Source organism: Phaethon aethereus (assembly GCF_964289735.1).
Source record: "Phaethon aethereus genome assembly, chromosome: 14".
Classification (NCBI taxonomy): domain Eukaryota; kingdom Metazoa; phylum Chordata; class Aves; order Phaethontiformes; family Phaethontidae; genus Phaethon; species Phaethon aethereus.
The window spans coordinates 13,451,477-13,521,985 of NC_138590.1; the positions used below are offsets into that span (position 1 = coordinate 13,451,477).

Consider the following 70,509-nt stretch of genomic DNA (forward strand, 5'->3'; position numbering starts at 1 on the left):
TTTAGTAAGGTGTTTGCGGAGGGATCTTCCCTTTATGCTGTTTGCACAAAACTAATGTGATGTATCACACAGGTGAAACAATTCAACTCTTAGAGGAGATCTGCTTGTTGTGGACCCGTTAATGAGGTAGAGTTTGCTTCTCATTTCCAGCTCTCCAACACGCTGCCTGTCATGACCGGCCCGATGATCATGGGGTCTCACGTTGTCTCAATTGCAGCGTGGTTCTCCCTTGCTCTCATAACAACAAGCATTTCGCACTGTGGCTACCACCTGCCCTTCCTACCGTCGCCGGAGTTCCACGACTTCCACCACCTCAAGTACGTCTGGGCGCCGCTCAGCTTCCCCTTCCCCTCCCGCCTGCGCCCTGGCGCTGCTGACGGGCAAAGCTCCTTTCTGAGGGTCAAGCGGGTTTGCATCACTGACGTGCAAGCAGAGAAGCCTTATCCAGCGTGCCCGGCAGCGGGCTGAACGCAGTCAGTTCTTAAGGCAGAGACCGGGATTTCAGAGGACTCTGACATCCGCTCTCCTCCATCAGCTGGCTTGGAAACTTGCTCCAAAGCACAAACACCGCAGCCAAGGCTGGGCTTTTCGAGTTTCCTGAGATTAAATGGGAGGAAAGCACGTAGTGTCTGAAGTAGCAGGTATCACCTGGACCTTCCCCAGCACAAGTGCAGGGTCAGAGACAGTTCTCTGCAAGGTGCTTCCTAGAAGTTTAGAAGACACAGCATGTGATCTAGAATAAAGACAGAGCAGAGGCAAGTCACACAGCTGAAATAAATTTGCAGGGAGCATCTCCGTCCGTCCCTTTCCCATACGCTGGGATTAGTAACACTGATCAGATCACACCTTGCCCAAACAATCACAAATAACCCTTCCTGGCAGAGATTCCCAGCCTCCTCCTACACTGGGAAGAGCAGAGTTTCGGCAGGTTGTTCAGGGATGCATACCACAGTAGTGGAAGAGTCGTTCCCATCTCCCAGATGGGCACCAAGTTCATAGACACACTCCCTCCAGCAGCTTGCCCCTCCTGCAGAAACAGCCAGCGTGGCAGTTCCATCGCCACCCAAATGCTGGGCAACACCCAACCCACGGTGCCAGCGCTGGTTATCAGTCATTTCCTCCGCAGCCCGGCTCCTGCCAGGACACGATCGCTGCAGAGCTGAGAGGCTCCCGGGGCGGGATGGCTGTGCTGGAAGCGCGGCAGCTCCGCGTCCCGGCAGCGCACAGACACGACAACGTGGCTGCCCCGCTGCTCCCGCAGCTCCGAGCTTCCCGGGAGAGAGACAGCTGCTGTTCAGTGCCACCGCCTCTGGGTAATGACGGCACCGGAGAGGGAAGATGTGGAAGCTTCACCCAGGCTTCAGTAGAGCTGCGAGGGAGACTGGTGCAGTGGCAGAAATGGCACGGACGGCTCATCAGGGCTCTGAAAGGAGATGGAAACAGGAAGGGCGAGGTAACCTCAGTAGCTTCCAGTGATATTTATCCTCTGCTTGGTTTCCAGGTTCAACCAGTGCTATGGAGTCCTGGGAGTGCTGGATTACCTGCATGGAACAGACACTGTGTTCAGACAAACCAAAGCCTACAAGAGACACAGGGTCCTCCTCAGCCTCACGCCGCTCTCGGAAAGCATCCCCGAGGCACCCAAGAGAGCAGAGTGAACCCAGCAGTGTTCTGCGGTTCGTGCAGAGCCCAGAGACCAGCAGAGCAAGAGACAATGATTTCAATGATTTATGCCAAATAGTATTTTAATTAGGAAACAAGTTATTGTTCACACGTAATGCAACCTAAAGCTGAACTTAAACATGGTACTTGAAATGACCGCACTTTTGCTGCCTGTTGTTTTCTACCCAAAGGACAAAAAGCCTGCTCTATAAAGCTACTTTTAAACAACATTTAGAGGTTTATTTTCCTTAATTACTTGACTGTTGCTTGGTTCTAGCTGCCTGTGTGCAAGCCAGATGTGTTCTAGGCCACATGGTTTTGGGGAGTTCTCATTATTAAGGTTTTAACACTTCAGTGTTCACAGGCCATACTTCAGCCTCTTTCAGCAGCATTCTATAGAAATACCAGCAAGATCACTGTAACTACATGTAATAGGATTAAAACCACTATTTTTCTGAGACTCAGAACACCTGGGATACAGGATGCAACCCCACAGAAAGTCAGTGGGGCCACAGCTTTACACACGCTCTCCCCTGCACATGCCCCAGAGGCCTGACTTCCCCCGAGCAGTTCTTCGCGCGAGAAGTCAGTCCAGGCCGGAGTTAAGGGTTGCCACGTCTTCATCTCTGCTCCACAGACATCTGCAAACATAAAGCGAGTTTCCTGGACGTGGGACAGGGAAGCAGCGCTGGGTGCTACACAGCAGAAGCCCCGGTACATCACCTCCTCCTGCGGAGCTGCACCTTGCTCCCCACACGCCAAAAGGAGGCACAAACCAAAACAAGCTCTGTACAATGACAAACTATGGAAGGAGACTTTCCAGGGAAAGGAGAGTCACTGCTGCCCTGAGCTGTGTGGAGCTCGGTGAAACCCTGTAAGAAAGGGCACAACAAAAAGCACCCATGTCTTTATGTGTAAGCGCCTACACAACCCATCTTGAGACATGCTGTGAATTTTCTCCAGGATCTTTTTAGGTCTCAATCCTGTTTGTGAGCCTGGGACAAAAAATGACTTCTGCGTCTCACCACTGCTAGCCCCACGTCCTTAGCAAGCCCTCCGCAGAGAGGGCACGCAGGGCTGACCTGCGCTTTTACCTGCTGCGAGCCGTCCCGTCCCTACAACCATAGCGGGATGAACTCAGCCCGTTCATCCACCCGCAGCCCCCTGGGGAGAGCAAGGCAGCAGAAGAGAAAACCCAGGCTCCATTGTCTTTTGAAGTTTTTATTTTTATACATTTTTTTTGTATTAAAAAGGAAAAAGCATAATTACCACAAATTACAAAGGACTAAAGCATTACTAGAATAATGAATCACATCAGCCTAGAAAGCAGATACTCTGAATAATATTAATGTTATAATACAAGCTCTCATTCAAGTATTTTACATTTTTCTCTTTTCCTTTTATATGTGATGATGATCCTAGCACATGGGTCAAAGATTATGTACTATCGACAGAAGATGGATCATGTACAGCGGGCCATATTAACAAGATTTTCCTCCCAAGTGATACATGGTCTGTGATGAGTCATTTTAAGTTTGTCTCTACGATAAATGCAGCTGAAGAAGGTTGCACACACTTTCTAGTTTTGGGAAACAGAAGGCTGAGGTTGGGACACACAGGGTTTGAGAAGGGCCAGCACATCAAACCATCACCCCTTTCGCTCCAGGCGAGCGAGCGGAGGACCACCCGCGCCGGGATGCAGCTCAGTGGGGGTTTCTGAGCCACACATCCAAAGGTTTCCCACCTCAGTGGGACCGGGACAGGCTGGGAGAGGAGGAGGGGGAGCAGGGCCACACCAGGGAGGCTCGAGGGACCAAGCAGGGCCAAGCACCCCCTCCTGTGAGGGGCACCAGCGAGGCCTGGGGAGTGAGCCGCGGGGGGACAGCGCCGGGGCCCGGGGCTGGCCCCAGCACGCTCCGCACGCCGCAGGGGCTGGCTGGTCCCCAGGGCACTCCCCGTCCTCTGGAGCGTCCCACCAAGGGGATGTGCTTGTCACAGATACATCGGTCCTATGTTCAAGTGTCTGCAGAAAGTGAAACTGTAAACTACTCATTGAAATGCCGCCCTCCAGCCACCCGCTCTGCGCCACCGAGATGAACATTTTCTTAAAAAAAAAAAGAAAAAAAGTTATTCATCTATTACCTGTATTGGAAAGTTTAAAAAAAACAAAAGTCAGTGAGGCATTTAACATCAAGTGTAGCAACCCTCTTAAAAAGAGCCTAGCATCCATTTCAAAACAGTGACAAAGTGACATAACCAGTCTCAGAGGAGACAGGAGAAAATAAGCATTGCAAACACAGCTTGCTACATTTACAGTTTTCCTTTTTTTTTTTTTTCCTTTTGATAAAATAATTGGAAAGGCATTAACAGCTAGAAGGCCCCCTCTGCACGGCCATGCGGAACGTGTACAGACACGTGGCAGGATACCGAGGTTAACGCATCACTTTGTTACAGTACAGTCGACCAGTCCCAAGCAAGACGAGCAGCTGCCGAAACTCGAGGGACCCCAAGGGCCACAGAGACAAGCCGCCACCGGGGGTACAAGGAGGGCAGCAGGGAGAGGGACAGACAGGCGAATGGAGCAGTGGGATTATTATTTTTTTTTTCTTCTCCCCACCACCCCCCGCGAATAAGCATGGCAAAGCAACAAAGCCTCCTCCAAGACACGCCTTCCACCTCCACTCCTGACCCCACGCCAAAGCTCTGCGTCCATTGTAACCGCCTGCATCCCAAAGACAGGCTGACCTCGGCAAGGAGCCACAGGCTGTAGTGGCCTGGGACCTCCTGAGAAGAGGGGCGAGATGGGAAGCGCTCCCCCTGCCCTACCCACCCGCCAGCCTTTCTGAAAGCAGCTGGGGCTCCCTCGGCCACGCCGGTGGCTGGGCACCAGCACCGTGCAGCCCTCGCGAGCTGCAGGACGGATCAGCATTCGCAGGAGTACGTGTGCCCGACTGTTCAGACCACTACAATTAAAATAAAGCATAAAACACGATCATGGTGAAGCATCCAAGCTAAAAGCAAGGCCAAACTCCCTCCTCAGCAAGAGGGCAAGAGCCTCCTCACAAGCAAAACCCCTCTGGACAGCTGCCCCTTTGCCCGGCAGCGGAGCAAGCCGTGTGCGACGCCTTCAGTCCGTGGCAAGCGGCAAAGTGCCGCTGCAGCCCCGTCCCCTGTGCAAGCCGTGAGGCAGGGGAAAGCCTTGCTGTGGTCAGCCCCTCAGCCCGGCACGGACCGCACTCCGCAGCCCCGGCCTCGCCACGGCCGCCGCGCGGCACAGGGGCGCGGGGTGCTGCCCTGCGAGCGGAGCACCACGGAGCAACCGGCCCTCCGCCGCCACCCGCACCGCAACCGCTGGGATCACGCCCGGGCAGAGCGCGGAAGCATCCTGCCCGTGGGCCTTCACCCGGAGAAGACGTGCAGGAGCAATAGCTGGCTTAGGCTGTCACGGCTCTCCTTCGCTCCCTGGCTACTCTGCTGCCCGACAGAGACAATACAACAAGGCACACAGTCCGCAAATCCGGAGGGCGGCGGGATCGCTGGGATCGCTCTTCTGACCCTTCACCTTCCCCGGGGAAACAGGGGGGTTTCAGGCAGGACCCTCAGCCACACTGATGTGACAAACCACTGACTCAGCAGAGGGGGGAAAAAAACTCTTCCATGCCAAGACTAGAGTCTCAGCCTTAAAAATTAAAAAGTAATTTAAGATCAATTCAGATTTCAGGAAATTCTCCAGGAAGTTTCTTACCTCTTCTACCACCCAAGCAATTCTACAGTCCGCTCCACAAGTGACAACTACACAGCAGAAGTTGTTCCACAGAGGAGCTCGTTTCCTCCTCATTTCCTATTTAATTTTTTGCTAAAGCGCAGACAATTGGCTTCAAAAGAGAACACACACCGATGAGAGGAGAATGGGCACACGCAGCAAGGACCACCCGCAGCACATCCAGACCCGGTTCCACTTGCCAACAACCAGCAACGCGTCTCCATGTGCTGGATCAACGCCCATCTCCACCCTCCAAGGTTCCTCCTTCCCAAATCAGGGCCAAGCCCGACTGCATCCTTAACCTCAGAGATCTGACGCCGGCTCACGAGAGAGGGGAAATCCAGAGATAGCAGTCATGACCGCAGCACTGTACAAGCGTTACTTGCCCGTCCTGCCCAGTTACCACCCCGCAGCCCCGGAGCACTGCTGCTGTAAGGGAGCAAGCCACAGACGCAGCCAGGCTGAGCGGTACCAAGCTGCGGGGTGATGTGGCAGGAGCGGACAGACCAGAGCAGGATCACACCACCAGGAAACGGCAAAGTAGCAGCTACTCATCCTCAAACCCAGCTGTACTGCCAATTCTAGCAGCAGTTCACAAAGCTGCTCCACACGGACCAGCCCGCCTCCCCCCTCCCCCCACAACCTACTAAAGCAGCATCTTCGACGCAGTGTCAGTTTGGGAAGGCAGTAACTTCAGCCAGGGCTCCGCAAGCACCCGCAGCCCCTGCTGATCGACAGCTTGCCCAAGCTCACCCTCTTGATCTCTGCTCTCGGCTCCTGGCCGTTCTCCTCCAGCAGCCCCGCAGCCCTACAGGGACAGCCCTGAGAGATGACAACTCCTCCCTGCTATGAGACACAGCGCTGGATCAACTGGATACTTTGGGAAAACGCTGTTCGTTACCAGCTTGTGATTTTGCAGAGGGTAACGCTACTGTGGTGCCCACTCCATGGTGCGCACAGGAGCATGCTTCGCGGCTCACGAGGACGGGGTGCTGGAGCCACAACCAAGCCAGCTGCAAAGCAGGTATCCCAACCCTGGAGACAGGGCACAGCAGCAGCAAGGCAAGCGGCTCTGGCTCAAAAGGAGCTTCCACCCTTATGTCAGGAGCATGACTTTCCAGTGCTACTTCTGGGGCCCAGGAGCCGATCTCACCCCTCTGACACATGCTCCCTGCGAGGGAATGCAGCTCACAAGCCTGGGGAGGGTTTGCCTCCTGAAGCCCACCAGATGCTGGGTGGAGGAGCCAAGTAAATGCCACAGCAGCTCCACAGCTAAGCAAGGAGCAGCGTGGTGTTATCTCAGCCCTTGGAGGTGCACAGGGACACTGTCCCGAGCAGGAGACTGCACACAGCCGCCTGCCAAGACACATCACACAAGGAAACCCAGGTGAGAGCCTTCCTTTGACAGGCAAGTCTCCTGCTCGCACCCAGCACAAGTCCCACCAGCAGCCCCAGGCCAGTGATGGCTGCCAGAGACCGAGTTCCCCAGGGCTTGCGTCACTCCCTCAATCAAGCTACAGCATTAAATGGCACCTGGAACGCATCAGGCTTCCCCCTTGCTCACAGCAAGGGCCAGTCTCTCCAGCTATTGTGACAAATCTCCCTGCTCACCTCCCAACCAGGCTGGAGGCACAGAGCAGACCAACCTCCTGCTCCAGCCTGCCCGGGGAGGGCACGGGGGTCCAAGCGAGGGCATAAGCACGTACAGTCACCATTGTGGGGAGGATGCTACAATGGTATAATACACAACGTAGTGGCTTCAACTACTTCGTGAGCACAAGTCTTGGATTTGACTGCCCTCGACACCTTCCCCCACAAGAATCAGGGCTGGCAGGGTATCTCTGCGACAGATGAGGGGGCATCTGAGCAAGCTGCAGGGTCAGAGGAAAGGCCGCAGGGAAGATCAGCTTGGCAGCAATGCTGTGAGGAGTCTCTGGGCCAGGAGGACCAAGAGCCCAGCGTGCCCCAGGGTGCAGGAAGCCAGCAAGCCTCCCCGGTCCAGCTCCACCATAAGGCAACTTTTTTTGTGTGTTTTTTTTTGTTGTGGTTTTTTTTGTTTGTTTTTTTTTTTCTTCAATAATATTTCCAAGGAAGAAAGCAAAGGGAGATGTGTCTTTTCAAAGAGTTTTTTTTGTTGTTGTTTTAGAGGGGTTTATGGGTTTCATTGTTGTTTCATTTTTCCAAGGGAAAAGGAAGAAAAAACCTCCTTCAGCAAAGTCCTGTCTTTGCATGTGATGGGCGTTCCTGGGGCAGTGGGCACACCGTCCATGCAGGCTCGAGTCCAGGTGCCTGCCAGCCTCCCACCAGCCATCCTCACAGGAAGGAGTCAGAACAAGCCTAGCCTTGGCAAAGGTCCTTTGGTTGACTTCCAAATTGTCCGTGACGGAAGGGAGAGGTGGGTGGAGAGGAGCCAGACCCTCAGGAAGGCTGGAGGTGAAGACGCTGGGAAGGAAGGACCAGGAGGACAAACAGGGTGATGCTCCTGTTGCGGCGGTGGACAGCGGAGAGGCACCGCCGTATGTGGAATGGGAGACGTCAGCCAGGTCACGGAGATCAGAGGCTCCGCAGCATTGTGACACGCTGCGGCTTCGGCCCCCCATCAGGGAACCTCGCTCCTCCGAGCTTCCTGAGCAGGCTGCCCTGCGATCCGAGGGGGGGGACACAGAGGGGAGTCATGGGGGCTGCACAGAGCAGACTTGTTTTGGTAAATCCAGACAAACTTCTAGCAATAATTTAAAACTTGATATATATATAATAATAATAAAAAAATCTCCCCTTTCCAACCCAGCCAAAACATTTGTTTTTTAAGAGACACTAAGACATGAGTGTGTGCACAGGAGGGGAGGGAAGGGAAAGAAAAGGGCAGGTCTGCTGGGAGCAGGTCTGGCTCCGGTCAGGGTTGTAATAGCAAAATGGTGTTTTAGATGCAGATCGTCTTTGCTTTCCAGCCACAAGAGAAAAAAATTAAAAAAAAAAAAAAATCATGTGCGTTGAAGTTTCTCCCCAGCAGCCTGGGCGCCCACCTTCCAGCTCCCTTCCTGTCCCACCCCTTCACGTCTCCCCTTCTCCAAGCCAGTCCCCCACCAACCCACCCCGTCCCCTGGTGGGATGCAGACGCTGCAGCCTCTCTACTTCCCCACTGTCTGCGATTCTACAGCTGAAGGGGCCGGGGATTGCTGGCTCAGGTTTTTGGCATCCTCTTGTGCAGGCTGGCTGGGCGAGGCGTGGGCTTGGCTGGAGGGGCACTGGCTGACCGTTTTGCTGGAAGACTGGGATGGGTAGCGCTTCCTGCCATCTCCCCCTGACGTCGTAGGGTATCTCTTGTGTCCACTTTCCTCCCCCATGGGTGGCTGGAAGAGAAGCATCCCAGTATCAGCACAGCCTCCTTCAAATGCAATGCCCTCCCTCGTCAACCAGAGAACAGCCTTCCTGCTAACCTCCAGTTGCAACTTCTCTCTGACCCACAAGGAACACACATACTCGCCCCAAGCACACAGCTGCCCTCCTCTCCACATCTACTGCTGCCAGAAAGACAGACTGACTTCCAATGAAGCATAAGGGTGATAACTCACTCTTAGGCACTTCCTTCCCACACAGCGGCACAGCCCAGAAGTCCAGGAACCAACGCTCCACAAAGTGCTGGCTCCACTCAAGCCATCAAGGCTCACCTTCCTCTGCTCATCAAGGAAGATGGGTTCATACAATTCCCCAGAGAGCTGCTCTGGAGTGGATTTGCAATATTCAAACCCTGCAGCTTGTTCCTGGCCCAGCTGCAATGATAGGGCATGACACTAGGTGTCACTGACTTCCCCTGCCTGGCACCGCACCCCCAAAATCCTCCCTCCCTGGAGGGGGCCGACAGGTGTTTGCAGGGGCCATCAGTGTGGTGCAGGCATTGTGTCTACTCACATCCACTCGGAAGTCCTCGAGGCGCTTGAACTTGCTGAGGTATTCTTGCAGTTTGCTGTTAATGTCCAGATTTTTGGCTTTGGAATATTTTAAGAAGGCCCAGAACTTTTCCAGCCCATAGAGCTGTCCTGGAAAGGAAGAAAACCAAACCAGACATTAGCAGGACAAAAATCAAACCAGACATCAGAACCCTTTCCTCCAGGCTTCCCCACTGCTTGCCCCATGGACCCTCCTGTCCCACTGGGGTGGGCACAACTGAGGCAAGATGGAGAACCTGGAGGGAAGCAACCTGCATCAGGACTGGGCAGCCCTCTTGACGGGGGAAGTTCCCAGGCTCAGATGACCTGGTGGTGACAAGGCTCAACCATTGCAGGGCCTTGAGAATTCCTAGAGGAATTTGTGCTTCTAGAGAAATGCTTTGGGAGTTGCAGCCTCACATTGCCCACCTCCATCCCCGCAGCAGCCTTCACGCTGGTGAGCGCCCACTCAGCCCTCTCCTATGAAGCGAGGAACACGACATCCATCTGGACTCCTGTTGCACATGTTAACGTACAGCATCACATGGCTTCCTCAAAGTCATGAGAAGAGGCCCAGGAGCAGCCATGTAGCATCACTGCCAACCCCAGGAGAGGCCAAAGGAGCCACCTACCAGCTTCATAATCCTTGATCGTCTCTTCTTGAAAGTCCTTAAATATGTCTGGCCGGAATTTCTTCTCCAGCCCATAGCTGTAGTATCTGAAAAGGCACTCCAGACCGTACCTGGGAACAGAGCAGCACATGGTGCTCAGACACTGCTGGAGGCAACACCCAGGCAGAGAGGCTCTTGAGGCAAAGAGCCCTGCTGCATAGCAGCAGCAGGAGGTGACTGAGGGTGGCCCAGTCCTACCTTTCAGCAAGGCAGAGATGCTGCCTTTGTTTTGCAGAGAGCACTGCAAAAGGTTGAACCCTTCTTCCCCCCCTCCCCTCCAAGGAAAGGCCACTCTATCCCTCCCCTCCTACCTGTATCCCTCCTTCCCATCCTCCACAGCCAGTTGCTTGAACTCCTCGTACATTTTCTTGTTGAAGTGGTCTCGGAGGAAGAAGGACCAGAACCGGAAGAGTGTGTTCATCTCCTGGGACTGACCAATGCCCAGCCGTTTCCGCTCTGTTTTGGGAAGAGAGGATGATTACAAGGCAGATCCTCTCCCAGGGAGCCAGCTCTGCACAGGGGCTTGTGTACACAAGGGCCCTGTGGCACTGCAACTACACCCAGCCCCACAGCTGGACACCCGGAGCCACAGCTAGTGCTCACCACAGACTGGGGAAACAAAAGCTACCAGTAAGGTTGCCGTGTAGGACCCTGCTTCTCTCCATGTGCACGCTCTGCTGATGTACCCTGCCCCCAGACGCAGCGGAGCACAGACACCCTGCCCCATGCCCCTCAATGTGGGCAATCCCTACCGTTAAGGCAGCGCCGACGGTACTTGTGGTAGACATGTTGCGTGAAGCCATTCTCCTTGAGCAGCTCATGTGAAGGATGCTGAAACTTGGGCAGGGACTGTGGGGTGCAGCCGTAGCTTCCGACAGCTGGGGTCCCCTCCGAGGGGCTGGAGCTGAGCATGAGAGACTCCCGTCAACCCTTGTTCCTTGGCATGACCCAGCTGACAGTGGCATGCAGTCATGCTCCACACTGCGGCACTTGTCTGTTGGTCCCACTGGCTCCCTGTGACTGCCTACTCTGGGTCTGGGACCTGAGCCATGGGTTCTACGAAGGGAACCAATGTTCCCAACCGAGTCTCATCTTGTTATTCCAAGGCTTCAGACTTTCCTCAGCTCGTTCCAGGAGGGACAAGTTGGGTCCCAGCCCTTTCTGCAATCACCTAACAGGAGACCTCCCCTGCAAGACCAGATGCTGCCTTTCCCCTTCCTTCCCACACTTAACCCCTTTCCCATTTCTGGCTCCTCCGTGACCCCACATGCCTGTCTTCAGTACCTGATGGAGGCAGTTCTGGGCCTGTGCTCCCGTGAGTCCATCACCCAGCCCACGTGGCACTCCATCGGCGGGTTTGAACTGTGCCTCGTCTTCCTCTTCCGCGGAGTCTGCATGACATGGTGCATCAGGGACTTGTCCCCTTCCTCTCCATGCCCCAGCGGGGAAACCCCAGCTCCCTTCCCACACCCCAGCCCTGGTCCCACCTTGGCATCTATCGTCCTGCCCTCTTTCACCACTGGGTAGAACCGAGGCGTCTGTGTTGGGTCCTTCAGCTGAGGTGTGCGAGGGGTCCGGGGGGTCCTGGCATTGCGGTAGTTGGGCGATTCTGGTACAGTCGTAGGCAAAGACCGTGCGATGGTTGAAGGCTCAGGGACTCCAAACAACTTGTTAGCCAAAGCATCTGTAGGTACTGCAGAGAGAAACCCCCACCCCAGGTCAGGCTGAGCTTTGAGCACAGGAGCATCACTACAGCCAAGGGACACCCATCTGGCAGATAGGAAGCGGTGGCGGCAAGAACACAAGGACACATCCAAGGCTCTCCAAGACAAGCAGCTTCAAGTCCAGCTTGTCACCAGCGGGGCCAGATAGCCCAAAGTCTAGCAGTAGGTCCAAGAACTGAGCTTCCAGGGATCCCACAAGGTATTTGCTTCCCAGTGGCTAACAGCAGTGACAAATCCCCCATCCCCAGGAGAAAAACAGGGCACCAGGCACCACACACAGGCAAGCAAGGCCCAGCAGGCAGCTGCCTTCCAGATACTCAGAGAGGGTCCAAGAGGAAAGTCACATCCAAGGAATTACATCAAAGTCTGCCAAAGTTTCCTCACTCAACTGGGACACCCCTGCTTTTGGGCCTCCTCTTCTGGAGCCCCAAAACATTCCGGGGCTCCACACAGCTAGAAGAGTATTGCGCTGTGAGGGATAACCCCACATGCCTGTGGCCCCAATTCGTTCTCCTCAGCTGCTACCCACCCTCTGAGAACCTCTCACCAGAAGGAATAGGGACAAATTCAGTCCCACCTGTTCATGCCCCCATCTCTTACCTTGCTGGAACCTGGGGGGACCAGGAGGGACTTCCTGGTTTGGATCCACAGGGGGCTCTGGGGTCAGGGTGTCAAACTGCTCTCTGCTGATCATATTCACCTTCTTGAAGTTCTCCACCTCTTGCTGCATTGAAAGAGGAAGATGCTGAAGCAACCTACTGCCCTCTTCTCCCCTCATCCCATCAGCTCATCATGGCCACCACTCTGCTTCTGCAACAGCCACAACGCTGGGCACCAAGTACAGCCACAGGGCCTCTGTGCCCAAAGGGCAACATGCTGCACAGAGGTAGGAAGGGGAGATGCAGCAGACAGAAAACTGAGCACTGCATGGACCACATCTGAGCCACTTGCTGCTCCCAAGCTTTCAGGGATCCTACAAGGCAGCTCCACTAACCATCGCTTGCTTCTTTCAGTCTTTTACCCTCCCAGGTCAGCACTGGTGCAACAAGGTTCAAGGCAAGCTCAGTAAGCCATGTGTGGCCAGGACCCCATTGCCCCTGGCACCTTCTTGCGTCCCTAGAGCCTCCTCCTTGCATTCTCGCAGCCACACCAGCAGTGGGGCACAACACTCCCATGTATTTGAAGGGCCCATACCCCCAGCACACACTGTCCCCTCTGTCACCTGCTCTCCTCACACCCTCAGCTTCTGCCACCCCAGAGAGCAGCAGTGCTTCAGCAAGGTGGCAGGTACCAGACGTGGGAACACTGAGCCCAGCTGGTAGCTCCGACGGGCCATCTCAGCTCACCCCCAAAATAGCTTCCATCACTAAATGAATCTAGGCAAGTCCCTGACCGTTAAGAGTCACCATGTTGGGACTCAAAGCAGCAGATGGACTTTCTATAAAAAGCCCAAGTCTGTGCAAACTGGCACCAAAACAGAAGAGCACAGGCCAAGCCCAGCCCAGCCAAGCCATCAGTGAACTTGTCCCCAGTGTGATCTCCAAGGGACCATGCCATGGAGCGCTGGGCACTACAGACAGTGCAGACACCCAGTTCCCCCCATAGATCTGACACTGCCTGCCAAGGCCCCGGCAGAGAGCAGAGCAATGGGCCCCATGTTCTAGGTCACCTCATTATTGGCGTTTTGTTTACCTGGCTGCAGCCTTACACCACATTACAGAGCTGTGTTGATCCCCGATACAGCAGAGGATGACACTAGGAGCCAGGAACCCCAAGCTCTGCAAGAGCACTAATCCCAGCTTAGCTCTACCTCACAAGTGGGCCGTAACCCACTGTACTGCCCTTTCTGCCACACACCAATGAGGTGGCCAGCCTGCTGCACACGAGGCTCCCTGCACCCCACATGCGCTCCCCTTCTTGGATCAGCTGCTCTCACCTTGATCTGTGAATACTCTGGTTCAAACTGCTCTGTCCACAGGTCCTGCTCGTAGTAGTACAGCCCATCATTGATCACTTTGGCTAGCTCTGAGCTCATTTTAGCCCTGGATGTGTGGTTGCCAGTCCGGTCCCCACCAGGATGCCGGCGCAGGTAAGGAGGCGTCTGTGTCACGATGAGGATCTTGTTCACGTCCCGATCGTCAATCTCATAATCCGAGTCTTCGTCTGACCAGTCAGTGAAGGTGTTCTTGCGGCCATCCATCTGCTCCATTTCCTCGTCAAAGAGGAAGTCTAGCTCTTCGGGTTCATCTTGGTCCTTTTGCTTTTGCTGCTGCGGTGTCTTTGACTCCTCTGGTTTCTACAGGTAGGAGGGCAAGGGTGACACAGGGTAAAGACCACATAGCGACACAAGCCTACTGCTTGGAGACCCAACTATTGCCCCTCGTTTCCTTACTGCAGCCAGAAGCTGCCCAGCTGGGGAGCACACCTTACTTACACCACTGAGGAGCAGCTCCCGGGGGGTCAGATGGGGCCAGGAGAGACTAGGACATCACTCCCATGACCAGCAGACCTTATTTGATCTGAAACCTGCCTGCTTATGATTCAAGTCACCCAGTCAACTGGGAGAGCCCCACCCCAGCAGGTCCTACAGCACTACCTACCTTGGGCCTGGCTGGAGAGGGCCGAGGTCTCTTCTTCACTTCAATCCACGTCTCTGAATCCAGGTCTGGCAAACTTGCAGACAGGCCCTTGGGCATCGTCTTCAGGTTACTGACCTCCTCTGTTTTGGTGGGGACCGGGCTAGCAGGACGCGGGGAGCCAGGAGCAGACTCTAGAGCCACCAAGAGCCACAAGGTGCTTTAGAGGGAGGGAGGGAGACTGGGGTGGGGGGGGGGGTGTGCGTACTTAAAGTACTTGACTGAAGAGGAAGTTATTTTGGCAGCATGGAACAGTTTATAGGACCAGCTAGCATCCAGTGGCTGAGGCTTACCAACACATTGTCCACAAGTGCTGGGGAAGGAAGTGTCCTTTTAAGGCTGTGATGCCAGTGGCAGCCACAGAGCTCTGCAGGTGACTATCCCAGACACACAGAGCCCTAAAGCAGGTTGTGACTCTGTTGCTCTCAGGAAAACCTTCCCAAGACAGCCTGGAGCCAGTGGGAGCAGATCTTCTCCTGCCAAAACTAAGGCTTACAAGAGCACCAAGAGGATCCTCCACTTAGGCTCTCAGGCCCAGTCCTGGGCTCCTGCCAGCCCCCACAGGATAGAGTGACAAGAGCAGGGGGCAGCCCATAAAGGACAGCAGACCCTTCCCCAGCACTCTGCTGACAGCTCCATACCTGCTGTCCCATTTGTGCCCAGTATCTCCTCACTCATTAAGGAAAAGTTGAGTTCAGTGTCCTCTGCTCTGCCCAGCAGTAGCAGAGTATTTCCAGGCACAGCCAAGAGACCTCCAGCAGGACCCTCCCTAAATCCCTTCAGCCTCCATAAAGGAAAAGCCACAGGCTCAGTCCGTTTCGTATTTCCCCACATATGGGGGCAGCAGTGATCTGGGGGTCTGGCGACAGAGCCAATACCAGCTCCCACGACCTAGCAGAAAGCAAATGGCAGAACCCTGCCCTGAAAAACACTCCGGACTCTCAGGGTCTCAGTCCTGCTGCAATACCAACACTGCATCCCACACTTTCCTCCATATTCCCCCACTGCTCACCTGTCTCTTTCTGGAAGCTTTGCCGGGGCACAAACTCGGGGCAGTTGATGAACTGCGAGAAGTCTGTTTGTGTGTAGTCTGCCATAGGTGGGCCAGGCAGAGCCCATTTTTCTGGCTGCTCTTTTCTCCTAATCTTCTCGTCCACAATTTCCACCACCTTGCTGTCTTTCAGAGCCTGGAACCAAGTGATACCCAGTTAACTTAGGGCCTTGCCTTGGCACGTTGAGTGGCTCGGCCCCAGCCCTTCCTCCCTAGGAGGACCAAAGGGAAGAGTGAGGACATCCAAGGACCAGGGAATGCTCCACTTGCATCTCAGTCATAGCCCATCTAGAAAACAGGCCTCAGACAGGGGTGGCGAGAAGCAGAACAAGAAGGGAAGTTCATCTTTCCTTACTCTCACCTTGATGATGAGGCTGATGTCGGTGGTCAGCGCCTGCACCCGATGGAAGCTGGCAATCAGGGTGATGGGAAGGAAGCCATCAGAGTCCATCTTGCGACGCAGGAAGAAGTCTCGCTCCAGGTTGTCCACACTGAAGTAATATTCTCTGTACGGACAACATGTCAGTGAGAGGCAGCTCCAAGCCACCTTCCTCAGGGCATGCCCAGAGGAAATAAACTCCCCCACACACTTCTGCTACTTCAAAGCTGAAGACTGACAGCCTAGGGAGCCCAGACTTGGGGCAAGCTGGTGCTGTAAACTCCATAGCACAGAGGCAATACACCTCAGCTCGAACCCTACCCATGGGGTTAGGTATGGAGTCTCCAGGGAGGGCATCTGTGAACATCCCACCAACAATCAATGCTCAGACAAGGAGAAGAGGTGGTGCTTACATCTGCCGCTTGATGTAGTCTTTGAGCAGTTCCTGGTCCACACTGTAGAGCTCAGCGCTGCTGATGTTGTCAAAATAGTAAGTGATGTTGCTAGCGTACTTCTGGGTGCGGGAGCCATCCGAGCCCTCAAATTTCCGGTAACCATACTGGTAGTCAAAGTGCCCTGTGGGGTGCCAGTAAGGGTCAGCACAGAGCCCCTGGGATCAGACAGACAGGCTGCGCTGCCAGATGGAGTCAAGACTCCTGCACAAAGAGCTCCCTCTGCACTGTTCCCGGGGCCCCCAGGGCAGCCCACAATGGGGCACCACTGACCCCCACCCCTCATCCTCCTGCTCTCAGCCTTTGCCACAGAAGGGATCCCAATGAAGCCTCAACAAACCAAGCCAAAGAGAGGCCAGGAACCCTCTTCACCAGGAGCAACTGGGCAGCCCAGGTGACATATGAAGGCCCTACACTGAAGCTGTGTCACAGACAGTGCTCAGCCAAATATCAGTGCAGATCTTCTTCCCCATCTAAGCCAAGACTCCTGCTTGGCTCTCACAACAACAAAGCCTACATAGAGTATCAAAGCATGCTTCAACTCCTGCATGCAGGGGTACTGCAAGGGGCACAAAACAGGTGGAAGAGCTTGGCCTGAGTAGCGGAAAGACATTTGCCTGTATTAAAATACTAAGAATAATAATTTGCTTTTATTAAAAGCAGCTCAACTTATCAGCTTAGATGACCTGCCACAATATTTCCCCGTATGCCTACGGCACTCTGCCCTCCCCGGCCTGCTTTGGAACCCCAGGTCTCACACACACACACTTCAACAGAACACACACGCCCTGTTCTCTCCCTACTGTCACAGTGATCACCTCCTCTGCCACGGCCCCGGCCCCTGCCACGGCCCCGGCCTCGGCCCCTGAAGGCTCCTCGCACAGCTCCTCCCTCGCTCTTCACACTGGAGGTTTCGTCGTGGTCCTGCCAGCTGCGCTCGTGCTTGTTGTCTGGGTGCCAGCCTGCAGCAGATGAGGAGAAAAAGAGTCAGGAGGAGTGTTACAGGATGAAAGGACCTCCCTGGAGCAAGCCCACTGCACCCGGAGCCCTTTGAACGCAGGAAGCATGCCCACCGGCTCGATGCTGTGGCTGGGCATCAGGGCTTGCTCTGCCCAGCAGCCAGGGCAGGGAGAGCAGGTCCCCAGCCCAAGCCCCCACCTTTGAGCTCACTGCGGTTGTTGGAGGGGTGCCTGTGCTGCTCATTTTGCCGGTTGTTCCGAGAAGCCGTTTTGTCCCTAGGCACCTCTGACTTCATGTCTATCTGCAAAGGGACCCACTTGTGTTTGTTGCCTGCAAAAGGATAGGTTTTGAGTGTGACACAGGTTCACAGAGCATCTGCTTCCTCCCCTGCCAGCCCCTTCTTGCCACATAGCCCCCACACATGGAGGGGAGAAAGCAGGGGTACCTTCTGGACCAACACTGTCCTCAAACATCCCTCCAGGCCTCACTGGATGCAGAAAGGCTCTGACCAGGACTCTCAGGCATGGAGGGATGTGACACAAAACTCCCCTGTTGCTTCACAGCATTTGTCCTTCCTCTGCCCTTTTCTGCCCACCAAGGCTCAAGCCAGACTGAGCCCATGCAACCCACAGTCAGCAGCTTTTCCGTGTCACCACAGAACACAGGTGAGAGGGCAGACTACTGCCGCGGTCCCCAGACACACAGACCCATGTGACTACTTGGGGCCTGCTCCACCTGGTCCCAACAACATGACACTTTTCCCCCTTGAATCCAAACACCTTTTCACCACAGTTGTCCTCATGCTGGGACCATGTCCTGTGGTAAGGCCCCCAGGGAAAGTGGTGGATGCTTCCACCTGGCTGTGGGTCACAGAGGGGGAGACAAGCTGAGCCCAGGCAACTGTCCTCACCAGTTCCTGCCTTACCTTTCTTCTTCTGGGCTGACTTCTGGTTGTCATCGTCACCATTCTTCTCCTCCCCAGACTCATCCGATTTGGTTTTCAGGCTCTCTTTGCCATCACTCCCATCCCCTTTCTCCTGCTCTTTCATGTCTTTCTTGACAGGCAGTTTCCGGAGGGATGGTGCTTTATGCGGCTGCTGGAGACACACCAGTGCAAGAAAGATGTGAGCAGTATGAGAAAAAGAGCTGGAGGCAGACCCCAGCTGTCCCAGCAGGAGCAGGAACAGGAGGACCCTGCCCTAGTCTGGAAGCATCCCTGCTCTGTGCCTCCCAGAGCCATTCTGTTCCTGGGGAAAGGCTTATGTCTGAGCAAGACAAGGGGCTCTACAGATGCTGGGAAGTGCCTAAGCTGAGACACAAGCCCCAGGCACAGAAGCTACCGAGATGGACTGCCAGGGAGGCCTGGTGCTCCTGGATGGGGGTGTCTACAAGGGACAGGACTGTGCCAATGGCAAAAGGGTGAATGACCCTCATGCCCTGACAGCCAGCCAGGAGCCGGCAAAGCAGCATCCAAAAATAGAAAGGTTTCAATGACATCCACGTCCATAGCAGGAGAGGAAGGCCATGCCCCTCATGCACACAGCCCTTCCTCACTTGTTTTCAGTTTCTCCCATGGAAGTCTTGGCTTTCGCCCAGGCCACTTCTTGCACGAAGCAGCGCTGAGGAGAGTGGATCTGGGGGCTCCCCTACCTGCTTCACCCAGCCCAGGGGTTTAGACTGGGCTCCAAGCTACCAGAATAGCACTGAGGGAGGGAGCCCAATGTACAGTGCAACCCTAAAAGGAAATCTCCTGCACGCTATTCCTGGCTGCCTCCACGCTGACACTCAGTGCCCCAAATGGCCTAGCTCAGCCAGTACTTCCAGAGGGATGGGGAGGTCTGCAAGGGCCTTATCCTGCTCACTGCAGCGAATTTGTGTTCTCACCTGGACACTCTTGTGCGCTATTTCTCCAGGTGTTGGCCAATTTGTGGCATCACCGAAGTCACCAACCTTGTATCCAAAGAGAAAGGTCTCATTAGTGTACAAGCTGCAGGTGCCATTCCCTGCCTCAGCAGCCAGAAGCCCTTCCAGTTACACTGTCACAACCACCCCTGACCAGTGCTCTGCAGATGGCTGTCCCCAGGAGGTTTGGGGGTTGACACCCAAACCGCATATACATAGCCCCTCTCCCCACCCAAACTGGGCCCCCAAATTAAACCCAAGTAACTGCAGATAAGTTTATGTCTATCAGGGACTGTAAGGAGGCTGCCACTAGCCCTGTAAGCTATCAGCCTCTCAGCTCCCACCAAACATTTTGCCCCAGCAGCAGCATTTGGCACCAAGTTGCCTGGGATAACTCGCTCATCATAGGCACCATCCCTTGGACACAGCTTTCAGCAACCTAAATCCACCTGAAGCAACTACATCCCATTAAAGAAGATGCCTCCACCTAGTGGCAGGTTACAGCCAGGCACAGCTTCACTTAAGTGCTCAACTGCAACCAAGTGCTGGCAACAACAAAGCAAGTGATCCCATAGTAGAACTGGTGGGAAAATTCAAGCAGGTATCTGATGGTGATGGGAGCTTCCTTGTTCCAGACACCCCATGGTCACCAGTCACTTCTCTGCTGAGTATGTGACCTTGCCACTACCATCATTTCTACCTCTCCCAGGTTTCAGAGAGGACCTGCAGGACAGAGCAAAGGACCCCAACAGCTGCCCAGGTACGTGATGAATTGTGCCTGGGCACTGAGTTTAAGATTACCTGGGCAGAGAAACTCCTCCTTGCCCTTGTGAGGTTATTATTTCTAAATTAATTTGGAGTCACCGAGTCCCCCAGGAGATCACATCTCTACATTCAGGTGCCATACTCCTCTCCCCAGGAGGCAGGTTTCCTGGGAAAAGCACTTCCAGTACAGGGCTATGCCTGTTTCACAAACAGGAGCACCTTCCATCCCCAAGGGCCCTCCTCTCCCTGAGATGGAACAGATAAGGGAAGTCTATCAAGTGTCAGATGCATCTTCACTGGCTGCTGGGAGCCAACACGAACAGCCCATGTCCCTAGCTGTGCCCCAGCTGCATGCAACATCCTTAGAAAAAACTGCCCCTCCATCACATGTTGATTCCCTGGAACAGATTGCCCCAGTTCCTCCAAAGGAGTCTCTTTGTTTGAAATCAATTACCCTGGCTCTCCGTGTGCCAGTAAAGAACAGATTGCACAGGGAAGAATGGACCTGCTCACACAGTGGTGCTGTATCACATCACCACCCTGTCTGCACTGCAAAGCATTGGCTAAGCCCACAAGGGACTTGGGATGTCCCTGGCATCAGGGTAGAGGCTTTACACATCCAGCACCACACTCCAAGTGCCTCCCTGCAAGAGGGAGGAAGAGAAGGTCTCCCCTCACCTAGCTGGGCAGAAAACCAGTCCAGGCAGCATGCAAGACCACTAAAACACTGAAGAGGATATGAAGAATCAAGATGTTCTTCTCCACACTCTTGGAAGCATCCAGACCAGCATGTCAACCCCCTCCACAACCAGGCTTGTGAAGGAAGCAGTCTGCTCACCAGACCCTCAAGATGTTCACGCAGTGCTGACAACTGCACCAGAAGCTGGAGGCCGGCAAGAGGGAGAGCAGGCACAGCCTTACCTTGCTTCCCTTCCGCTGTCTTGGGTTGGCAGCCCTCACCACTTTCGCAGGAGTTGTATGTTCTGCAAGAGGAGGAGAACAAAGCTGTTAAAACACAGCTGAGAGTTGCAGAAGTGTTAGCTCTGGAGGGAGGCAGGTGGGAAGCAAGCCAGCTCCCTCTTCAGCACAGGAGGACTAAGCGGAAAAGGTGAACAGAAAACAGAGTCAGCTTCTGATCTGGGTGTCAGAAGGATCCCATCAAGATCAGATGACTCCTGATCAATCCAGGTAGCCAAGAAATGGACCTTTAACCCTGTCCCGCTGCAGGAAGGCACTCCCTGACTTAGCTCAGCCCTCCCTACTTGGCCTTGCCAGCCAGGGAGGAGGGGTGGTGAGAACTTCAGCTCGCTCTGTAAAGAGCCATGCAGAATTTGATCTGCTGTTATGCACAGCAACACAAACATGCCCTTGAACAGGCAAGGCCCATCACTGCGCCCATGTGGCCAGCCCCCCCCAGGGAACAGAGGAAGGCTGCAATGGAGGGACACACAACTCTGCAGCACACAGGCGCTGCTCATCTCGTGCTTTGATCTCCAGTGCATCCCAGCATGGGGCAGCAAGTTCATGAGAGGGAACGTACAGAGCGAAGGAGCCAGATCTGGGAAGTGCCTAAATCCTGCTACAGCCAAAAGTATTCAGGCACTTGAGTGCCTCTGGGGTGTTTTAGGGTATCAGAGAGCAACTGCTGGGGTTCACACCACCATGGGCCTCACACAAGACCTGCAGCAAGTCAAGACCTCAGGCCCGCCATGGCCTGTCTTGGCTCCTGCTCACACACCACCTCCTTACAAGCAGAAAACCGATTTGACTTGTTTTCTCCATCCCAGGTTTGGCTGCAAGGTCTCCAGATGAGGAGTAGGCTCACGCAGGGCACACACAAGAGTCCAACAGAGCAGCACACTGCTGCCTAACACAAACCAGCCCCATGAGGACCAGGTGTGAGGGTCTCCTCCATGACAGCAGTGCTCTGCAGGGAGAGGAGAGCCCGCTGGCCCCCGCCTCGAGGGGCAGCCTGTGCGAGGTGCCACACACCTGGCAGGAGCAAGCATTTCTGCTGACTCTGCTGGCTTTGTTTAAAAGAAAAGTACCTCTGACTGGGGTAGGGGGCAAGGGTGGGAGGGAGGTGGAGAGAAGAGCCCTGAGGAACAGCAGAGGCTATCTGGGGACGCCCCAGGAAACACCCAGAATAGCCTACCCGCTCTGCTCAAAGCTGGCTTTGATCTCCTGCGTAAGGCAGGACAACTTTGCCTAGATGATCAAAACCGGTCCCCTTCTCAGCCTTGAAACCTGTGATTCATCCTCCCGGCCCAGCCTTGCTCGGAGCTGGCGGCTTTGAAGTGTCAATAAGGCAGAGTCAGACATTGCAGGATGGAGCCACATGTGCTCCACTTCCCTGGTTCCCTTCCCTAAGGCTCCTGAGTGGGGATTCCAACCCCAGGAAAGCCAAAGCTCTCAGCTAGGTCTCCAAATCCCCCCTCTTCTCCCCAGCACCTCCCCAGCCCACCTGCACTGCCTCCCACCACAAGCAGCAGCAGTCCCAGGTGTCCCTCATTTATTCCATGTGCACTTCATTGAGAATCCCAGCTCCATGGCACAAAGCTTGCCACAAGGCTTTTAAACTTTCCTGCTTGTGTAGGAAGAGCGAGTGCTTTCAGAATAGCCCCTCAAACCCTCCACTCAACACCCACAGATGTCACCAACTAAATATAGCTTCAAAAGGCACCAAGTGCTACAGCACAAACCCACAGCCAGCCCAGTTTTCCACAGGTATGGAGCACTCCTGCCTGCTCCAAGAGCGCTGACATGCCTGGCACTGTGGAAAAAAACTTGCTCTGCAGCCTGATTAAGCATCTATCTCCCTGGCTGGGGGAAAGCAGGGCTCCCTCTCCCACCATGAGCATCCCAACTGGGCACCTGCTCCCCCCGCATTGCGGCCTCGGGGTTCACAGCAATGGCGTCCAGCCCTTTCCTTCAGCTGCTTCAGTACAGGAACCTCTTGGCCATAGATGTTCTTGCGCTTTTTTGGGGACTGGTCAGAGAGAGGCCCCCTCACAACCTCTAGTGAAAGAGGATGCAGGGGCACAGGCTGCAGGGGTGGGTGCCACAGACTCTATCATCTTTGCGGGGGAGGGAGGAGATTGTTTGAAACAAGTTCTGCTGCTTTCCTTATCTGCAAGATAGGAACAGGGATCCCTTATCTAGCTGAGGTGCTGAGAGGACTAATTAGCATTCGCAGAGCGCTGTGGAAGACAAAACACAAAGCAAAGCAAAGCCCTGCAGCCTGGCAGGGAGCCTGCCCCAGGGAGCACAGCCAGGCCAGCGCCAGTGGGGGCTGCAGGTGGCTCTCGCCAGCATGGATTGAGTCAAGATCTGCAAGTCATGGTGGAGACTGCTCAGACCAGGGCAGGAGACTGAGATGGTGTGACTGTGCTAGCAGATAGACAGACAGACACACCATGCACAGAGCCAAGGGTCAGGGCGAGCAGGAACCGTGCATGCCTGGCACTCTCCAGGGCATGCCAGCCTAACCAAGAGCCCCAGCTCCAACCCATGAGCGATTCTGTAGTCAAGCTCCTGGACATCCAACTCAAAACTGCTCTTCATGTTTCCCTGCAGAGACTCTAGCAAACAAGTGTTTAAAAAAACCAAACTCAAACCCAAGCCACTCAACACACATTTAGGCTAATCCAGGTGCTCAGGGTTCAGAAGAAAACCTCCCTACAAAGACAGCAACACATCTTGTGGTGCACAGCTGAAAAGATTTCCTGCCAAACCCCGCTGCAGGAAAACCCCACTGCCCTTTGTCACTGCATCAGCCTGGGAAATAGGGAGCAAGTGGGTGTTGTTCACCCCTACAGAGGAGCTCAGGACAAGCAGTACTAGCGAGGGATACCAGATACTGCCCTGGTTGAGAGCTGAGCCCTTAAAAGCTGCTGACAGATGTCTCGGACCTCCCAGCATTTCACAAACCTCCTTTTCATTTATTTCGTGGCAGTAAGTAATTTTCAGCCACACCAGCACTGCCTGACTGCCCCTGCCAAAAAACAGGGCCCCTCCGTGCAAGGGGACAGACAAAACAGCTGCAGCAGGAGCCGGGACTTTAGTGGTGAGACTGGGAAGGGGACAGCGGGCAGGGAAGGAAGGAGCAGCTTTGCCTGAGGCCACAGAGCAGATGCTGGCACAGCCAGGAACAGAAAAGCAGGTCTCAAGTTTTGATCTGCTGCCTGCGGCCAGAACCAGATCCTTTCCCTGTGGGGTTGCCCAGCCAAGAGGAGGTTATTTCTTAACAACTGAGGGGCCAAGGCACAGGTGGGAGTACTGCAGCCCCGATGCCAGCATTGCAAACTCCTCCCCATGGCCAAGGCACAGCCAAAGCACTCGCCGGCTGTTGAGGCTTGCGCCCCGATGCACCCGGCGAACACCAAGAGCAAGGCTGTGCAGACACCTTCTGCTTCCCTTCCAGCCAGCGGCTGGCTGCGGCACAGCAGCCCTCGGGGTGGGAAGCTCACAGGGGCATCCAGGTGAGCAAATGCCTCGTACCAGGAAGGAGAAGAGCCACTGCACAAGGACCAGACAGCCAGAGTGACAGCAGCTCCACAGCTAAGCATGCCTGCCATGAGGGGGCCATGTGCCATAGGACCACTGTGTTCAGCCTAGGAGACATATTTACTATCTTACCTGAGAAAACCAAACCCAACGCCCACCAGTCTGGTTTCCTGCCTTTTCTTACATCCAATGCAACTTGTACTGGATGTTTAGAGAAGGCAGATGAAGAGGTGGAGTAAGTCTGCAGAGCTGGGCAGAGACCTGGTGTTATACTACAGAAATACCTGCACCTCTAGCAAGAAAGCTGCTGGTGTACCACTCGTGCTACATGGACAAGGGCTCAGAGCACCCCAGCACAAGCTGGGGCAGCCCAGGCTCCCAGCAGGAATGCAGAGTTCTCAGCTCCAGCACACGGTCCCTCCCTGACACAGCACACCCCTCCTTCCCCAGCAGCCAAGTCAACAGAAAGGAACCGGCCTGCCCCTGAGCCTCTCCAGCCCACAGCCTGGCACCTAGGAGAAACTGCTGATGAAGGTGGTTTTGAAGCCAAGAGCCTGGACTTTGTGCTGCAGAGGTAGGGGCGCATGCTCCATGCTGGTCCTGCTGGGGCTGGAAGAGCCAAACTGGTATCCCCAGTTCCCCAGAGCCCTGGCAGGAGCCAGAGGGTGCCATGTGGGACAGCCAGCCGCAGGCCCAGCAGTCCAACGGGATCCACTTCACTACTCGACAGTCTCCAAACAACACTCACTCCCTCCTGCACTCCATGGGACAGTCCTTGCACACATGAGAACCACAACTCACAACCAATGCAACAGGACATCTGCTCTGGCAATGCTTCTTCAAGGGCTCTAGGTGAGAATGCCCAAGTTGCACTTGCTCTAGGGTGAGCTGAGCCCCATGCAGCCTGGAGGTCTGGACAGGTTGCAAGTGAGAGGGGGAACAGTGCTCCAGTCAAAATGACATGGCAAGGAAAAGGTATTGCATTAACATCCTGAGAAACCAACGGACACCCAGATGTGACAACTTCTAAGAAGAGTGAAGACAGAGATCATTAGACAGCTTACACTGAAGAGGACTGCTACTCACTCACACTACTTGTTTACACACTCATTGTCCAGGCAGAGAAAAATCAGCCTGAGGATTAGTTGTTTCCCCTAGAGACAGCTAGCTCCTTCAGTCTTTCCAGGATGGCAGGAGAGTGCCTCCTCTCAGGAGGTGGGACAGAGGTGGTGGGACAGCACCAACCTGCAAAGCAATTCCAGTAAGAAGGAGGGACCTAGCAGGCAGCGAGCCACAGCCGAGCCTGCCAGGACCCTACTGTGGCTGCACGAATCCCCTTGCTGGCCCCAAAGACCACCTAGGGAGCCAACGGAGAACAAGCCAAGGTGTATCCCCACCTTGCCAACATGGGAAACTCAGAGCACCAACCCCGTCCCTATCCTTCCTCCAGGCCTCAAGCAAGCTCTCCCCTCAGGGTGGCCTGATCTGCACAGCAGCCACTACAAGACATCGATTCAGAGGCTCTTCCATACCACTCATCACTGCCCATACACTCAAACTCCATGATCTGGAGCATGAGCCTGGCTGAGCTATCACAGGACACAGCTGGTGAGCTTCATGCCCACCACACCTTCTCCAGAGACATTTGTGGGATCAGACCTGCAGGCCAGATGTGACCTGCAAGCCAACAACAGCCCTCCTCATCCCACCAGCATCCCACCTGCTGCAGACAGGGCTGAAGGTTTTTCTTGTTGAGAATCTGTCCCATGGAGGGACCCCTGAAGTTATGGGCAGAGAAGCCTTGAGGGACAGCTACACTGCAAATGCTTTCTGCCCACCTCACATGGCTGATGCACACATTTCTTCATCAGTGAGACAGCAGCGGTGGGCAACACGCCCTTATTGTAAAGGGCTGGGAAGCATGGGCAGATGGGAGGTGACCTCAGGCTGCCCAGGGAGCTATTTGATAGCACCCCTATGTGCAGAGCAATGTGCAGATACCCCCAGAGACCAAGCAGCAGCTTGCACCTCTGCCTGCCTCCCAGGGAGCTGCTCCCAGCACTGACCTCAGCCGTGTGTCAGAGCTAATGCCAGACTGAGGTAGGAAACACTTGTCTCTGCAGCTCCACACATGAGCTGAAAAACCTGAGATTTATAGCACTGACTGCTTGGCATGCTCACGTTTTGCTGAAAACATCGTAAGGTACACAAAACCAGCAAGGGTCAGGGCAAACTGGGCACGCAGACTGCACCTCTTCTAGGTTTGCAGCATTTTACAGCTCTACCTCCTGCCAAATCACAGTTGTAGCTGGAGGCACATGCATGGAGAGGGAAATCAAGGGAGCACCGGGTGGAGTTCTCCAACAGTTTTAAAATGAGATGTTAGCACAATGACATCTTCCGCCATAAAGGAGTCGGCATCTCCACAACAGGGGTTCCCACCCGCTCCTGGGGACTGCAGAGAACCACAGTTGGCCCCACTGCTTGCAGCATACGGTCTCACAGCTCCCAGCTGGCAGCACAGCATCTGGCCTTGTTTACAAAGATAAGAGGGATACTTGCAACACCTCTACAGTATCAGAAGTTTCCTGCGCATGCAAGAAAAAACTTCAGTAGAATGGGCAAAGTCAAGAGGAAGCAAAAGACTGAATCCTTAAGCTGCATGGCTGAGCAGGATTCAGGCTGGTAAAGCATGTGGGAAGCCTGTTCAGCAGGAGCAAGAGGCAAGCTGCAGGCACTGTGGCTCAAAGCCTTCTCAAGCAATTTTCTGCAGCTCCCGGCAGACAGCTCCACCTTACAAGCCCTACTGTAACAGCAAAGGAAGCAGAGAGCTGCCTACACTTTCCCTGCAATGTACGCTCTGCAACTGCTGCAAAGATCACTTGCTAAAAATAACTTCAAAAAGGGCATCTGACAGTTCCGCAGGGAGCATGAGAACACTCCCACCTGGGTGTCCTAGGCAGGCACCGGGAGCTCGGGAGTTTGCCCTGGAAAAGTGCAGGGAGAGAGGCCAGGGGTACAGGCAGGTTCCATACAGTGTGCCGGGGCAGTGCCGTCCCAGGCTGGGAGTGTGGGCACCTGAGTCATGTCCCCACATCTTCAAGCCCTCACATCCCTCAGCTGATGCTCCCAAGACAGCTCCTGAGCAGGGAGGGGATAAAGCAGCCCAAGACACTTGCAGAGCCTGTCTCTCTGCAGACAGCACCCTACAGGTGGCACAGACCTGCAGAGACCTTCAGAGCAAGCAGGGGCACCAGATCTAACACCACCCTGGCCACAGGGAGCTGATGAATAGTATTGCTTTTTAAATGCACGTAACTGTTACACGCTTTGCAAGCACAAGTTACCTGCAGGGTCTGACTTTTATCTCCAGGGCAGATGAGAGACAGGAAGGGTCTGGACTTATCAAAGATGCCTAACAATCCTCCCTGCAGCTTCCCAGTCCAAGACTGAAATGCTTCAACCTGTGGCCAAGCTACACTCCAGAACGAGTGGGCTAACAAATACCGACAGGCGTTTCTAACGTCCAGCATCAGCGAGGACACCGTGGATTCTTCCTGGCACAGATGGCTACTATTAAGGGTAGCAAATGAACTCTCTCAAGGGCAAGTGACATCCTTCCACCACCTTTTCAAGCAACACTCTTCCCCGAAGAGGTTTTCTAGGAAATTTTTGACACATGATCCACGCTCACACCACTACACTGATCCCCGACACGCCAGGCTCATGCACAATGAGACAGCACAGGAATCCCCCCCAGTTTTCTAAGGAAAACAGAGCTCTAAACTAAGGGGTCTTTGCTGGGAAACCAGTGGTTCCCAGACCCCAGGAGGCATCACACTGGGGACACAGCCAAGGTCAACCAGCTGACCAGACTCTAGAAACTGTCAAAATGAGGGAGCTGGGTTGGCTCAGGTGCCCACAGTTGGTGATTCACCCTGCTCTCCCTAAGCAGGAAGAAAGTCACCCATCACCCCAGCAGGAGAGGCTACTGCAGCACCAGTGCCTGACCCAGGTGTCCGGTGCAGACAAGTCTCCAGCCAGCAGAGCATTTAGCCAGCAATTCCTCTGCCATCATGAGATGAGAAGAGCCTCCAAGGACACCAGCAAACACTCTGTCAGGTTAAATGGTTCAGGGAGAAGGTCTGGAAAAGCCGGTGGTGCTCCCAGGCAAACACTGCGTCAGTCCGTCATAAGCAGGCTGGGGCCCCTGAGAAAAGGCAAGAATTGATCCAGCTGCTGCTCAGGGCAGCGAGGAGCAGCAAGGACACCTCAGTGCTGGGAGAGGAGAGTGCCCAGGGCAAGGCTGCAGGGGCCGGGGGCATGCAGGCAGGCCAAATTGTGGAGGAGCCACGGGGTCAGGCTCTCCTCCAAGCCAGCCTGGAAACCAGCTGATAGTTCATGACCTAAAAAAATAAAAATCAGTGGTGGGGGAGAAGGAGAGGTGACATGAGCAGGAAGGACAGCAAGGACAGACACACAAGGCATGGCAAGACTCACAACTCCTTATAAAACACAGCAAAAAAAACACCCAACCCACTCACCTTTGGGGGCAACTGATTTGCAAATTAAAGGGGGGTGTCCACCCTCCAGGAGGGACCAGGAGCAGTTTCCTCCACTCCTGCTTACCTCTGCTGCACGGCTCTGCCTGTTCTGCCAGGCTCTAATGAAAAGCTAGTTAACAGTTAATTATTACCCATTCAGACACACGATCCCCTACTCTGACCGACTACCGGCCGGGAGGGATAAGACAGTCACGTGATGCAAAAATCCCAGCCTTATGAAAGCTCTGGCAACTATATTTAGTTGGAAAAACGATGACCTAGCGAGCCTGCCCGTCCCTGGCCCCCCCTTGGAGGAGCTGACCTGCCACCTCCAGAGATCCTACCTCCATGGCACCCGGGAATTCCCTCATCCAGCCAGCAGTTGTAACACGGAGATAGGGACGCCCGGCACTGGAGTGAGCCCAGTTTGCATGCGCATGCACTGGATGTCCCAGGGGGGCCAGACCGGAGTGCAGCCCAGGCTAAGGGGACTTTCCCTCTCCATCCTCAGTGCTGCACAGTGGGTCACCTTGTCAGCAGCAAAAGCTGATAAGCCCCAAGAGCAACAAACGGGGCCCAGCCCAAGGTCCTGGACCTTATCTGGAAAGCAGGAGGCACACTGGGATCCTGATCAGCGTGACCAGCACAGGGGTGGCATTCAGCAACGATGCTCTGGCTGCTGGCCTCTGCATGCCCAGGGCTGGTGATGCTCAGAGCTGGCAACGGGCTTACCTGGATCAGCCCACCCCTCCCTCTGCAGGGCGGCTAGGCGAACAAGACAAGACAGACATGGCCATGCCAAGAACGGAGAGGGAGCAAAGGCAGCCATGCCATGGCCACACACATGGGCCACTGCTGTGGGGAGAAGGTCCCAGGAAAAAAAAAAAAGGTATGCAGCAACAAAAGCCAAGAGCATCACTCACTCCCCCTCCCACTGCAGTGGAAGAGCTTCAAATGGAGAAAAAAAAAAAGCCTGAGGACCAGACATCATTAATCTCGTCATCAGCAGAGGGGTGCTCTCCACCCGCATCCCACTGTGGCCGATGAGACAGCACAACCAGCGGTGCCCATAGCATGAGCAAGAAGAGGTCACCACGTCGCTGCCGAAGCCAGGGCGTCACACTGACATGATCCCTTTAATGGCCGTCAGCCTCTTCTGCAGCTGCATCTGGGGACTTGGAAGCTGAAAAAAACCCTTCCTGGGAAGCATCTGGTACATCTCACTATAAATATTTAACAACGAAGAGACAGGAACAGAGCGCCAAGCGCCTGCTGCGAGACCCTCCAGCTCCGAGTGTTCGCACTGTCTAGGAGGGGTCTGCGCAGCTCCCACTGCCCTTGCCAGTGGAGGGGGCAAGGGGTCATAAAAGGCAAAGGTGCAAACTGCAAAAAACACGCCTCTGGAAAACCTGGCGTCTTAAAGAATAAAGCCAGAGACTGGGTTTCTAGAAAGGACACCATGAAGTAATTTAAATAACATCATTCTTCCCCACTGTGATTCCTGTACCCAACTTTGGCTACTTCTGCAGAGGGATGTCTGCAGGACCAGTGCATTCCCTGTGCAGTAGCCGCTCGCAAAACTAGCACTAGACCTCGTGCTCAAAACCTACACTGGGCCAGCTGCAGACCTGTGTATAACAAAAGGACACTGAGCAGCAGGAAGACCAAGGAAGACAAAGCCACCACCATGCAGAAATCCAGCCCCATCTCTTGGGGTGGGAGGAAAGCAATAGTGATTCGGTGGTAGAACCAGGTGCAACAAACATTCCCAGGAACATAGGGAGGCCAGATCTAGGTCACCCACTAAGCAAGGTATATCCAGAAATGAGCTGAAGAATCCTACAGTCCCAGAACCACCTGCATTAAACTAAGCCGTGGGGGGAAGCCCCTATTCCTGTGCAAATCCAGAACATTAAAACCGCAACACCAACAAGGCAGACAAATATTCTTGCAACCTGTGAGAGCAGGCAGAAAGGCTCCCTTTTTGCTACTGAAAGATTATTGTACCTCAGCCAACCTGATTTACATCCTCACTTATGCCCCTCACCTTAAGCCAATGGTAGTGAATTTGAGGATTTTTCTAAGTAACTTTGATATAACAAGTACTGCCAACTTCCTTCCTGAGTGCACAATCACATGGATCCTGCTGCATAAACCACGCTCTCTAATCCAGGTAATTCCAGTGCTACAGGTGGCTGCCTTCCCCGTCTCAATACATACCACAAAAGTGTAAAAACACCCTAATCTGAGTAAGCCTTCCTAAAGGAATCAGCAACAGCCAGGTACAAAAGAGTGCAACACAGCACTTTCCTAATTTAAAGGCCAGTCTCCCAACCTTTTCTTTATAAAGGATTAAAACCTGCTTCCTTGCAGTGAGACCATCTCCCACATCTCTTTATGAAGAACTTCATAGCATTCAATTCAAAGTGGCATTTATAACTCAAGAAAGATATCTCAGCCACTGCTGACAATTCTCCAAAATGATCAGCTCAGAGTGCAGCAAAAGATTTGAAAAAAAAAAAATCATCAGGAACAGCAAGACCAAGACAGAAGATCACTTGCTGCTATGTTGAACACCAATGCATCCACAACTGCACCCTGCAGTCAGCTCTGGTCTCTGCATTTCAGCAAGGGCACACCAGTATTACAGATGTACAGAGAAAAGCAGTTAAATCACCCAGAGGCAGCCCCTTAAGAGGCGAGACTAAAAAGGCCAGTATCCTCCACCACTGAGGAGAGCTGGCTGCGGTGCACCATGCCAGGAGGGCACCTCCTGACCAACTGGAACCAGGAACAGCACACAAAGCTAGCAGGAAATCCACTTAAAGCAAAAGCATTTCCTTAAACAGCAGACAGCGAACTTCACCACCCCATGCAGCAACAGCTCCTGGGACGTGCACAGCATCAGCAGCCTCTCAGAGAGGTTAGGTGTTCACGGCCAACATGTCCAGAAGTCCAGGTGGAGACATGCCCTCACAGCCTTCCTCTAACAGCAGGAACGGCGAGGATGAGAATCCATCCCCCTGCTCTGCCACCAAACTGCCAAGCCCAGCACCGCATCTCTCAAGACTGTTGAAGCCTCTCGGCTTTTGACTTGAACTCCACATCACAAGGTTCAAAGTGCCTTCTTCTGAAAAGCATCTCACAGCTCCCAAATCCTAGTTGCTGAATGTGGGAAGAGGAAAGGACCAAGGAACTGCTGCACGAGACAGAAGGAAAGTCAGTCACCTCTCCCCGAGAACGGCTTTATTTCCAAATGCTGTTAGGTAACCGGGACGCAAACACTGCTGCCCTTCCACCTCCATAGCGCTTGCATGTGACACCAGGCTGAGGGCAGAACGCCTCCAGCATCCATATGCTAACAAGCAGGAACATGCTTTGGGGCACGCTACAGCTACTGTGCCTACAAAATGGCTGATTTTTGGCTCAGGCTCCCCACCTATGCAAGTCCCAACTCTCTTACCGCAACTCAGCATCCTCCGTCACTATGCTAACTGCTTCCTTGGGCGAAAGAACAACAGACTTCTCCATCCACAGAAAGCAGCCATACAGATCCACCTGGCCTTACAAGAGTAACCTTAAAAAATAGGCACTGACATAGATATGGGAGTCCTGGTGACTTGCAGTAACAGACTTGAGCAAATTAACTCGTTAAACAACCTCAGCAATGAAAGGGAGGTGAGGGAGTCAAACCCCACAGCCTCAGGAGTGCACAACGCTGATGCTTGGAGCAGGCATGCTCCAAGACAAGCCCACTGCCCCCACACCAGCAGTGCTACCCTGCCTTCACACTTCACTGTGTTTTGAGATATCAGGGCTTCCAGATAAGCTTAGTGCATGGGAAAAAAGCATAGCACCAGCGTTAAAGCTTTTCTGGAGAAGGCATGAGAAAGGACTATGCAATGTCCTGTGCAGCTCACATTGAGAGGAATCCTGTTTAAACTTTCACTTATCTCCTTAAAAATAGAGGATTGTAAAAAGACCCAAAACCCAAGCTCTGTAGGTAACATTTTCTGCAATACTATTGACATGTAACATGCACTCACTGAAACGCTATCATCTTGCTGCAGATACACACTCATGCCCCACCCTGGAGGCAGCTGCGAAGGTCCCCAACCAGCTGGAGAGCAGAGGATAGAGTTGTACCAACCAAAAGGACATCTGAGTCTGCAGCACAGGCAGACAAAACCCAACACTCAATGAAGGCAGAACTTCAGCAGGGTGGAGAAAGTCCCTTATGAACTCAACAGATGGGAATATACCTTTACTCCTTCAAAACCAGTCAGTATTTTGCTCACACATTTTCTGAAAGCAAGAAAATCATGAAAGACCTACAAATGGGTTGGGTTACTACTTGGGTTACTTCAACACCTACAGAGGCGTCTTCTGCAATGCTCCAGTCGATCTAATTATATACCACAGCCTCATTAGCTAGCTAGAGCTCTGGAAACACATACACATGCACAATTCCAGCACCCTGTTCAGTTCATGAAGTCAAATTACACTGTCTCCAATGTTACACTAGATCGCTCAAAACCAGTGAGTTATTTTTACTGAGATCACATTTAAGACAATGGACCTGATTTCCATACTTCCAAATCCTGATCACACAATGCCTCCACAATCAGCAGCAATTTGTCCTTGCACTATCATGTGAACTGGGGCAATGTGATCCCATGCAAAGCCAAAGATGGAGGTAGGAGATGGACATAGTGACGTGTCTGAGGTTGCACAAGGCCAAGCCAGGCACTGACCCCCATTCCCAGTGCCTTTGCTACAGGACATCTCCACGAGGCGCTACAGCTCTGAGACAACAGGATCTTACTGACTGGTTTTGGTATCACTGGGTAAAACATAAACCTTTCCTTCAGTCTTGGCACTTCAACACCGCCAACCTGGATGAAGAGCTCCCAGCAGTTTGGGAAGGGCAAGAATCGAGATCATTGCTACCTGCTTTTAAAAACTACATCCCCTTCCTGATTTGGGACCTACATGCAGAGTAGCCTCCCCTCCCTCTCTAGGACCCCAATCCATTTCTGCAGGGTTGGTCCTAGCAAGGCTGCACACATTACTGCAGCCAGGAAGTTTTCATTGGTCTTGCACTGATGGTGATGTAGTGTGTATCTCGGTTGTCACTGACAGTGATACTCAGCACCAACACACAGACTAAACAAACCAAGTCTGCATCTTTTCAAAATATTACAAATTCTAATATACATCTTCAGGTTCATGGACACATCAAGCTGTATACAGCTAAGATACAGACTAACAGCAGCAATTCTGAGTTACATTTGCATCTTGACACATCAATGCTTTCAGTTACCTGTGATGATCAGGACCTACAAGCTCCGGAACTCTTTTAACCTGGGCACACAAATCTGCCATGCTACAACAGATGGGAGGAAAGTAACCTTCCTGCAGTTGTAGTCATCACTACATGAAAGCATAAAACAAGTCACTGCCATACAGGAATGGCCAAATATTAAAGTGGCCTTTTCTGTCTCTCTTGTTTTTTTGAGAAGTTTTTTTTTGTTCGGGGTTTTTTGTTTTCTTAAATTAATGTCTGTTCCATATTCATGTACCATCTTCTAAATCTGGTTAGTGCTGACTCTGCAGAAAGAGAAGTGCAGGGAAGGCATGGGAGAGGGAGGTTTGAAGAATTCCATTTTTAATTAATACATACCAGACTGGCCATCAGTTGGAAATATATCTGTAAAAGAAAAAAAAAAATCAGTATTGGTTGCAGCTGGAGTGCAATCATATTTAAAAGGTCCCTCCTCTCTTGATTTGTTTGTTTTAGCTAAACAGAGGAAGTATTTTCTTAGTATCCCAAGTTAAACATCAATCCAGCTTGGAACCCACCTCAATTCAACCACTTGTTTTAAGAAAGATTTTCAAGGAGTCTGTTTACCTGACTGTATTGCTTTTATAAATAACCTTCTTTATTGGATTCTAACAGACAGCAGTAAGGAATAAAAAGCTTGTTGAGATGTACAAAGATCCACACTATGAGCTAGCTGGTGGCAACCCCATGCTCCCCCGGGCCAGCGTTATCAAATGGAAGCCTGCACAGAAAGCATCTAACATGGTGACTGGACAGGGAGTACAGGTGGCAGCCAAAGCAAAAGCAAAACGAGCGTTTTCCTAATGGCTCTTGGTTTTTACAGCCATGAGGGACATCAACAGCTGTGGCTGGCTCCAACACAGCACCTACACCAGAGAACAGGCAGCCAGAAGCACGTACCCAACACCTGAACAGGCGCTCAGTGCCTTAGCCTTCGCCTTCCCACCTCAGGTAGCTCTGCCAGCAAGCACAGCCCGCTGCACAGAGCTACTGGACTCCAGAGGGATTCAGATCCCAAAACAGATTACTCAACCTTCCCACCTCCCCAAGCTCCTTCCAGTTAGAGGTACAGGTCCTTCTCCTGATGGACCCTATTTATTGCTGGGAAGATGTTTACTGAAGTAGCTGGGAAGGATGAGATGAAAGGTTCAGTCTTTTGAGAAGCCTGCAGGACGGCATACATGGAGAAACTCTGTTGATAAAGGCTCCCCAGAAGTTATGAAAACAGCAATTTTGAGAGAGCAACACACTATGTTTTCTTCAAGGAACTTGGAAGAGGAGGGGGAAGGGAGGCTGGCAGCAAGGCAAGGTCCTCCTAGGACAGGGGCAGGCCCCTGGCTCCTGCTTATCAGCTGCCCAAAACACACATTCAGCTGGAAAGTCACAAGAGTTGCAGCCAGGACTACCCCTTGGACAGGGCAAGGCTCTCTGGCCTGTGCTCAGCCAATGCAAAAACAGCAAAAACACGCCTCTGCCAAAGAGCTCCTATTTATCTACCTTTAACAGTGTACCATGTTCAAGGCATCCTCATGCAGGGATGCTTTCATCCCATGTATGAGCAGCAGAAGCAAGTCAGGGAGGAGGGTTAAATCAAAACCCCCTCCACTGTTACACAAGGTTATGGTCTGTGGCCATGTTGAAGGCATGATCTCAGGGAAAAGCCAAGACATCCAGAAAAGCCTCCAAGCACCAGCCTGGATCCTTTGCAGATTGCATATTCTACTGCAACCCGCCACCAGCACATCACCCAGGCACATCTAAACATCTTGTATTTCTGTGATGGTTGCCGATGAGGTCAGGCTCCTGCAACAGTGAGTAGAAACACCCTGTACTTGATCTAACAGGTCCCAAACAAGAGGCAATTTCTGCATTTTCCTACTTGGGCAACTCTCAGACAGCTTCTCCGCAGAGGAACAAGGTAGAAGCACCGGTTAACATGTATCCCACCTGTTTGGATCAGCTAGCTGTACTAGCTATTACCAAAAAACAAAATTCATGAATAGTAATAATACTACAGTAGCTGAGAAAAGGAATTCCTTTGTGCCAGCCAAGAACTACAGACTTTGGCAACCATTCCCCTTGCTATACCCCTGCCAGGTGCAGTTCTCCAGTTTGCATTCCTGCTAGGCTGTCCAACCAACTCTTCATCAAATGCACGCCACAGCCTGGCCAACAGTCTGCACAACCAGCCATCCACAAGAGGTCCTTTCTAGAAACCACAACAACACGATAGCAGATTTGCCACCGCATTTGCTAGAAAAGCGGTGGAAGCTCCTCAGTTGCTTAGGTCAGTAGAAAGCACAGACCATGCATGATGATCAGGGGCAGATATTGTTCATGTTCACCTCAAGAGGTTTGCCACTGCAACTCCTGCTGAGGAAGGACACTTGCCTCCAGTCCTCAGCCCTCTTGCCTGGGAGAGACTGAGCTTGTCCAACTCATCACACTTACGATTAATGCAGATTTGTCTCCAAGCTCTCCACAGCAGGGACCCAGACTGCTGGGCTTGCAGGCAGCTTTCCCCACTGCCGAGAGCAAGCACAGAGCAATCACGTCTGCAGGACTTGCTCTTCTCAAAAATAGGGTTGCTGGGAGGACACATATTAGTCAGGGGTGGTCAAGGACCAGCAGGTACAATTACCCTTTGCGACACCTTCTTCCCCTGCAAGCACAAGTGACTAGATTTGAAATTAGCCTGCCAATTGAGGGCAGCACCTGAGGTGCCCAAGAGGAATCTGTATCAGGCAGTGCTTTCTTCTCCCAAGAAAGCCATGGTGGGGAAGGAGGCAGGAACACATGTGGCCAGCAGGGCAAAGATAAACCCCTAGGGCTGCTCTCCAAGGAGCCCATCTAGCACACTGCAGGACTGAGACTGCCTGTCCAGGTCAGCTCCCTTCCCAAGAGTCCCAAGGTTAAAAATCAAATATGAAGGACCCAGGCACAGAGACCAGGCAGGGATTTTGCTCAAGCAAAGTCCCAACATGAAAAGCTGAAGCCAACCAACCCGGCCCACCAATTCCTCCCACCACACGCACTGCTTTCCCAAGGCACCCCACTGCCTTGGCATTCTGATGCAGGCCAGATGTTGTGCAGGACAACGCTCTGCAGTGGCTCTCCACCACCCAACCGGCCACTTGCCCAGCAGTGGGCACTCCCCAGGTAGGAGCCAGGCAGCTCTGCCCCTGCCTGCACCACACCTCCGAGCCCAATCCAGCCTGCCCTGCTGGGCCGATACAAAACAGTCCACAAGCAGCCAAATAGGAAGGGGCAAGAAATGACAGTATCACCACGCAAGCAAGTAAGACCCACCAAATTTGGGCCCTGTGGTCTCACATTTCCTTCCCATTCTTGCATGCAGACACTTTGTTTCTCAGCATGAGCCCAAAACCAGAAAGACTTGGTGTCTCAACAAAGGGATTATAATCACCACAGGAACCAGTGATCTCTTCACTGTACCTCCAGTCTCTCCCAAGCCAGGTATTTCCCAAGCCCTTTACCATCCTCCTCAGCTCTGTACATTATCCATACAGCCTACATCTCAGCAGAAAACACATTATCAGCAAACGGGTGGAGGAAGGTGCAAGCAAGAAGAGGTCAAGGGTGCGTGTTGCAGCCGGCAGGATGTCGGGACAGGCGTGGAGCATCCCTTTCAGGACTGTCACATGAGGGTGCAGATGCGGTGCAGAGGTGCTTGCTCTGAACACCAATGCCCAGAACTGCTGCACAAAAAGCCCAGGAGACATAACCAAATTGAGGGCAGTCCTTCCTATTTGAGGTGGTGCTGGAGGGTGGATACAGAATCCCAATTTTTGCCTGATGGTATTTTTAAATGCAGGAGGAGACTGTATGCTAAAATGGGGCATTTAAAGAGAAAAGCTCATGCATCCACACACATACCCCCTCCCCAGGGGCTATCTGGCCACCACTGCTATTCAGATATCTGGGACAGGTCCAGAAAGGCTACCCATTTACAAGACCACATCTCCCCTCTGCTGCTCCCCCCGCTCACTGCGGAAGCATGCCGATAACTGGGCTCCTAACGTCAGTGTCAAAGACAAACCCCCGCACAGGAAACCTGCCTTCTCCCTGCTCAGCAGCTACAGCTGGGAAGGGATCTCCACCACCCACTGCTGGTCCCCACTCCCCCTGCCACCAGCACCCCTCTTCCACCATGGATGCTGCTTCTTCCCAGCAGGGCCCAGGAGGCAGCGGCTGAAGAGGAGCTCATTAGCCCTGATGCAAGAGAAACGCTGACTTTATTACAGCAACCCGCAACCGTAACTGCCGAGAGGGGCAGCATGGCCGCAGGCGGAGCGCCAGCGAGAACCAGCTGCCCACACCCCCACCTGCAACTACCCTTCTGCTCTCCGAACTGGGGCAAGGTGGGAAGATCTCAGTGCGCTTGATGTCACCTGCCAGTCACCAAAGCACACTGACTGGTACCACTGCACCGGTGTGCTGAGTGAGGGCTGCTCCTCTGCATGCACAGGTACAAGCATAGGTGATAGCAATGCTCCTTGGCCGCTCCCAGCAGGACACAGGGCTCCATCCACACTGTCACTGGTACGGGGAGACACCAGCTGATTTGTTCTGGCTTTCGACCCATGAAGTTGTAACTAAATCATTCTCCACGTTTTGCAGACAAAAAGACTCGGACGTCAGCAAAAAAAAATGACCTCTCCAAGGTCATGCGGGGACTCGGCAGCAGAGATGTGACCAGAACTCAGTTGCGATGGCTCAAAAGCTGCAGGGCTGCGCTCGCTGCCCAGGAGAGGGATGGGGAAGGGAAATGCTGGTGGAGAGCAGGATCTCTGGGGATCTCGCCTCTTAATCTGACCTGCCGCTCAGCAGGGACGATTCAGTTCTGCTCCTCTGGCTACGATGGCAATCCTCCCAGCGCAAACAGCACAGGCAGGGAAAAGGTCCAAATTACATAGTCCAGAGTCTGCTGCAAAGAGACCAGTGCTGCTTCAATCCTTCTCCATCCCCAGGCAACATTTCAGCTCAAATCTCTATCACCTGGCTCCCCCTCAGAGGCCAAGGCAGTGCCTGCACAGGTTCCCCAAGACAGTTACAGGCCTTTTCAAAACCACACTCAGCGGAGAAGGGGGTGAGGTCTGCTAGGAAAAAGTAGCAAAGCAAGAAACCCCAAACCCAAAGATTAGCATGGCCAATTAAGTCCCTCCCGAGATCTTGCTTGCTTCCTGCTCCCCTCCTTCATTACCTGCTGAGCAGGCTCAGGGAGGGTCCAGCTCTCAGCCACCCAGATCTTCCCAACACTTCCCAGCTGCCAGGTCCAGGCAAACCTCCCATGCCTCTTAACAACACTGAGCTACTGCAATAAGAAGTACCTTTAACTCCTTAAAGAGGCAGATGGATCAACCCTAACCTGATGCTGGCTAGGCCTGAAGACACCAATAAGGCCGATGTAAGAAAGATAAAAAGCTACAGAAGCATTTATCAGCTCCAAAATCAGTTTCTCTGCAACGGTATCCAGCCCACTAGACCCCAGTAAGTGGTTTTCTGTTCTGCATCCAGGAGAGGCTTGGTTCCTTTTCAGACACCCCCATCACCTACACTGGCTGAAGAGCTGCAGCCAGTGTGAACTCTGACTTCCTTTTCCCACAAACCACGTGGAAACAAATGCTTGCAATAGATTTTCAGTGCATAAACACTGGTTTTGGTGAAGCTCAGCTGTGGTGCCCTGCTAACTTCACGTACTTGAAAAAGGATGAAGACTTACAGATTCACCAAGTTGCAAGACAAACACCATTGGAAAAAAAAAAAAATCACCTACTCCAAAATCAGAGCATTATCTCTCCGAGATAGCTCCCTAGCTTTAACTTCCCACCATATACTAAACTAAATTAGTACCTTAATGCTGACGTTCAATCTCTTCCGGACAGATGAGGAGCAGAGCTGACCGAGCAGGACTGTGACTCTGGCTGAACACAAGGTCACCCGTTGGACCGGTACTCTGCCCAGCAAAAGCACCTTTCAGAGTTCTGCTTGGAAGAGGGTCCAGGTCTCTTCTCTGAGCATTAGAGATGCCAGCAGGGTTCTGGGGAATGCAGTTGGTCAGCCTGACCAGAAAAAATGAGATCTCTCCAAACAGACAGTCCTGCAAATCCAACACTCACATATGCACAGGCACACAAGGAATAACTGTAAGGTCACAGCTGTTTTTTCTCCCATCCACTTATCAGTGCTTGCACTGGAGAGAACAAACACTGGGTGTTCTCTCCCATTAACCCCTTCTCCCCTCATCTCTGAAATGGAGAGGCAGCAAAACACTGCCACTCCAGCACGAGTCTTAACGCTCCTATTCACACACTGGACGAAAAGATGCAGAGAAAGTACAAGGTGCCCGATTACTGCTCCTGTGAAGCATCTGGTGACCCAGCTCCCCGCCTCACAGCCTCTGATCACCAGTAAGCCTGAAGTCTCCAGCCTTTCAGGAGACTGATCCTACATGAGTCTGGGCCCAGTGACCACAGTCACAGTCACCCTCCCCAAATTGTTAAGCTACTGGATATCAAACAGGTAGCAAAACTTCAGGCACAACTGGGCAAAATTAACGTGTCTCATCTTGTTGAAATACAGGAACCATTTTGGTACAGCCAAGAAGTCAGCTGGATCCCAGGCTGTGGAAACAGATATAGGACAGGGTTTCCCTCCAACAAGGTTATTGCACACTGCTCTTCAACATGCTTTTCTGCATGCACATGAAGGGCAGGCAGTCTCAGACACCACAGCGAAGCTTTGCATAAGGACAGCTCAATAAGCAGTGAGCAAGACAGATCCTTCCCCCTACAGCGAAGAACCAATTACTGTAGCCAGAAATCCAGCCTTGCTATGAAAGAGGATCCCCCCTAACCTCCTCAAAAGCACCAGCATCATGGGTATGCCCCGTAACATCAGGCAAGGATGCCATAAATCCCTGTGAAAGCCCTAGGAACCAAAAATTGCAAGACACTCTCCACATTAGGGCTGCGGGTGGAGGGCCAAGCAGGGGGTCTGTAGGATACACAAGGCATCACAGTGAAGACAACGTAATTAAATCTCTTAACTGAATTAGAAATCATCAGACTCATAGCCTGAGATGTTCCCCCCCTCCAGTCCAGGCTATCTGGTTGGTTTGTAATCAAACACACAGCTTTTCCAATCACCCTCCAAACCCCATCATTGCTTGGTTCCACTTCTCTGCTGTTAATTAGATCAACTCGGATTTCAGCTCCAACTGAAGCTAAGAGGGTTGTCTGCCTGTAATCTGCCACGTCTCTTCCAAATCATCTTCAAAGTTGTACTTACAGGTTTAATTTTACATTTTAAAAACATGGGTCACTTAGAGCAAATTCCTACCTGCACAGCGTGCAAATGTCCCATATGTCATCCTCCGATTAAAAAAAGGGGAGCTAGAAGAGCTCACCTGAGATTGGGAAGCCAAAAGAGGATTTCTGAGCACTCAGAAGATGCATTAGATCATATTAGACATTCCCCCAAGTTCTCAAGGTTTAGCTGGGAGTTGGGAAGTGAAATTTAATATCACTACAGCCAGCAAAGTCTCATGCTTTGTCATCTGAGCACATGGTGGAGACACCTCCGTGACTTGCTCTTCTGTCTTGCTGGGTGGGATCTTGTGCACAAATATATCCCTTTACTTGCACCCTTGCACAGCCAACGTGAGCCTGTCTAGAGGTACACAGGTAGGGTGAAGTGCTTGAGTCACTCCTTTAAATATCTGGTTTTTGTGCTAGATAAGGCCAAGAGCATTGCTATTTGTTATTATGGTCCAATCTTTATTTTCAGCAGGCTTGTTCTGCGAGGTGGGGAGAGCTGACAAACAGACATTGTTCCTGAGCCATGTGGACTTTGTGACTACTTGAAAGGGCTACAGTAAAAGTATAAAATTATTGTAGTGAGAATCTTAAGTGTCTTGCAGGAATAAACTCCGTGCTTCTTTTGCAACTTTTAATACAAAAAATCGAAGATCTGACCTTGGAGAATCTGAAGAAATTAATTTCCTGTAGTTTGAAGTGAAGTGAACGTTGGCTTATCAAACATTTGAGGGTTGCTTATTAACCGTAAGTTCTCACTATTTCATTCCATCACTAGCTTCACCATCTCTAAGTGCACAAATGAGATAGTTTAGTAAATAATATTTGATAAATTAATAATCGCTCATTCGTACCACTGACCAGCAGCTTTCAAAAACACTGTCATAAAGAAAAAAAAACAAAAAAGACAGAATGGTTTAGTGTGAAGGCTGAATATATACTACAAACAGTCTGCTTAGAGACAGTGCTCAGTATTTAGCAACATACCCACCTTCTGGCAGCACCTCTGAGTTACCAGGGAGGTAAAACACCAATCTCCCCACACACCTTTTCTCTTACTTTCCCATCAACAAAACTCTACTCTTTCCTCATTTTTGTGGTTTTTCCATTTTCATACTTGTTTCCCCATATATTTAGTCAGGAAAAACTCACCTCTTTTCTCAGTGTTTCAGACTTATTAAAACCTAACTTACCTAGCCCTGAAAACCCTCTGTTCTCTCCATGCATGCATCATGCATCCAGCACCCGAGTCAAAAAAGTCAAATGACTACCAGGAAAGGAGGAGAAGAGATAAGCAGCGCCCTGCTCCCTCCCTCTTGCTGGCGGATCCCTTCCAGCGCGCAGCCATGCCCTGCAGACTGCAGAGTCACTCTGCAGGAGCGCGGTACACGCTGCCGCTCAGCTGGAAAAACGTGCTCAGCAGTGTGCTCGGGATGGACGGACTCTGCTTCCTCCCACCACCCCCCAAGCCTCTGGGGCTGCACCCCCATACCTGGGCAGGGAACAGCGGAGCAGCACTGGGCTCCCACATGCACGCCTCCCCAAGGCTTACACAGCCCCTCCCGCCGCATCGGTGCCCAGTGGGAAGGACACAGAGCACATTTCTGCCGCCCCCCCCCCCTCAGCTTTCCAATCATGGTTTAACTCTGGCTCGTGTGTCAAGGACATGTGAGGTTCACAAGCCCCATCTGAGCCCCCGTTTCTCCCCACCGCACCCCTGGCTATCACTCTCACCATCACCAAGGGATGTCTGCAGAACCTGCCAGCAACAGAACAAGTAACACTGCGGAGCACCAGAGATGCTTCTCCTCCACCTTCCTTGTGGGGCAGGGATGCCTCTCCTGGGCCCCATCAGAGGCCAGGGCCACTTTGGAGAGCAAGTCAGGAGCGGAGAGAGGCACCTGCGGGCACGCAGCCAGGTCCCAGGCCAGCTCTGCCTGCTAAAGCAGCAGGCTGCAGACCTGTTCCCAGCCACTTCAAGGGGCACCTGGCACGAAGCGGACGTGCTTCCCCAAGAGCGCAGGTCAGGGCAAGCTGCACCCGCCAGCACATTCTACACGCCACGCAGGCTCCGGAGCGAACTAGAGTGCCATTTTCTAGATGAAGCAAGAAAGGGTGCCTGTGTCACCTCTGAGTGTCACCAGAGCCAGACTGAGCAGCACTGACAGACCTCGGTCACACCAACAGCCACCTCCATTGCCCATTTCTAAAGCAAATGGAGGCTTCCACCTGACCCATCATGCCAGAACATGCAACCCAGCCAAGGCCACCATGGTCACCTCCCACACACCGTCAGCCCCAACCCATCTGCAGCAGAGATCTCTACCAATCCTTCTGACTTGTGACAACGTAAAGGAACAGGATGACTCAAACCCAAAAAAACCCCAAAAATAAAATCACAGCCACCACAGAGAACTGAAGCCAGCTACCCCCTGGGTGTTCCCATACAAGGCTGCAACACATGGAAGTGTCAAGGCAAGCTGCGGCTCCTGTCAGCTTTGCTCCAGAAGGACACTGAAGATAAACCACTGATCAGACAATTCACAGCCTTTCCTCCCTCTCCTTGCATGTCACAGCAGAATATCCCCCAGTACAAGTAGCTTTAATGCTGCAGGAAGAGCTCTTGATCCTGGCAAAATCTATACCAAGTGTCACACCAAAGCTAGACCGGGCAACTTGCTATGGGTGGCTCTGGCAGCCCAGCACAATACTGAAACTAGCAGAGCCACAACACATCACACACTGATCTGCTCAGAAAAGACAATCCACCCAGGCCTGCACACAGAAGCCCCCCAAACTGCAGCACAAATGTGTACTCTGATAGAGGAAAGTTCAGTTAGGAGAATCTTCTGGGAACCTGCAATTACACAATGAGTCTCTGTTTAGAAACATGTTGACACTTGACTTGACCACTGTTTCCACAACCCTTCCCCAAAAAAAAACAACCCCACACACAAACCTGTATCTTGTGCAGTATTAGAACTGCCAACAGCAAACCTATTTTCACCGAATGCCTCATACCAGTTTTTACTCCACGGCTGCGGGACCTTCACGTGCACAGCCACTTCTCCTTTCAGCCAAGCAATCCAGACCGACCCTGACCCAGGACTACCCCCACAAAGAACTCTGGTAATTGATTTATTCCAGGCCAAATTCAGTTCCCATTTTTCCTGGTCACCCATTATTGTTGCCTAAATACACAAGTACCTGCTTTAAGTCCTCACAGCACTGCATTAACTTCTTCGAAGCCTTTCTTTTACCTCTCCTCTGACCTGCTCAAGTCACACAGCTGTATCCTTTGCTACTAGATGTTCAGATTAGCCATATTTCAATGCAAGGAGAAAAGTCTCCCAACTTCGCTCAGAGACAGCTAACAAGGGCCTGGACCCGCAGAGTAAGTTTGGAACTGAAGCCCAGCCTCAAGCGAAGAAAGGGACAAATGCAGACCTGTCCACGCCAGAGACCACACATCCACACAGAGTACCCAGAGCTTTACCCAACCCCAGGAGACGACTTCTTGCCCACACAAAGCTCCACCTAGACAGCATTACAACCATGAGAGAACCCAGCAGGTATCACCAAGGTTGAACCACCTCTTTCCCCGAGCTCCCTGCATGCACAGCAAACCAGGGATTTGACAGAGCCAGCAGCATGGAGACTTTAAGTCCTTGGTAGGAAGTCAGCAAAGGTTCCAATGCTAAAACAACAAGAGTATTAGTAACATTTTAAAGACCCTAATGTTAATGCATATCATGGCTGGAAATGAACAGAACAGTACTCCAAACTGGACTTATGGTAAGAGCAGAGCAAAAAGCCTTCCCAGTTCTCCTATCAGTTATCTTCCAGATCTACAGTGAGGCCACCATACCTCTGTCTACCTGGTTACTGAGATGGGAGCAGAGCTCCTCCAGGAGATGCACCACCATAAACGACAGCACAATCCTCTGGCAGTATTCAAGTGTATTTAAGTTTTCTTGCAGCCGTAGTAACTGTAAGGATTAAAACATCCAACCTGGTCTAGACAACACAGCTTTCTACTAAAATGTCCTTATTTAGCCAAAGAAGCACTACCGCTGAGGTGGTGTCGGAGATTCATTACAAAGTAGTTTCAAGTATGCAAAGAGCAACCTAACTCTATGCAAGTCAGCATTTGGCGTTCCCCTGAGGATAATTTCACACTGTTCGAGCACAGCAAAAGGATCAGGTGTCATAATTTGGAAGGAAGAGCAGAGCATTGCAGCCCCAGTGCCCCCATTCCCACCCCTGCTTTCTGCACCCGATTTGTCTTCACATCTGACCCAGGTCTGTCCTTCCACTGCCCAATGCAATGATCCCAGATGCAATCCCCATGCAGAGTCCCACGGCACCACAGGCAATGAACAGCTTAAAAGAAGAGTTGTGAGGGTAAGGGAGGTGGTTGGTGAGAATCCTCCAGTGATGCCTCGGATCTGGCAATCTGGAACCAGAGGTCACGGCAGAAGCAAGCGTCGAAGCCCAGCAACCAGGGCCAGTGAGTCAGCTCTCAGGAGCTGCACAGCATTCCCCAGCCTTCCCGAAACAAACAGTGCAGAACAGGGCAAAGGTCCAGCACAAAGCTGAAGGGCAAAGGTATGCAGAGGAGGGAAAACACTAACCTCCACGTTTTTTTGGAGCATTGAGTTGCAGTTACCCTTGTTCTCTCCAACAGGACAGGAAGAGTTACTCAAACATGAGTTGCGGGATCGGAAGAAAACAGTATTTCAGGGAGGAAACTTGGGGGGGTGGAGAGGAGGACTCCTGCTACGATAGCAGCTCTGTTGCAACAAACAGCCAGAAGAGCTCCACAGTTACATGCCACGACAGAGTGAAAATTGCCCAACACTTTGGAAATAGGTGTGTAGCACTACCGAGCTAGATACCCAAGCAGGCAGATGCATGCGTCTACTCTGAACGCAAAGAAATGCCAAAGGTAAAATAAGCTTCCCATGTATCTTATCTCCTATACTGGAGGCTGGTTTCAAGGAAAGCCCTATGGGGAGTTAGTCAGCAAGGGGTGACAAGCTAATGAATCTTCCCCTGCCTTCTCCTCAGTACCAGTAGCCAACCCAGTCTCTGCTCCAGCATAAAGCAACACATACTCTCTGAACAATAGTCAGCTAACCTCTGGCGCTTGCTGCTGGCAACTAAGGTGTGCCTTCTGGAAAGCACTGCTTATCCGCCCAGCACATTTTCCAAACAGCAAGCAAGAAGCTCTACTCAAGAAATTAAAACACCTCCTGCATCTCCACTAGGAAATACACCACTTTCTCGCAGCTGAGCGTTTGCAACCAGAACGAAAACCGACATAAAAGTTAGTGCGGGCAAAGCTCAGCAACTGCAGTACCAGTCATTAAAAGCTGTGTGTTGTTACTTCCAAGACATGAATGGCTTTAAAAATTAAGAAGTGCCAAGTGCCTTGATGCAACATTTCTTGAAATAAATCCAGCAGGTTTTCAAAACGGGGTGCTGTTAACACCTGTCCGCACCAATGCTTGCATCAGCACCAGCCCCAGTGCAGGGCATAGCGAAAGAGTACAACATGTTCCAGAAGGTCGAGCTGTCTTGACTGCAAGCCACACTTCTCCTCTATAGAAGAATTTGAGAAAATACTTTGAATTTGGTTTATAGCCAAAAGTGCAAAGCTGTTTTTGCCAGAAAATGTTTCCTTCGCTACTGCAGACACACACACTACCATCATGCCTTCGCCAGTCAGGCCTGCTGGCTGCATTTATGTACATGATAAGAAGAGAACGTATAATAACGAGGGGACAGTCACACAGACCTCGCTACTAGATCATTAGAGAGTAAAAGTGAGGCATCATTACCAGCTCTGCCAGTGTCCCTCACAAGCAGTAAGCAGTGTCAAATACAAGCCTTGCCACATAGGACATTATCTCAGGACTCAAAAGAATCCCCCTCTTCTCTCCCATACCTTGACTCTGAAACGCACACAAATAGAAACATAACACACATCTTGACAAGGCACCAGGGAAGATTTTCTGGTGTGCTGCCCCACCTGAGCCTCGGCCTCTGCTTACAGCATCAGCACAACTCCAGACTGTTGTCTAACTCGATCTAATGGTTGCTCCACTTACTGCCACACCGTTGTGCTTTTGGGAGGAGGGGTTAAGAAGCAAGGAGAGGCTTTGCTTCAATAGCCCTCCTTCCTGAAAAAACAGAAACGTTTACTCAAACACCCCTTTACAGACCTCACTGCCAACGCTGAGCATAAAAATGCCGCACAAGGTAGGCAAGGCACCAATTTCTGAAGATAAACCCCAATCCATCAAAAAAGGACACTGTTCTTCAGTCTCTGCATCAGTCCCCCAATGCATTCAACTTTCCCAGCTGCAGCGAGTCAAACAGTTCAAAACAAGCAGAGGTGGCTTTGTTAAGCTCTGTCCTCTCCATATTCCAACACAGCAGAAACTCACAAAGATCTTGAAGGTGGCTCTGTTTTCTCTGGGCCAGAGCTCAATGCCTTTGCTTCTATAAGCACTAATTCCAACACAGACCATTACAGAATGGGTGAACTCCTAAGGAGCAGGTCTTGTCCATTAAATCTGCTCTATGGGCCTGTAATTAATATAATCATTATAAAAAATTAGGGCTTTCAAAGCCTGTAAAACAAGTCGTAGAGGGATGCCTTTATCTTCACAGAGCTGTCTTCAGTAGGCTCCTTGGTCTCCTCACCACCTCTGGCAGGATCAAGGCTGGAAACATTTAATATCTCCAGCACACAGGCACTGCTCTGAGAATGCTGCTGGATCAGGAGCGACAGTTTTCTAAGCTCTGCTGAAAAACCAAAAACATCCAGCAGTGACTTCCCAGAGTTTAAGAGTACTCAATCCACTTCAAGTATAGAAAGGAGTCATGTTCCTTAACCGATCTCCTGGAGGTCATGGCAACACAACAATTCTCCTCACCAGCACCTTCTTTCACACAAACTCATGCTCGAAGGTTTGTTTTTTTTTTTTTGTAAGCATCTGCCAAAAAAAAAAAAAAAAAAAAAAACCACCCAAAAAACAACCACCCTCCACCCAAAGCAGCTAAGACATGACAGGAGCCTGCAAACTCTACAAGAAGGTACTCGGGCGAAGGGCCGCCAGGCAAGGTCAGCTGCCAGCCTGCCTCTCATGGGAGTTCACCAGCCGTGTTTATTTTACACGTTTTCTCTTCTGCTAACGAACAGGCAGCAAAAGAAACAATGCCCTGAGAGAGGAGAGCCAAGTGGCAGCGTCTGGGGCACTGCAGGAACCACTCACTGCTGCCAAGCGTCCCAAAACACACCACTGGCCAATTCCACTATTTAAACACCTTTGGGAATACCAGGACAGTTGTGTTGGGCCCAAGAAAGTTCTGAGTGTTGCAGCATTACCCCCTGACCCTACTATAGGGTAGGCATGCTACCGACACACTCTCTCCCTCAAGAAGTCATCTCAGGAGTGGCGAGGGCCCCCTTCTTGTGTTGGGCAGACTATCTCGTGCCTGCTCACTTGGACAAGTCACCCACCTTTGTGACAGGCCTGGTAACGAATCTGGATGTGCCTCGGAGGTGAGCCTCAAACCAGAACGTTTGATTTTGTGGTTTTGCATCTTTTGGTTTATTTCTAGACACTGTAATCCAAGAAGGCAGTGCACTGGAGCGCAGGTTTCGCACAAAGGAGCGATGTGACCAGTTTTACATTGTACCACAAGAGGTAAATGCGGACAGCAGCACTGTCCTCGATTTCGTTAAGCTTTGCTTATGTTGGTGTGTACAATGACAAACCACCAAACAATCTGAACACGGACTTTTACCTGGCACAATTAGCGTCTCCTCTACACTCCCCATTAAGACGACAGCTTTCCAGGTGGAAATTGCAGAGCCATCCATCTTCCAAAGATCAATACCTCTGATGAATCATCACGTTAGGCAGTAACAGTTCTTGCAAAACACAAGCACGTACAGTAACAGGGAATCTGATGTCACATCTGGCAGGGCGATTTTAGAGTTAACAGGGACAGGCCGGAAAAAAATAAGTCTTTCCCAAACAAGACGCTTAGTGAAAACTTCTCTTTTCCTCTTAGTACCGATTCACTTGAAGCAGGTACGAGCGACGCCCTCCCGGTAAAAGTGGCACCTATCCCAACTCCCGAGGAAATGGTGTTCTGCCATTTCAGCCTTTGCTGACGACAGCAGCGGGTTATGAACGCGGTTTGGACAGCGTCACCCCGTCGCTACTGCTGGACGCTGCCCCCTCGCTTCCCCGCACGGGGACAACCCCACCAGCCGCGCTGCTGACAACCCCTATTCGCGGCTGCAAGCGTGCAGAGGCAGAGCCGAGCTCGGCCGCCGCAGCCCCCGGCCCCGCCGCCATGAGTCGGCAGAGAAAGGCGGCGCGGCCTGCGCCCTGGGGGAGCCGCCGTCGCCGCACGCGTAGGCAGCGCCAGGCCGCGGCCCGGGGAAGGGCCCCCGGGGGGCGGCGGGGAGCGGCGGGGGCCGGGCCGCGCTCCCGGGGGAAGCCGCACGCCGGCGGCGCCCGGGGGAGCGACCACGTTGCCTGCGCTGCGCTGCGGCGGAATGCTGGGAGCGCGGGGGGGGGGAGCCGCCGCGTGCCCGCCGCCAGGGCCCGGGAGCCGAACGACTTCGGCCGCCGAACGCCGCGGCCGAGCGCCTTCGGCCGCCAAGTGTCCGGGCCCGTTGCCGGGCCCCCGGCGTCCCCCGCACCGCCCCCCTCGCCGCCGCCGCCTCATGGCCGTGGGCCGGGCCGGGCCGCGCTCCCCTCCCCCGCACACGCGCTCCCGCCTCATGGCCACGGACGGCGCCGCCACTTCCCACTTCCAGCGATCCCCCCGCACAACTCACCGCACCCCCCCGCCCCGCGCCGCGCTCCCCTTACGCCGGCCACGGCCCCGCTCCCCGGCAGGCCGCAGGCGCGGCGCCGTCCCCACGCCGTGCCGCATGGCGCGGCCGGCCGGGGCGCGGTCGGCGGCGCAACCAACCCCCCCCCCCCCCGCCAACCTCGATCCCAGCCCCGGCACTCACCTGGAGGCGACTGCCCGTTCACCGCCGGCGCGGCGGCGAGGGCGTTCTTCGTCCAGGGGTTCACCTTGGGCGGCGGGGCCTCGATGAACTCCCGGCGCCCCGCGCCGCCCCCCTCGCCGCCGTCCTCCGCCTCGCCGCCCGCCCGCAGCAGGCTCTCCTTCTCCTGGTTGTTGCTCTCCTCCTTCTGCTGCTTGGCGCTCGGCAGCCGCGGCGCCGCGGGGCCGCCGTCGGGGCCCATGGGCAGCTCGCCCTTCTCCCGGCCGCCGTCCTGCGGCGGCTTCAGCACCAGGGCGCGCTCCTCGGCGGGCAGCAGCGGGGCGCCGGGCAGCAGCGCCTCCACCTGCGTCGCCATCTGCGCGCCCCCGCCCCGCCGGGGAACTCCCCTCGCACGCGGCGCCCCCGAGCCCCGCCGCCGCCGCGCTGCCCGCCCCCCCCTGCCGCCGCCGCAATATGGAGACGCGCGGGGACCACGCGACTGCCGCGGGGGCGCGCGCCGCGCCGGCCCGCCCGCCCGCGCGCGCCGCCGGGGAGGGGAGGGGCGGGGCGGGGCGCGCCCCCGCGGGCCGGCCGGCGGCGCGCACGTGCCTGATGCAACGCCCGGCTGCGCGGGTAGGGGGGGGAGTCGCGGGGGGGGGGGCGCTTAAAGGGGCCGCGCGGGCGGGGCGGGAGTGCCGGCCCCCGCCCTGGCCCTCCGCGCTGGGGACGAGCCCGCCGCCGGGTTTCCCCGGCCCGTGTCCGGGTTCCGCTGCTGCAGAAACACGAGTGAGGCCGGCTGGTCGCGTGAGTCGGGAGCAGCGGCCGCAGCGGGGTGTTGCTGCACGCCTCGACCCGGGGCCGAGGGACGGGGATGCTCTCGGGTACCCACGCCCGGCGATAACGGGCCGGGCGGCTGCAGGTGGTTTCGTCTCCAGTGGAAGGTGCGGGAAGGGCCACGGTGCGTGTCCTGGGGAAATAACCCCGTCCTGGGGAAACCCCCTCCTCTGTCCTGAGCCCAGCAAAACCCGCAGGCTTTCATCTGAGGAGGTTAAAATACCGGATTAATCTCTGGCTGACGGGATGTCGCTCGCTGGCTATCGTCACTGATGTCCTGGGTGCCTGTCCCCTAATTCTTACAGCTGGCAAGACCGAGGGTCCAGCCCCTGTGTGTAAGCGCACGCAAATTATACACATTTAAAAGGCAACTTGCACCGCCGACATCATTTAGCACGACCTGTCTGACTCAAGTCGCCCTTAGTCGGTGCCTTTTTTTATTCCTAATAAGCCTCTCCGGCCTTTTTTCTGTAACAGCCGCCCCACTTCCCCCAGGAATGTTCATCTGGAAGCCCCAGTGCACTGAGAGACATCTGTGCAAACCCCGCAGGACACTCGACAGCGTGACAAGGCACTGAAGATGTAGCTCCGAGCTGATGGTGCGTGGAAAGGACAAAAAGCTGATTTCACAGCGGAGCTGTTAGAAGGAAAGAAGAGGATGTGAGGCAAACATGGGCTCAGCACTCCATTTGGAAGGGCACCAGCCTCAGGGGTCTGGCAGATCTGCAGAGGCGGTCTCAGGCTCTCAGGGATGCTCCACTGGGACCATCTCGGCTCCCTGCATCCCTCAGTACCCAGCCTCTTGGCTCAGAGAGCACCTCACATGCTGCAGCCTCAGGGATCCCAAGTGTGTGCCACATCCCAAATACATTAAAGAATTTGGCCGGTAAAATTCCAAAAGGAAGTTTATATATAACTCCAGAAGAGGCAGCCGCTGGCCTGGCTGCCCAGCTGAGCGTCCTGAGGGGATGCTGTGATACCTGAGCTGCAATAACGCAAGCTGGGTCCTCTACTCATATAGCCCAGCCCTGTATTTGCCAGGAGGTCACTGCGCTCCTCACAAGCACGGCTCGGGGGCTGCACAGCTCCCACCAATCCGGGCCACCTTCCCAGGCAGCCGGGCTCACCCCTTTACCCTCTCTAGGAGCGGGTCCCCGGGCAGGGACTGCAGCCCATGGCTGGTTGAGGAAGGCGGCTGCAGCCAGGGGACATGCAGCCCAAGTGGGATCCCTGTCCCATTCCCCAGCCGGGGCGCAGCGTTCCTGCCGCTCGGTCCCTTCTGGACACCGCTCTGCCTGCCACGTGAGCGGGAAGGAGCCCGTGATGGCTGAGAGCCAAACTGGCTCCAGATCTGCCAGGCAGGAGGGAGACAGGCGAGTCTCACCCTCCACGCTTGCTCAGTGGCCAGCCAGGTCAAACCCCGGCACAGTTTTAAATGTGAGAAAATAAACGCATGGGTGAGGGGGGGAGAAAGGGAAGTGTCCGTGCAACCTTTCTGCATCAGCTATGGGGACAAACCGCCTTGGCTGGTCAGCTCTCAAACACCCATCCTTCCCGTGAAGGGAAGCTCAGTGTGCGCTGAGCTGGTGCAAACACACCAGCCGTGTCTGGCAACCCCCCCACGCCCCACTCCTCCTCGGTGTCTTCGGCTCTGCCCAACCCATCTTCCCCTGCTCTGCCCAGCATCCACGGCACTGGGATATTCTGCTCCTCAGCTCCAGGGACTTGCCGAGAAGCAGCTAAGAAGTCTCCGCATTTCTGCGGCACAATTCACCGGGAATGAATCCAGCTCTGCTTTCCCCAAATTCAACAAAAGCACCTAACTGTCATCCCCAAGCCTGCCTCTCCACCCCGTCCCTCACCACAGACGTGTCCCTGTGCCTGCCCGGGCCGTGCCAAGCGGCTCTGGGCGCTGCCGCCCAGCCCTGTGCCAGCCCAGACTCCGAGGAAGCAGTCTCCGGGGAAACTCCTCTGCTGAGCGCTGATTTGGGCAGGAGCTCTCCACCTCCCTTGCTCCCTGTACAACAGCCTCCTTAGTTCTCCCTGACTGAAGCGTGGCTTGCATATTTATCACGGATGCCTGGGTGCTTTGACGCTGCCCTGGAGGTTTAAAGATACTTTGATGGTGGCTGTTAACTTTGAGCATCTCTGCATCTCTCCTGGCCCTGAATATCCCCAGTTTCATTTCTGCCAGTCTGGTGACCTCACCTGGGGTCCTGACTCTCCCTTTGGGAACAGCTTTTAATTCGGTGGCCTGGAGCGAGGGGTGTGCGTGGTGGGAAGCACAACGCAGCCGAGGTGACTGATACACCCCTTAGCTCCACCATCCTGTTTGATGGTAGCTCAGCCCCTTTCTCAGGTTCAACTTGCCTAATTTTGTCCTTATTCATGCGACCACCATGTTGTGACCCAAATGGAACAGGTTGAGCTGTTCCCCTTCAGCCCAATGCAGTTTCCCCCTAGTCCTCATGAAGCCCAGAGCAGGATGTTACCCAGCCGGCAGGGTGGCTGATGGTTTACACGCAGCTACCGATGCGTTCAACCTTTTAGCTAATGTACTTTAAACAAACACCTTTGTGATAACATTTTCTGAACTGACTGGTATTTAAGGAGGTAACAATATCCCTGGGGTGTTTGTGGCCAAACCGGGAGTATTTTTCTCCGGAGTGAGTTGTGTTTGTAAAGAACTAACAGTAAAATAAGGAAAAAAAAAAAAAAAGAAAAAAAACATCTTTTCCACCCTCGTTCCCTCCAGCAGCAATGTGAAAACCAGGGCTGAGCCCAGCCAGGCAGCACAGGTCTTACAATTACAGCAGCTACATCAGCAAGTAGCAGAGCCTGCCAGGCACAGGCGACGGGGGATCACACCTATTTCCTACAGTTGTGCTTTACCTCTAGCCTGGTCCCCCGGACCAAACGCCCGTCAGTGGCTGCACTGCAGTCCTGGTCACTTCTCTTTTCCCTGCATCAGGGGGCTGTGCTCATCTCAGAATCACAGAATCACTAAGGTTGGAAGGACCTTCAAGATCATCAAGTCCAACCGTTAACACAACGCCACCATGCCCCCTAAACCATGTCCTGAAGCACCACATCCACATGTTTTTTGAACACTTCCAGAGATGGTGGCTCCACCACCTCCCTGAGCAGCCTGTTCCAATGCCTGACCACTCTCTCAGTGAAGAAATTTTTCCTAATATCCAATCTAAACCTCCCCTGGTGCAACTTGAGTCCATTTCCTCTCGGACCAGGAGCACACTTCCAAAGGGAATCTTGTCATTCCCCAGCACCTTTGGACCAGCTTGCTTGCTGCCGGCCAGTGCTAGTTGCGCTGTTCCCTGGTGAGGTGAGTAGATGCAAGCCTGAGCTTTACACATGGATGGTAGAATATTAAGGCACCTTTAATGCTTTGCAAAACAGAAAGGGGATTTTGCCAAGAAAAGCTCGGCTTCCTATGCTGCACCATATGCTTTGACTTACTGGTGTAGTCGTTACTGCTCCGTGAATCCTGCCGGGCAGGGGCGTTGTCAGGGACTCAAGGTTGGGCAAACGTTCCTGCAGCGGCCCTGCAGTGCCGTCCTCCAGCGAACCCAGCTGCCCCAGAGGGGGGTCACAGCAGTCCTGCTCCCGCAGCAACGGCGCGTGACCCACCAAACTGCAGGGCTACCTCCGGCATCCACGGGGGAAAACTTTTCAAAGGGCACCCAGAGCTCATTCCTGTAAGAGGAACATCACGCTGGTGCTGAACCGTTCCCAGGTCTCAGGGCCACCCGTTAACAACCCTGAGATCTAACTGGGAATTTTACATTTCAGAAGACCTGACAGTTTCCCACTGAAAAATATCCAGCTCGCCCTAAGGATCCTCACCAGGAAACTCTAACCCAACCATTTCAGTCTGGATCAGGCTGTCTCCCACTCCCAAAAGCCAGCCCCAGTTTGCAGCCCCAGCAGTGACTGGGACGGAGGGCAGGCTGCCAGCAAGCCCCTGTCACCCTGCTATGGCAGGTGCCTCCCAACTGCAGCAGACACCTGTTAGCGGCACATTGTGGCCATCACAAAGGACTCAAGTGTTTTTAAAATAATACCCCAAACCTTTTATTCTACTACCCCAAGTACTGGCTTTTCAACCCACTTTAGCTCAGAGCCAGAAGAAAGCGCCCGTTTCTGCAGGTTCCTGCTGGAGAGACCTTCTGCAACATCTCCTTCCTTAACCCAGCTTTTAACCTCCCCTTGCTCAGGGTTTTTAAGCCCAGAGCTCGCCCCCCTGCTCTGGGGAGAGGGGCCGTGCACGAAAGCACTGCACGCAGCCGGAGCAGCAAACTCCGCTTCTCCCGGCAGGGCAAGGGGGTGAGAACACAGCGAGGGCTCACGGACAGTCCCGTAGGCTGTTCCTATCTGCAGCCGTGTGATCCGGAGAGGTGGAAGATACTCCCTGGCTCCGAGATAAATGGCTTGGACCCTTCTAGTGAAGCATATGAACGATCAGCATGAAGAGTGGATGCATTCGCACTGATAAGTAATTTTCAACCCGTGTAATAAAACAGCAGACACTAACGAGTTCCATTACATCCCCATTAAAAAGCGCTTTCACTTCGCGGGACTCCCCGGCCCAGGGGCTCGGCGGTTTGGTGTCGCAGCCCAGCCGCAGGCACCGCGCTGCCGAGGCCAGTCACGCCGCGCGTGGGGCAGGGTCCAGCTCCCTTCGGCGCCGCGGAGCCGCTGGCCCCTCGCCGCTCCCCCCGTCTGCTGCCCATTGGGAAGTCGTGCGGCAAACACGTTTGTGTCGCGAGTGCGCTGCGTGGGTTTTCCTGGTATTAAAAGTTAGATTTAAATAAGAGTAAATATCCCATAATTAAAAGCCTGAAGCCTGCTATGCAGTTTTTTGCATGTTTTTAATAAATGGATTGGGGGGGAATAGCTAGTGATTGAAAACGGTTTTTATCACCACGAGTTTTTCATCCAAAAACGGCAGTCCTTGTAGGACTCTCCCAAAGCCAACAAATGACCTTGCCTGTTCAAGAAAAATTCTGAAAATACTCCCATTTCCTAGTTATTGATGCCATTGGCTGTAGAAAGCAATACTTCCTCTAGATCAGAATTTCCCACCCTGTATATTTTGCTGTAGATATATTAGTCCATGGTTGCTTAACATGTCCCCTAAGTCATTTCAGTTTCCAGGTACTCGTGAAAACATGGCATAAGTTGACCACCGAGGCCGATATTTTCTTCAATGGATATTTACCCTCCATGCCACACCTCTACCAGCAGAAATCGCAGCAAAAGTATTTCAGACACTCCTACAAAGAAAAATGAGGTATAAATGCTCTAGCATCCTTCTTCAAAATGCCTTAAGCTCTCCGTGCTTCAGATGAGCAGCTCTCCATCCTTCATCCCTCCCCGGTCCCGACTGCCCACAGCAGACCTGGAAGCCCCTGGCTCAGCTCAGCCAGGGATGTGCCATTCCCACGGAGAAACAAAGCGTGCCGGCGATGCGCTGCGAGTCCCGGGAGTCTGTGTTTCTCTGCCATCAGCACCTTGCGTCAGAGCCGGCCGGGGACATACAACTTTCTGCCTCATGCCTGATGTACGGGGAGGCACCAGCCAGCGGCTGCTCCCCAGAGCTCAATTAATTCAAGCGGTGGCAGATTTTGCAGGTGCCCTAAAAGCTCCCAAAGACTCAAGGTGAGAATCAATAAGATTTACAGGTGGAATTACTGGGATATTTTCCTCTAAGCTCCCAAGGATAATTAACAGCCAAAAGGCTCGGAGTCAACCACCAAAGTTATGAAATACTAAATCAGAGGCAGCTCCCAGCAGTTTTGTTCACTCCCTTTGCAGGTTGTATGTTCATGATAAAACCATCAGCCACTCATGGCCACAGATTCTCTCTTTTCTCATGGGACTCCTGCTCCTTTCACTGGCTGGCAGTTATTTAAATATCATTTTACCCCTCTGCAGTCAAAGCAAAGCCCTGGGCTTTGCCATTCAAGTCTTACCCTGACCCACAGCACAACTGCATCGCTGCCGGTGTTTCTCTGGTGAGCAGCACGCTAGGATCTGTGCGCTGCACCGATACGTGTGGATCGGATGGGTGTTGTTCTCCTCCTCGGATAGCTAGGGAACTGAGAAACAGCGAGAAGAAAAGTTAAAAGCTTCTTGTTATTTTATGTGCAAGAGTTCAGACTTTTGCCCCCAACTTTCAAGAGCACTGGGCACCCTACCACAACGCTTTCCTCCCCAGTTTTGCAGCCGCGTTGGCTGCAGGCACAGGCAGCCAGCAGCCCGGGCTCCGACAGGCATCACGGGGGTACCAGAGGAGGTGGAACCGGGCAGGAACCCCGTCAAGAGCCGGTCCTGAATAGCGGGGCCGAGCTGCCTGGCCAGCTCTCCTGCACGGCGTTCAGGTCTCCCCCCATCACCCGCAGCAGAGGGTCTCCACACACCCACTCCCTGCCCAGCCCAGCCATCACACGGCGGGTGGCAAAGGACCCCGGGAGGGGACAGCACGTCTCTCTGTGACCGTGAGCTGCATCGTGCACATGAACAAAGGGGCCGAAGTGGGGGCAGCTCCATGCCTGCTCTGCTTGACCCCCAGGGCAACTAAATGACCTTCTTTTAACTGTGGGGATGTGCTGTCACGCTCCTGGTGTGACAAGGACCTTCTGCCACCACGCACATTTCTGCTCCTGCCCCTGCTCCCGTTGCGGGGAGGTTTCTGTGCGGAGCGGGTTTTCCTGGCTTTCTTCCCCACGCTGTCACTTGGGCAGAGCTCCGTCCTGCACGGATATTCCCCCAGCAGCCAGCACCTGGGGTGCAGGGGCGGCCGCGGCTCCAGCCTGCTCTGGGCATCCCCTGCTCTCCACTCGTGCCCTGCAGGGAGCCGGGCTCTCTGGCTGTAACTCCCACCCAGCCTCGCCAGCTTTGTGTTTGCTTTCCCAAATATTTTGCTGGCGCAAAGGAAACATCAGCCTGCTGAATGGTGAGCTGAGCCACCTCCACCTCCGAGCTGAAGGCCCATGAAGTGGGAGAGATGATGAAGTGGAAGCAAAGCACTGCCAAAGCACAGAGCAGCACACACCGGTCCTCCCCCACTGCCAGCCTGTCCTGATGCCACCACGTCAAGCTGGGAACAGTCCCCTTCACCAGGATGCTGGCATCGCCAGCGAGCCCACCGCAGCCTCCCAATAACACCCCGTCAGCAGCTGATCAGCGAGTCAGAGGTAAAAGGGCTTCAGTAAAGTGCAGTGCCAGCAGCCAGCCACGGCCACCGCCGTACAAGCACGGTCCGCGGGACACAGGCGGGGGGATTAAGAGATCTGTGTCAGCAGCAGGCCTGTGTATACAAACACGGCAGCTAAAAGGGCTCATGTTCGTGCTTTGTCCCCAGGGAGGTCATCAGGGATGGGAACGAGCTGTGGAGGGGGGGACGTGCGGCGTCCGTGCCAGCCCTCCCTTCGGGGCTGGGGCTGGCGGGGTGAGATTGGCCTGGGCAAGGGGAACCCCTCGTCCCCCCACTCCCCTCCCTGCAGATACCTGGACTGGGGATGTCAGATAATGCCGTAGTGCCTGGAAGGTTGTAGGGAACTCCCTGGCTCTGTAGTGGCCCTCGGGAGGACTGGAGAACCTCACCTGGTCCTGGAGATGGGAGCAATGGAAAGGAATTGCTCCATCAGTGGTTTAAAGAAGCCAGCCTGAAGCTGTTGCTGTAGCAAAGGCTCATTGAGATCGGCAGCTGCAAAGGCATCGAGTGGAGTATCTCTAATTGACCCCAAAATATAGCATGTCTGTTTTCCCAGCCCCAGGGGGCAAGCAAGACTACGGGATGTTCATGGACATGCTCCTGCAAAGCATCCAGGAGGATCCTGAATCCACTGCCCACAGAGAGGGAGTACAGTCCAGGGACCAGGAGTCCAGGGACCAGGAGTCCAGGCTGTGAGAGACTGTTTTTTATGACTTTATTCTTGCCGTAGCCTCTTCTGCCCCTGTGCTTTCCAACAAGCTCCTGAGTTTCTTGACAGCCAAGCGAGCAATGAGGGAAAAAGAGACCCGCTGCAGGTACCTGAGACATCCTCTGTCTCCAATGCTGTCAGCGGAAATTAATGTGGGATGGGAAATGTTTAATTGCAAGGCTGGGGATGCAGTGGCTATGTTCTGCATTGATGCATTTGTTTTTATGATTATAACAAGCAACATCAATTATATCATGCAAATGAAGAGGTCCTGGTGACGTTAGCTGAGGAAGATTGTTGCAGTGGTGACTACTGACCCGCTCCAACCACGTTGGGTGAAAGAGATCTCAGGCCAGAAATGCAGAATTTGAAAATGGATTTTGTTATGCCAGGCTGCCTGGCTGGTTGTTAGACTTTGAAATTAAATCATGAGCAAAATAAATGCAATGTGAAGCTGCGTGCAGTTGGAGCCAGGATTTCTCGCACGTGTTTCGGTCTGTTCAATTTTCATGCTTCTCAGCTAACCCCGTTTGTTCCTAAACATGTTTTCAGCTGGCAGCAAGCAGGGCCAGGACTTCAGAGTGGAAACAACAGGAGCCATACAGGAGCTCCTCTTCTTCAGAGAGAGACACCTTTCAGGTCCTCTCCATCCTCAGAAAAAAAACGGGGAAAAGCACACATTGTCCCTCTCCACCCCTGCAAGTTGCTTCTAAGCTCCTGCTCCCACAGCAAAATCTTGTCTCTGTTCCAGTAGGGCCAGCACAAGGTCAGCACAGGACCACCCCAAGGCAGGGGCTTCCAAACCACTGAGGGGTTTCCAGCTCTCCAGAAACCCTTGGCAGCAATTTATGTCCTAAACCAAGATAGTCCTACAAGTCTGCAGGGCAAGAGAGGCCTCCTTTACCCTTGAAACAGGGCTTTTGGAGCTTGCTTCCAGTCTACAGCCTTATCTTATTATTTTGTAATTCCTCTCCTAAAGATGTAAAACCAAAGCTCGTGCCAAACCAAAACATCTCCGCAGTTTATCCGAGCGGGGAGGAGCACGCGATGGTGGCCTGCAGCCTGGAGCAGGACGGCAGCCGGAGCCTGCAGAGCAGCCGGGGACGGTTAACGCCGGTGGGGCACGAGACCTCCCCAGCGCAACACGAGAGAAGGACAAAAGCCACGTTAGAGGCTGCTTCTGACTTTCTCTCCCGCCTGGTGGGACGAGGCCACCAGAGAAGGGAAAACCCAGGGCAGCGTCAGTCTCTGCACACACGTCCCTCCCCGCCCGCGCTGCCCGATCACCAGCTCCCCGTTCCTCTTCCAGCGGGTCCCGGGGCGGTTTCGCCCCACGCGCTCCCTCCGGCAGGCACGAGCCGTCCCGCTCCGCGCCGCTGCAATTCCTGCGCCAGCGCTGGTCGTTTCTGCAGCTGCACCGCCTTAGCTGTTAATTTAATGACTTACTCCAGCGAGCCTCGTTAAGGCACCTCCTGCCTTTCTGCACGTGGTGACGGCGCGTTACGGTTGCCGATAACATTGGCGGAGGCCGGAGCACCGAGCCAGCGGCGCTCACGCTAACTGCGGGGCACCCGGGCACGTCACCTGCTTGGTCTCCAAACACAGATACCTCCTCCCAGGGCTCGCCAGCCTGTCTCCCCCTCCCCATGCTCCCTGGGGACCAAACACTTCCATGTTGTCCACTTTCCAAGCAGGGGATCTGATGACGGGCGCAAGGGCCCCAGCTGCACTTTGGGGAATATTTAGGATGGCACTGTCCTTTCATAGGGCAGTGGAAGATGCTCCCATGGGGCTTCCCCAAGTGCTGCCATTTTGGTTGCTTTGCCTAGTGAAGCTGTTCTCGATGTAACCCCTCTAGTGACCTGCTTGGTTGTGTGAAAGCCCAAATACCAGGAAACCCCCCAGGGAAATTGCAGTAAGCTCAGATGCTCACATTTAAACATTTTCTAACACACTGCATAACCCTTTTCATCCCATCTTGAAGGTTTGCTGGCTGCTGGAGGGCCCTTCATCCCACTCCCAGGGACAGGACAGGACTTGGAGACGGCTTTTGGGCTGGACCTGTCCCAGGAGCAGCTGCTGGTGTTCAGAGGGTCACAACACCAGCACGAGGGCAACCAGGATCCGTCCTTCCCTGGAAGAACCAGTTCCCCAGGTAGCAGCAAATGCCACTTTCCCTTGGGCAGGGGCCAGGGACCCTGTCCTGCTTGGCGTTGCTTTTCAGATAGGCAGGCTGCAAGTCGTGTGGTTCACGTGAAGAGGGGAGATAGCGCAGCTGGGCTCTGAGCACAGGGCTCCCGGGGGCGGCCAAAGGGACTGAGTGAGCCAGCAGGGCTTTGCCCACGATAAAAGCTTCAGCACCCACGTGTGTAATCAGGAGAGGGCAGCCGCGGCTCTTAACTGCATCTCTGGTGCGCCAGGCTGGGTGGGGTGACACAGGCACCCAGGACACCAGCGCCGGAGATAACTGGGTGTCCCAGCAGGCATAGCTGGCAAGGGAGAGAGGGGCTGCCTCGGACAGGGAGAATTTCCCACCGTGGCAGGTGCCGGTGCAGCCCGAGCAGTCGTGCAGCTATGGTGGGCTTCCCTGCACGGCCGGTCCTTCAGGAACTGGCAATGCCAGTGCTGGAGCTCCCTCCCTCACCCCGGGTCCCCGCAGGACAAATCTCCTGATCCCTGCTTCCAGGGAGAGGAGAGCCAGGGAATAAAAGAGAGGTTTTCGGGGGTGGTTCAGCACCAGGGGCTGCAGATCCTGTACCACCAACATCCCCGGCTGGTCCCAACCACCTCCTCTCCTGCTCAGAGGCACTTACAGGCTTGGAGACCTGCTAATTGCTTGCAGCAGCCTTTGTGTGTCCCTGTGGCCAGGCTTGGGCTTCCTAAACTCATACAGCACCAAAGCAGAGCCTGTCCCCAGCTTTGCAGCCCCCACCATGCCTCCAGAGACAGCTCAATCCTGTCCCTGTGCCCACCTTGCTGGCAGGAGCTGCTCCACCAGCAAGGGCTCCATGCTTGCAAAGCAGACATTGCTCTCCCCTAATTTTTAACTTTCTTTTAACCAAGCAGGGTGTTAGAGGAGCCCGGCGAGCTGGAGAAGGTGCTCTCAGCTCCCTGCCAAGGGTTACAGTTTTTTCCCCCACTGTTTTTTTCAGAGTGGCACAGCCCCAAGCCTCCATCCGGCTGGTGGTGCAGCGCTGAGCGCTTGCCAGTCCCGACCTGTGACTCAACAAAATCACACACCGTGTAAACAGGCTCCTCTGAGCACCCTGGGGAGGGGGTGTCCCTGGCCCCCTCCCCGCATCACCCCAGTGCCAGCAGCCTTGGCCAGCATGCATCCCAGTAGGCTCTGGTTGTGCTCCCAACCATCGGGGCAGGTGCCATGCAAAACCCGCCAGGAACCTGCTCATGGCTCTCACAGCCTTGCACTTTGCTTTTTTTTAATTTTCCCAGGGATTGTTATTTGGGGGGGGCTTTCTCCTTCTCCCCAGCCCCCAGGGGGATCAGAAACCACTGGTTGATGCAGTGGGAATTGCTTATCCTTCCTGGGAGGTATGAGACCCCAGGATGGGGCAGGGAGAGAGAGGTTTGGACTGTCACCATTCTCCGCAAAGCCCTGGCAAGGTCATGGTGGTGGCTTTGGGATGGCTGGTGACAGGGAGCAGCCTGGAGGTGGCTTAAATTTGCCAGTGTGCTTCCCCTTTCCTGGGGAAAAAGAGCCAGGGCGTGGCAAAGCTGGAGAAGAAGTCCCTCGCTCTGCAAGGAAAATCAGTTTGGAAGGAAATGCCGCTGCTGGCTTCTTCCAGGCTAAGCCTGGGAGCTGGAGAGCCCCGGGGAGCGGAGGTGCAGCCGGGGCCCGTCTTTGCTGCCATCTGCCGCCGGCCAGCCCGGGGCTGGTGGGGACCAAAGGCCGCCCAGCTCAAAGGGAAACCCAGAACACCGATTTTCTCAGCTGGAGGATGTCGCTTTCATCCAAAAAACATTAACACAAGCGGTTTCCCTCTTTCAAAAGGGAGGCATTTGACCTGTGGGGACAAAAGGTTTGCTTGAGAAGCAGCTAGCCCGGGGCAGGGAACACTCTGCTGGCAGGCAGCTGCCTGCAGAAAGCCTCCTCCTGCTTGGCTTCGGCCCAGAAATAAACCTCGGGAACACACCGAGATGTTTGCAAGGTGTCCTCAGTGCAGTACAGGTTGCTACGCCCTGGCTCTGGCTGGGACTGCCAGCCAGTCCCCGAGATAGCATCTCTGCTCCCAGAGCCGGCATCCCACAGCGCCGGTGCCAGGCGAGACAGCAACGTTTCTGTGAGAGTGATAGCCTTTGTGTACATACGGATGCAAATAGCTATATGTGCAATGAATTTATATAAAATCCAGTTTCAATGGGTTCCTAAAAGAGGCAGTTTTTTGTTTCTGTGCTCTCTGCTCTCAGGGCAAGTGACAGCCTATTCCTTTCCTCCATTTCCCCAAATCTCAGCTCCATAGACACTCTGCCACTAACCCAAGCTGCACCCTGCAGGGGTGGGCTGGCAGAAACTTGATAGTGAAAAAGCCCAGAGGTTTGACGGTTTTTTTTTTTGCTTTTTGCAAATTTTGAGAATTTAATGGAACGGTTCCTCAACCCCGTTGCTCTCTGTGGTGCCCTGCGGTCCTCAGGGTCGGGAGAGCCAAACCCCCCAAAGCTGTGAGAGCCTGCTGGGAGGATGCGCCAGGGCTGGCAGGGCTGTGGGGCAATGTGGTTGTCACCCCACGGCACCCCTTGTCCAGGGGTTTGCCTCTGAGCCCCGGTGCCCCTGTGGGTCCCGCCGTGCTGGGTGGTGGGTCCCAGGGGTGCTAAACATCTGGCTTCCCTCCCATGGCAGCCAGGCCTGGAGGTTTCTGCCGCGGGATCCAGTGGCTTCCAGTCATTTACGCTGAGTGTCCAGGGGGTGGCACATGTGGACTGTGGCCAGTGGCTCCGCTGGGGGATTGGCCCAATGCAGCCGCCCTGGCTGGGCCCCGCGGCCGGTTCCGGGTGCTCCCCTGCCCAGGGATGCTGCTGGCCAAAGTGTCGGTTGGTGATGGTCACCCGTGGTCAGGAGGTCCCTGCAGCACGTGCAACGCTTACATCCCACGTTGCTCCTTGGAGTTTTCCCCTCTGCAATGAGCAGGGAGACAAGACGGAGCCGCAGGCAGGCTGGGCTCACCCGCTTGGCCTTCAGCTCCCGTCACCTATGGGGCCGGCACTACCCCATAGCTCCGGGCTGCTCTGCGGGCACCATGGGGAGCGAAGCAGAGCCCTCCCCAGGGATGCTGCCCTCCCGCCGCCAGCCGAGCAGGGATGTCGCTGCCTGCACTGCCTGCACCCTGGGAGCCATTCGCATCCTTCCCAACACAGCACTCTTGCTCCAGCACGGGTCCTTGCGGTGAGCGGCGAGGATGAGCCACCAGGATGAGCCGCCAGGATGATGTACCAAGGGAGGTGGGGGACTCACTGGCTCTGGGGGTTTGGCCATCACCGAGCAGCTGCCTGGAAACGTGCCCAGCCGGCAGCTGCCAGACTGGCAGCACGAATCCGCGATGCTGGGTTGGTTACTCCCCTCCTGGCTGCCATGCAGGTCCCAGGGGTGTTTCCCTGTAAACTGGGGATGGCTGTGAATTACGAGAGCTCAGCCTGGAGCATTCCTGCTCGGCTGCCTCCCGTGAGACAGCTCATGGACAGGGCAGGGATGGCCATCTCCTCCCCTAAGGAAACTCTTAGGGCTGCAAAACCAGGATCTTTTCCCATAAAAACTCCCTTGAGCTCTCTCCAAACACCGAATTTCTCTGCTTGTTCAGGGGCCACCCACCTGTCAGATGGTGTTATAGCTGCTCTTGGTTGTTGTGTTCAGCAAGGCACCATGGCATTAGCTGTGCACACTCTTGTTGGCAAGTCCAGTAGGCCCCCAGGGCCACTGCCACTCCCTTCTGAAGTCCTGGTGGGGATAAATCTTCTTGGGCGATCTGTGTGGCATGGTGCCATTTGCAGACAGTGGCATTGCCCAGGGAAGGGCTGTCCCCAGCACATCACATTGTCACCAGCCTGCAGCGGGCATGATCCAGCACTCAGCACTGGAGGAAAAAGGCTGGGCTGGGGTGCAAGACCTGGAGGTTGGTCCAAAAAGAAGGGGGGAACCGTACAGGCAGCAAGTTCATAAACATGCTGGATTGTGGGCTTGTGCTACAGGCTGCTGCATCTCATGGTAATTGCAACAAGCTTCAAAAGGATCATCAGCAATAAGCATTAGCCCATGAGACGGAAACCATAAGTGGGGAAGCCACATACAAGGCCATGAAGTGACCCAGAGGAGACCAAAGGGCAGGTCCCAGGGTGGCTTCACAAGCCACCTCAATTGCAGGGTAAGGGGATGTGGCAGGCTCCCTCCCAATCCCCTCCAATCTCCCACCTTCAGCCGGGGAGTCAAGGGATGTGTAACAGGGCTGTCCCCAAAGCCCATCCCCTCCGAGCTCCATAGGGCCTGGGTCTCACCACCACCCCTGACACCTTCTGCAGGAAGCCAGGGCACCCCACCTCGGGCTTCACCACCGCAGCTTCTGCTCCTAAAGATTGCTGCACCCCAGCACTGCAGTGCCTTGCACTGCACCCCTGCCCTGCCCTGCATTGCATCGCACTGCATCCTAGTGTTGCACTGCACTGCACTCCTGCACTTCGCTGTCCTGCCCTTGCATTGCACTGCTCTTCACTGCACCCCTGCGCTGCGCTGCAGCCAGCACTGCACGGTTCCGTCCTGCACTGCCTCGCCCCGCGGGCACTGCGTCGCAGCGCGGGGAGCGGCTCCCCCGGCCCGCGGCTGGTGCCGGCGCCTGGATTCGCCAGTCAAGAGATGGAGCTCACGGCCCGCCTGGTCCCACGGCCGCCGCGCACCTGACCCCCAAAGCGGTGGGGCCGGGGCCGGGCCGGGGCGGCAGAAGGCCTCGGTGGGCAGCCGAGGGGGCTGGAGCTGCCCACTGCCGGGCGGGGTGGGAGGCTCGGCAGCCAGAGTCGTCCCCAAGCTGTCCCGCAGCCGCGGGGACGAGACGTCCCGTCAGGTTCCCTTTGCACGAAAGGTGATGCCAGACAGACACCCAGCCCCAACGGGGTCTGGCCTGGGAGAGCTCGGGAAAGCAGCCCGGAGGAGGGTGATGGGTGTCAGTGGGAGCCACGAGGCTGGGCCAGGCTGGGGGGTGCGTGGAGGGTCCCGTGCCGGCCGAGCCAGGGGCTGGAAGAGCCAGATCTCAGGTCTCCTCCACCTCAAAAGGTCGAGCTCCTCCATGATTAACTGCTGGGCTGCGCTGCAGATTAGCTGTGGGACCGCTGCGTTTGATGTATGGGGCAGGAGGCCGGTGAGGGATTTTCCTCCCCTTCTGGGGTTAATCCTACCCTGCCTATTGCAGCCCTTTGATTGCAAAGCCCTGCAGATAAACCTCCTTCGTCACCAGCAGACAGCAGGCACCCACCAAAAGGATGCGGGCAGGAGCATGGGCTTGGGGAGATACAGGATTTGAGAGTTTTCCTGCAGCAGCCGGTGGCTACGGAGCATGCATGCTCCTTGCAGGCTCGGAGCCACCCTCCAAAAAGGGATGAAAGTGCTTTTCTTTTTACTAATCTTGATTAATTCTGCTTATTTAACCAGAGATCTAACTTCACATGAAAAGAGCTATCGAAACCCCAAACGAGCACTGCTCCCCACCCTCTCTGTTTGAATGAAACGTTTCCAAAGTCAGCGTGCCTCAGCAAATCACTAACACACCCGTGAACATGCGGTTTGGGATATGGCAATAGCCACACCACTCTGCCGCTAGCCCCAGCCAGTTTTTATCACACACATAAAACAGCCATAAAAGGCAGCCTGGAACAGGCGTGGTTGTTTTTGCAGGAGTGGTCGAGTTTTGGATTTTAATAAGCCTCAGCCCTCTCATAATTTTTCTCTTTAAAATGCCAAAAAGCACCAGCCCAAAACAAGGCTTAGGAAATTCCTGTAAAATATCTTGTAAGTGTCTAAAAGCCTCTGAGCTTCCCTCTCTTGGGCTCAGAAATGCCACCTCCAGAGCCCTGCCGTGGGGTGCGGGAGGACTTGGGGAGGTCTCACCACGTCCCCGTCCAACTGCAGGGCAGGAGCTGCCGAGGGGACATTGAACGGTCTGGGCCGTGTTGTGACGGAGGGACGGATGGTTTGGGTCAAGCCTGTCCAGCCAATTTGGAGGCAGATGGAGCTGCTGAAAGGGGCATGGCTGGGGATGCAGGACAGGGATGTCCTCGGCGCATGGCCCCGCTGCCTGTCTCCAGCCTGTCTGCTGAGCTCAGGAGATTAAAGTCCATCCAAGCCCCATGCCCGCACCTGACTGCTCTCCACACAGCCTCATCCAGCTCGGTTTTAAAATACCCTTCACATAACGTGGGCCAGGCTTGGCTGGCCTCCTACAGTGCCTGAATCGTTTGTCTTAATATCTAACCTTTGCGCTTTCTCGTTGCAAATGAAGTTGATTACATCTTGGCCCAGCTCCAGCAGCCCCCGAGACCAATTGATCACTGTTGTCTTGGAGGTCTCGGGAGGCTCTTATCAGATCCCGCTCCACCTCTGGCTTTCTAGAGAAAACAAACCCCATCTCTTTGGCCAGGTCCGGCTGTCCCCTTCGCTGCGCCGACTCCTCGAGCCGTCTGCGTCCCGCCTCAAGCTAGCAGCCCGGAGCCCTGCGGGGCTCCCTTTGGCCGGTGCTCAAAGGAGGAACCCCAACACCCTCAAGACCACCCTAGGTCACTTGCTTTGCCTACGCACTCGAGCGCACACGTGAGTTGAAGCCAGACAGATGACTCGCAGGCTTCGAGTGAGGTTTGGCCACCTGGGCTGCCCCTTCGGCACACGCCGGCCCCGGTGTGCCTCTCAATAATGCTGCGTGCAGCAAAGCACTCTGCCATCTGCGTCGCTCAGAAAGGCAGCTCTGGCTTCCAGCAAACGAGGGTCACCGTTGCTGGACATGGGGCATGGGCTCCTCTACCCCTCAAGCCTTGAAGCCGAGGCAGGACATCACACTGCATCACAGCTGGGGCTGGAGGGACCAAGGTGCCCACGGGCTCTAGGCTGGGGGGTCCTTGGACCCTCACTCTCCCTGCAAGGGACCACCAAGTGCACACATGCATCTGCACGCACATCTGCACGCCCAGAGCCGCGTGCTGCCTGTCCAACTTTTCAGCCAAGAATGCTCCAGCCTGAAGGTGGAGCGAGCCAATTCGGCCTGCCCAGAGGATGCTGTGCTTTGACCAGCTGCCTCTTGAGTTTACTTTTCCCAGCGACCAACACCCCAAATCCCTCTGCACGTGAGGTCAGCAGAGAGCCTTCTCTAGCTGCCCAGACTTCAATGCCGGGGATACAACAATTTTCACCCACCCCCCTGCCAATCATCTCCCCCTTCCCCCTGCTCTAGATTTAAAGAAAGAAAGATCCACCGGGCTAACACCTCAAAGCCAGCATCTGAGCAATTATAAAAGTGCTTTCTGCCAGCTGCTAGACTGCTCGTCACCAGCCTGACCAGTAGACTAAACAGCGAGGACCCGGGCTGATCCCCCCTGCACTGCTCTGGCCTGGGAATGGGGGGGCTCGGGGGAGCGCAATGGTTAGCATCAAAACTGGCAGCAACGTCCTAACGGAAAAGGCCAAGGGAATCCTGTGGCTGCTTAATGGAGGCGAGTGGGAGGAGGCAGAGGAAGGCTGAAGGGCCCCTGGAGGATTGATTTTGGGCTGTGGGAAATGGGGAGCTGCCCCAGGCTGGGGGCTCACTCTCCCCGGGGTGAGCTGGCTCCCCGACCACTGTCCTCCAGCTTTGTATCATCCCACCTCCATCGCCAAACCTACGTCTCCAAGCCTGGCGTGCCGGGGCTGGGGTTTCAAAGGTGATTTTTTTCCCCTTCTGTTGCCTGAACCCTCCTCTTCCTCTCGCTCCCCATGCTCTCCCGACAGATAACACAGCCATTTTTCCCCGGGGGCCGGGGGGCTCATATGGAGCAGCTGGCGCCGTTATCTGGGAGTCATTCTCTTATCTGGCAGCCGATTTTGGCACCGAGGAGTCAGCACCTCTCAGGTGAGGAAGGCTGGGTTACCAGCTGCCTGCGCCAGGCAGCCGCAGGGGGGTTATCAGCCTGGCCACCTCCTTGTCTGGCCAAGCCCCATCAGATAGCCACGGTCAGACAACCCTGGGGGTGATGCGGTGGAAATGGGACGTTGCAGCCAGGGAGCCCCAGGAAATGCCTGCTGCTTCCTGCAAATAAGAAAAAAATAAAATAATTTGGGCTCAGGTTCATCTTTCCATCAGTTAGCAGCAACGCCATGGAGAGAGACCTGCGGCTTTTATTGCTCTTATCTCCCGGCTGCCGGAGGAGCGCGCTGCCTGCGTGGGGGTCTGGGCAGCGACAGGGTGCACACGCTGCAGGGAGACCAGCTCCCCCCTAAATCACGGCTTGCCATGATTTACGCAGAGGCTCACAGGTTAGGTAACTGCAGTAAACAGAATAAACAGACCTCCCTCTGGATTTATGGACCGACAAAAGGACCTTTAACCACAAAAGAAATGTGCTTTCCAGCCCTCTTCTATCACCAGATCCCAACCAAAGGCTTAAATGCTTATGTCAAGCCCACAGAGCTCAGGATTTGGGCTGGATTCAAACTACTCCTCCGTCCTCCCTGCTACCCGAGTAAGTAATCTCATAGTTCATCTCCCGTTCACCTCTCAGCTGCCCGCTGACACACACGCACACATGGGGCCAGAGGAGACAGAGGGAGCAGGGAGAGGACTTTTCTGTTACTTGGACTTAAAATAAGTGACTAACAAATGCACAAGCAGGCAAAGGTGTGCAAGTGCTCTGCAAAGAGGTTGTTCTCTCCTGGAGCTACCTAAAAGAGGGGACATCTTTTTGGGGTGCTGCTGGACCCTTCCTCCCCAGCAGCTACCCACAGCCAAGTGAAGAGCTTTGACTGCTGTCTCCAAGATAAACCTTCCCAGCACGAGAGCTGCTGTCTAAAGAGAAATTAAGTGGGGTTTTTTTTCTTTTCTTAGAGTAAGAGAGGTGTTCGATTTTCAT

At 54.0% G+C, this 70,509-nt stretch overlaps 2 protein-coding genes across 4 annotated transcripts in view; one reads left to right on the forward strand and one right to left on the reverse strand.

Moving 5' to 3' along the window:
* The window catches only part of FAXDC2 (fatty acid hydroxylase domain containing 2), a gene marked incomplete at both ends in the record, with an annotated part of 8,310 nt that extends 6,652 nt beyond the window's left edge, over positions 1-1,658 (forward strand). The window contains 2 exons of the mRNA XM_082006077.1: positions 151-317; positions 1,502-1,658. Of these exons, the coding sequence (XP_081862203.1) occupies positions 151-317; positions 1,502-1,658 (324 nt within the window). The remainder of the gene's footprint in view (positions 1-150; positions 318-1,501) is intronic.
* Positions 1,659-7,147: 5,489 nt separating this feature from the next.
* On the reverse strand, positions 7,148-51,020 carry LARP1 (La ribonucleoprotein 1, translational regulator; the record flags this gene model as incomplete). 3 transcript variants are annotated; one of them, XM_082006275.1, is made up of 20 exons in its annotated part: positions 7,148-8,775; positions 9,335-9,462; positions 9,984-10,093; positions 10,334-10,478; positions 10,775-10,926; positions 11,307-11,413; positions 11,510-11,715; positions 12,347-12,470; positions 13,683-14,042; positions 14,347-14,516; positions 15,395-15,569; positions 15,795-15,939; positions 16,226-16,388; positions 17,083-17,226; positions 17,423-17,554; positions 18,150-18,321; positions 19,109-19,174; positions 20,813-20,874; positions 34,625-34,651; positions 50,669-51,020. In XM_082006275.1, the coding sequence occupies 20 exons, from the start codon at positions 51,018-51,020 to the stop codon at positions 8,554-8,556; spliced, it is 3,162 nt and encodes a 1,053-aa protein (XP_081862401.1). In that variant the 3' UTR covers positions 7,148-8,553. The 3 variants fall into 3 exon arrangements, with proteins under 3 accessions (XP_081862401.1, XP_081862402.1, XP_081862403.1); XM_082006276.1 differs by lacking the exon at positions 34,625-34,651 and having other exon boundaries at positions 17,074-17,226; XM_082006277.1 differs by lacking the exons at positions 17,083-17,226; positions 19,109-19,174; positions 20,813-20,874; positions 34,625-34,651; positions 50,669-51,020 and having other exon boundaries at positions 18,150-18,273.
* Between the last annotated feature and the right edge of the window lie 19,489 nt (positions 51,021-70,509).